This window comes from Chenopodium quinoa, unplaced genomic scaffold (genome assembly GCF_001683475.1).
Source record: "Chenopodium quinoa cultivar QQ74 unplaced genomic scaffold, ASM168347v1, whole genome shotgun sequence".
Lineage (NCBI taxonomy): Eukaryota > Viridiplantae > Streptophyta > Magnoliopsida > Caryophyllales > Amaranthaceae > Chenopodium > Chenopodium quinoa.
Genome location: NW_018743021.1, coordinates 1,558,505 through 1,619,594, shown reverse-complemented (window position 1 = coordinate 1,619,594; position 61,090 = coordinate 1,558,505). Strand labels below are relative to the sequence as shown.

At 35.5% G+C, this 61,090-nt stretch overlaps 7 protein-coding genes and 1 long non-coding RNA gene across 9 annotated transcripts in view; 4 read left to right on the top strand and 4 right to left on the bottom strand.

Moving 5' to 3' along the window:
- The first annotated feature begins 5,495 nt into the window (after nt 1-5,495).
- LOC110730217 (pentatricopeptide repeat-containing protein At5g46580, chloroplastic-like) lies at nt 5,496-8,030 on the top strand. The gene has a single exon (XM_021909999.1). The coding sequence runs from the start codon at nt 5,669-5,671 to the stop codon at nt 7,805-7,807; it is 2,139 nt and encodes a 712-aa protein (XP_021765691.1). The 5' UTR covers nt 5,496-5,668; the 3' UTR covers nt 7,808-8,030.
- A 632-nt stretch (nt 8,031-8,662) lies between these two features.
- On the bottom strand, nt 8,663-12,780 carry LOC110730216. The gene is made up of 2 exons (XM_021909998.1): nt 12,398-12,780; nt 8,663-12,176 (listed from the first exon to the last, which is right to left on the bottom strand). The coding sequence occupies exon 2, from the start codon at nt 12,117-12,119 to the stop codon at nt 8,919-8,921; it is 3,201 nt and encodes a 1,066-aa protein (XP_021765690.1). The 5' UTR covers nt 12,120-12,176; nt 12,398-12,780; the 3' UTR covers nt 8,663-8,918.
- A 2,426-nt stretch (nt 12,781-15,206) lies between these two features.
- LOC110730030 (FT-interacting protein 1-like) lies at nt 15,207-17,522 on the top strand. The gene has a single exon (XM_021909811.1). The coding sequence runs from the start codon at nt 15,207-15,209 to the stop codon at nt 17,520-17,522; it is 2,316 nt and encodes a 771-aa protein (XP_021765503.1).
- A 288-nt stretch (nt 17,523-17,810) lies between these two features.
- LOC110730215 (protein phosphatase 2C 29-like) lies at nt 17,811-26,096 on the bottom strand. The gene is given in 5 exon segments (XM_021909997.1): nt 17,811-18,557; nt 19,032-19,296; nt 20,232-20,345; nt 23,882-24,702; nt 24,705-26,096. Coding segments are annotated over 5 exon segments (2,307 nt in total). The 5' UTR covers nt 25,687-26,096; the 3' UTR covers nt 17,811-18,432.
- A 1,838-nt stretch (nt 26,097-27,934) lies between these two features.
- Nucleotides 27,935-29,914, top strand: LOC110730214. The gene is made up of 2 exons (XR_002513012.1): nt 27,935-28,032; nt 28,634-29,914. It is a non-coding gene; the product is annotated as an uncharacterized LOC110730214 (long non-coding RNA).
- Nucleotides 29,915-43,122: 13,208 nt separating this feature from the next.
- On the bottom strand, nt 43,123-48,396 carry LOC110730213. 2 transcript variants are annotated; one of them, XM_021909996.1, is made up of 7 exons: nt 47,943-48,396; nt 47,698-47,830; nt 45,817-45,890; nt 45,616-45,694; nt 45,415-45,524; nt 43,888-43,952; nt 43,123-43,472 (listed from the first exon to the last, which is right to left on the bottom strand). In XM_021909996.1, exons 1-7 carry the CDS (start codon nt 48,054-48,056, stop codon nt 43,379-43,381), a joined length of 669 nt encoding a protein of 222 aa, XP_021765688.1. In that variant the 5' UTR covers nt 48,057-48,396; the 3' UTR covers nt 43,123-43,378. The 2 variants fall into 2 exon arrangements, with proteins under 2 accessions (XP_021765688.1, XP_021765687.1); XM_021909995.1 differs by having other exon boundaries at nt 45,817-45,905; nt 47,943-48,394.
- Nucleotides 48,397-56,407: 8,011 nt separating this feature from the next.
- LOC110730212 (glycine cleavage system H protein, mitochondrial) lies at nt 56,408-57,961 on the top strand. Its single transcript, XM_021909993.1, has 4 exons — nt 56,408-56,647; nt 56,974-57,062; nt 57,231-57,401; nt 57,722-57,961. Exons 1-4 carry the CDS (start codon nt 56,539-56,541, stop codon nt 57,845-57,847), a joined length of 495 nt encoding a protein of 164 aa, XP_021765685.1. The 5' UTR covers nt 56,408-56,538; the 3' UTR covers nt 57,848-57,961.
- A 189-nt stretch (nt 57,962-58,150) lies between these two features.
- LOC110730210 (sister chromatid cohesion 1 protein 2-like) overlaps nt 58,151-61,090 on the bottom strand; it is a 3,234-nt gene continuing 294 nt past the window's right edge. Inside the window, exons 2-9 of the mRNA XM_021909990.1 lie at nt 60,877-61,090; nt 60,573-60,684; nt 60,194-60,330; nt 59,788-60,113; nt 58,982-59,027; nt 58,787-58,811; nt 58,571-58,700; nt 58,151-58,404 (exon numbers count right to left, since the gene is read on the bottom strand). The exon at nt 60,877-61,090 is cut by the window's right edge and continues 89 nt beyond it. Of these exons, the coding sequence (XP_021765682.1) occupies nt 58,300-58,404; nt 58,571-58,700; nt 58,787-58,811; nt 58,982-59,027; nt 59,788-60,113; nt 60,194-60,330; nt 60,573-60,684; nt 60,877-61,090 (1,095 nt within the window). The 3' untranslated portion in view covers nt 58,151-58,299. The remainder of the gene's footprint in view (nt 58,405-58,570; nt 58,701-58,786; nt 58,812-58,981; nt 59,028-59,787; nt 60,114-60,193; nt 60,331-60,572; nt 60,685-60,876) is intronic.

Genomic DNA, 61,090 nt, shown 5'->3' with positions numbered 1-61,090 from the left:
TGAACCAATTTTGTAAATTTCAAGGCGGTGTTGAAAACTCAAATGATGGTGAGGAATGCATAATTCTAGGATTATAATAGATTATTCACAACCATATACGTTCATTAAACAGATACATAAATGTTTGTGGTGACCTTAAGTCAACAACGAGACGTGTGCAATAATTGACTAAATTGACAATTAGGAAGGGGGGAATGGATGGTTTCAACCTTCCAACTCCCCGGAAACTATTCAGGATTTGTAGAAAACACCTTGACCTTTTTCATTTTAGGGTAAAAAAAATTAAGATATTCTCAAAAAATCAAGGGTATTATACATAAACTAGTTATTGACCCGTGCGATGCCCCGGATCATTATAAATTCAAAGGTTTGATCAAATTAATGTTGAACAATAACCTTTTTTTAAATGAAAATATAATAAGAGATATACATATAAGAGTTTTAAATTCAATAAAATTAAACACTACTCCGTATTATATAACATTAAAGTTAGGTCAATGAAAAGTTTTGGTTATAAAAACTAAACATCAATACAATTCAATATGGTGAGAGAAGAGGGGTGATACATAGGGTAACATGTAGGCATGTAGTGTACATGTGGCATATGGGTGACACATGTCATTAGCATGTTATCCCCATGAGTTTTAATAATATTATAGATTTAGATCATTTTTGCATATTTTAGGACCTAGTGTTAAAAACTAAATTGATGGCTAAGAATGCAACTCAAAGTTATAAAAGATTGTTTGGAACCATATACGCCTACTAACTTGAACACATAAAGGTTTTTAGTGGCAATGGGTTAATGATGGGAGACATGGTCATAATTAGTTAAATTTATAGTTTAGAGGAAAAATGGATTGTTCCAACCATTTAGGGAACCACCTCAAACCCTTTTCTTTTATATCTTTTATATTTTACCTTTACACTTACAACGTACGAGTACTATGTAAATTTCAATTATTAAACTCTCCCGTTGAAAAAAAATATAAAAATAAAATAAAATTGTTAAACTCTACTTGTGTATAAGTTTATAAAGTTGATTCTTCATATTTCACAACTATATATGGAGACAACTCTAATGACTTAGCTATAATCACTCATATGTAATTTGTGAATTAAGACTTGTTTAGTTCACCTTATTTTTGCTAATATGGTCTAATCAGATCTAATATGGTATGAATTAATTTGATGTGATCTGACTGTCTAATTTGACAAACTTTGACCTCTTATGTACAATAATCTATAAAGAAGAAATATGTCGAGTGAGGTCTAGTTACAATCGTAATAATGTGTATTTTATTATTATGTATTTTTTATAATTTTTTCATTACGTAATTAAAGATATTTAGGGATAAAAAACCGCAAATAAAACAATAAATTGATTATAACTATAAGAAATTTCGGCAGTTTTATTTTCGGACGAAAAAAAGTTAAAAAAAATTATAAAATTGAAGTTTAATATCCACGCTTTTTAAGAAATTTTAGAGGTTTCAGGGCTCGGTGTCTGAAACTTTTGAAATTTTAGGGGATACATTTTGGGTCATATAATTTTGTTTAGAACCATAAATGATCATTATTTGTTGTCATAAATGTTCATTGTAGGCTTGAATTAATAAAATCAGTGCAAGTTGTAAACCGGTAACTCGTCTGTTTAATGACAAATTGGATGGTTGCACTTAGCCAGGTGGACTCCCGAAAAGTATTAGGGACCATTGTAAACATTACGACAATTTTTATTATCGGGCGGAAAAAGTCAAAAAATTCCAAAATTGAAGTCTTTATATCCACGCATTTTACGAAATTTTGGAGGTTTAAAGGCCCGGTGTCGAAAAGTCTTGAAATTCTAGGGGATAAATTTCAGGGTCATATAATACCTTTGGAACCATATATGATCATTATATGTTGTCATAAATGTTCGTGGTAGGCTTAAGTTAATAAAATTAGTGCAAGTTGTAAATCGGTATATTGACCGTTTAAAGGCAAATTGGATGGTTCCACCCACCTAATTGGATTTCCGGGAAGTATTAGGGACCATGGTAAAAATTTCGGAAATTTTAATTTTCGGGTGAAAAAATGTCAAAAAATTCCAAAATTAAAGTCTAATATCCATGCTTTTTGAGAAATTTTAGAGGTTTCGAGAACCGGTGTTGAAAAGTCTTAAAATTCTAGGGGATACATCTCGCGGATATATAATGCCGTTTGGAACCATTTATAATCATTATATGTTGTCATATAAATGTTTGTGGTAGGCTTGAGTTAATGAAATCAGTGCAAGTTTTAAACTGGTTAATTGGCCGTTTAAAGGAAAATTGGATGGTTCCACCCATCCAATTGGACTCCCGGGGGGTATTAAGGACCATGGTAAACATTTCAACAATTTATATTTTCGAGCGAAAAAAATTCAAAAAATTCCAAAATTAAATCCACTCATTTTGCGAAATTTTGGAGGTTTCGGGACCCTGTGTCGAAAAGTCTTAAAATTCTAGGGGATACATCTCACGGTCATATAATGCCGTTTGGAACCATTTATAATCAGTATATGTTGTCATAAATGTTCATGGTAGACTTGAGTTAATGAAATCAGTGCAAGTTGTAAACCTGTAAATTGGCCGTTTAAAGGCAAATTGGATAGTTCAATCCACCCAATTGGACTACCAGAAGGTATATGGGACCATGGTAAATATTTCGCCAATTTTATTTCCATGCCAAAATAAGTCTACAAAATTCAAAATTGAAGGTTATTATCCACGTTTTTTGAGAAATTTTGCAGGTTTTAGGGCCCAGTGTCAAAAAGCCTTGAGTTTTTAGGAGACACAACTCGGGATCATATAATGTCATTTGGAACCATATATGATCATTATATGTTGTCATAAATGTTCCTGGCATGCTAGAGTTAATGAAATCGGTGCAAGTTGTAAACTGGTAAATTAACCGTTTAAAGACGAATTGGATGGTTCCACCCACCCAATTGAACTCCCGGAGGATATAAGGGACCATGGTAAATATTTAGAAATTTTTATTTTCGGGCTAAAAAAGTCAAAATTTTCCAAAACTAAAGGCTAATATCCACTTTTTTTAGACATTTTGAATGTTTCGAGGCCTGCTGTCGAAAAGCAATGAGATTTTATGGGATACATCTCGGGGTCATATAATGCCGTTTAGAAACATATATGATCATTATATGTTGTCATAAATGTTCGTGGTACGCTTGAATTAATAAAATCAGTGCAAGTTGTAAACTAGTAAATTGGCCTTTTAAAGACAAATTTGATGGTTCCACCCACCCAATTGGACTTCGGAGGGTATTAGAGACCATGGTAAACATTTCGGCAATTTTTATTTACGGGCGAAAAAAATTAAAAAAAATTCCAAAATTGAAGGCTAAGATCCATGCTTTTTGTGAAATTTTGGAGATTTCTAGGCCCGTTGTCGAAAAGACTTAAAAATTTAGGGATGCATCTTGGGGTCATATAATGCCGTTTGGAATCATATACTTTCTCCGTTTCTATTTAGTTGACGTGTTTGATTTAGGCACATATATTAAGGAGAGGAGAAAGAGTAAGAGAGAATGAAAAAGCAAGTGGGGTAGCTTGTAAATGCAAGATAAAAAATTTACCCCAAAAGGAAACGTGTCAACTAAAAAAAACTTTCTAAAAAGGAATACATGTCAACTAAAAAGAAATGGAGGTAGTATAATCATTATATGTTGTCATAAATGTTCGTGGTAGGCTTGAGTTAATGAAATCGATGCAAGTAGTAACCCGGTAAATTGACTATTTAAAGGCAAATTGGATGGTTCCAATCCACCCAATTGGACTCCCGGAGAGTATTAGTGACCATGATAAACATTTCGGCAAGTTTAACTTCCGGGCGAAAAAAAATCAAAAAATTCAAAAAATGAATACTAATATCCACCTTTTTGAGAAATTTTGGAGTCTTGTGATCATTATTTTTGACATAAATGATCGTGGTAGGCATGAGTTAATGAAATCGGTGCAAGTTGTAAACCGGTATTGGTCGTTTAAAGGAAATTGGATTGTTCCACCCACTCAATTGTACTCTCGGAGGGAAATACGGACCATGGCAAACATTTCGGCAATTTTTATTTCCGGACGAAAAAATTCAAAAAATTCCAAAATTGAAGGCTATATCCACGCTTTTTGAGAAATTTCGAAGGTTTCGGGTCCCGGTGACGAAAAGAAATGAGATTTTAGGGAATACATCTCGGGGTCATATAATGTCGTTTGAAACCATAAATGACCATTATATGTTGTGATAAATGGTCATGGTAGGCTTGAGTTAATGAAATCAGTGCAAGTTGTAAACCGATAAATTGGTCGTTTAAAGGCAAATTGGATGGTTCCACCCAACCAATTGGACTCCCAGAGGATATTAATGACTATGGTAAACATTTCGGCAATTTTTATTTCCGGGCGAAAAAAGTCAAAAAATTCCAAAATTAAAGGCTAATATTCACGTTTTTGAGAAATTTTGGAGGTTTCGGGACCCGGTGTCGAAAAGACATGAGATTTTAGGGAATACATCTTGAGGTCATATAATGTAGTTTGGAACCATATATGATGATTATTTTTTGTCATAAATATTCATTGTAGGCTTGAGTTAATAAAATCGGTGCAAGTTGTAAACCGGTAAATTGGTTGTTTAAAGGCAAATTGGATGGTTCCACCCACCCAATTAGGCTACCGGAGGGTATTACGGATCATGGTAAAAATTTCAGCAATTTTTATTTTCGGGCGAAAAAAGGCAAAATTTCCAAAATTGAAGCTTTGAGAAATTTTTGAGGTTTCAGGGTCCGGTGTCGAAAATCTTTGAGATTTTACGGGGTACATCTCAGAGTAATATAATACTGTTTTAAACCATAAATGATCATTATATGTTGCCATAAATGTTCATGGTAGGCTTGAGTTAATGAAATTGTTGCAAGTTGTAAACCGGTAAATTCGCCATTTAAAGGCAAATTAGATGATTCCACCCACCTAATTGTAATCCCGGAGGATATTAGGGACCATGGTAAACATTTCGGCAATTTTTATTTTCAGATGAAAAAAAGTTGAAAAAATTCTAAAATTAAAGACTAATGTCCACGCTTTTTGAGAAATTTCGGAGGTTTCGAAGCCCGATGTCGAAAAGCCTTTAAATTTTAGGGGATACATCTCGGGTTCATATAATGTTGTTTGGAACCATATATGATCATTATATGTTGTCATATATGTTTGTGGTAGGCTTTGAGTTAATGAAATCGGCGCAAGTTGTAAATCGGTAAATTGGTCGTTTTAAAGCAAATTGGATGGTTCCACCCAACCAATTAGACTCCCGGAGGGTATTAGAGACCATGGTAAATATTTCAGCAATTTTTAATTCCGGGTGAAAAAAAGTAAAAGAAATTCCAAAATTAAAGACTAATATTTACGTTTTTTGAGAAATTTTAAACGTTTCGGCTTTATTACAAAATTCAGCCTCTTTACAGTTATACAGCCGATAATACTGCTGTCTATCTCTTACATTCTCACTCCTTATCTGCACTCGGAATACAAAGAACAAAGGTTTAAGGCTCAAAAATGATGGGTTTATCAAGCTTCCTTCAATAGATAAGGTATTACATTTATACACCCTTTTTTCTCTCTTTTTCTCTTTGTTAATTTTAATGGCTGCTCCTCTCACCATGTCTATGGATCTTCATTATAATATGAACATTTCAAATATTTCTGAACCCAAACACCCCAATTTCTTCCCCAAAATTTCCAGATACCCAATTAGAAAATCCACCATTTTCTGCAATTCCTCTAAATCCCCTCCAAATTTGGAAGAACCCCAGAAAAATTCTTCACTTTCTGACCAACTTAAGCCTCTTTCTAAAACAATTTTATCAGAAAACGCTAAAGAACAAGCTCAACTTCTCATTAAACCGCCCAAATCTACTTGGGTCAATCCCACTAAACCTAAGCCTTCAGTTATTTCTCTGCAACGCCAAAAACGCTCTCCTTATTCATTTAATCCCCAAATTAGAGACCTTAAGCTTTTTGCAAAGAAGCTTAATGATTCTGATTATACTTCTGATGAAGCTTTCTTTTCAATTTTGGAAGAAATCCCACATCCAGTTACTAAAGAAAACGCTCTTTTGATGCTTAATTCTCTGAAACCATGGGAAAAAGCTTTGCTTTTCTTCAATTGGGTGAAAACCCAGAATTTGTTTCCTATGGAAACTATTTATTACAATGTTACTATGAAGTCTTTGAGGTTTGGTAGGCAGTTTGAGCTTATAGAAGGTCTTGCTAATGAGATGATTGATAATGGTATCGAGCTCGATAACATTACATATTCGACTATTATTACCTGTGCTAAGAGGTGTAATCTGTTTGATAAAGCTGTGGAGTGGTTTGAGAGGATGTATAAAACTGGTGTGATGCCTGATGAGGTTACTTATTCAGCTGTTCTTGATGTGTATGCCAAGATAGGGAAGGTTGAGGAGGTTATGAGTTTGTATGAAAGAGGGAGGGCGAGCGGGTGGAAGCCCGATCATATAGCTTTTTCTGTGCTTTGTAAGATGTTTGGTGAGGCAGGGGACTATGATGGTATCAGGTTTGTATTGCAAGAGATGAAGTCTCTAGAGGTACAGCCTAATTTGATAGTTTACAATACTTTGTTAGAGGCAATGGGTAAGGCTGGAAAGCCTGGCTTGGCTCGGAGTTTATTTGAGGAAATGGTTGAATCGGGGGTTACTCCGAATGAAAAAACCCTAACAGCACTTGTCAAAGTCTATGGTAAGGCAAGGTGGAGCAAGGATGCTTTGGAGTTGTGGGAGCGAATGAGGTCTAATGGATGGCCTATGGACTTCATTCTGTATAACACATTGCTGAGTATGTGTGCAGACCTTGGATTGGAAGAGGAGGCTGAGAGGCTCTTCGAAGATATGAAACAGTCCCAGCATTGTAGACCGGATAGCTTCAGCTACACAGCAATGCTTAATGTGTATGGTAGTGGTAGGAAGGTAGATAGGGCAATGGAGTTGTTTGAGGAAATGTCGAAAAGAGGAGTTGATCTTAATGTCATGGGATTGACTTGTCTGATTCAGTGCTTAGGAAAGAGTCAGAGAATTGATGACTTGGTTAGAGTGTTTGAGGTCTCAATTAAGAGAGGTATCAGGCCAGATGATAGACTCTGTGGTTGCCTACTTTCCGTTATGTCATTCTGTGACAACACTGAAGATGCTGACTTGGTTCTTGGTTGTTTGGGAAGAGCTAACCCGAAATTGGTTGCCTTCATCAGTTTGCTAACTGAAGAGGGAACTAAATTTGAGACGTTGAAGGAAGAGTTCAAGGCTATACTTACTGATGCACAACTTGAATCTAGAAGACCCTTCTGTAATTGCTTGATTGACATCTGCAGGAAAAGAAATTTGCAAGAGAGAGCTCATGAGCTTTTGTATCTAGGAACTATTTTTGGATTGTACCCAGGTTTACACAAGAAAACCGCAGGTGAGTGGAGTTTGAATGTGCGGTCACTATCTGTAGGTGCAGCTCACACTGCTCTAGAAGAGTGGATGACAAGTTTATCGAATATTGTAGAGCGTGAAGAGGCACTGCCAGAGTTATTTTCTGCCTATACTGGTGCAGGAACTCACAAATTTTCTCAAGGTCTAGCCAGCTCATTTGCTTCCCATATAGAAGAATTAGCCGCACCATTTAGGCTTAGTGATGATAGAGTGGGTTGTTTTGTTGCAACTCGAGATGATATAGTATCATGGGCACAATCTAGGGTCCCCTGTCCTGCTTTAACAGCCTAAATTAAGAGCTAGAAGCTGTTAATATTACCTTACGTTTTGTAATATACTGGCCCTTCTGTAGGCTGCCAGAATTTTTATTGTCTTTTAAAGCCTTAGGAAGAGCATTATGTATCTCACTTTTCATTGTTGTCAATCTCCAAAATACAATTCACACGTCACACAATGGACTTCATGATGTTTGACTGCCACTCTGCCAGGAATGTCATGAAGAGTTCCATTTTAAGGGCCGCCTTCTGTTTTGTCTTAGTAAAACTCCTTATCTCTATTGCTTCCATCATCATAAATGCATCTCAGATTATGCATAGTATAGCAAACCACAAGTGAATGACCGTTGGCATAGATAGACATTAATTCGAGGGGGGTAAAAAGAACCTTACTTCTTTTGTTCAACTGAAATTGGAAGAGTATGAGCAACTGACAATTAGTTGCTGGATTTTTCAATATGTGGGTCTCATACTCTCATCTCAGCTCATTAGTATGAAAATCTGATACTATTGTTTTAGAACCAGGGAATTATACCATCCAACTGTGATACAACAAAAAATTATGTAATTTGTAAAGTTCTGCAATTTCAACCTGCTACTCTGCTTGTAGATACATGACTGTTAGTCTGTACTATAAGCTTGCTACTGCTAACTATTGCCTTTTGTCAAGTAATTTTATTTTTGTGTACTAAAAAAAACACACACACACACACTTGACTGCAAATAATTACTGCAAATCAAAGATTGATGAGCAAGAGCTAGTCAGAAAGTTACCTATTACTGAATTAAAATTATACATCCCACAGCAGAAATATTCATGCTAATGAAATTAGCTGCTTAAAAAAAAGATGCACGAAAATTGAAAACCATATAAACGAAGCATGTGAAAATGAATAACCGGATAATAGAGGTAATTTCTCACATCTCAAATCCCGCAACATTGACAAGAACACCCATTTAGCCACAGCATTTGAGTGTGTTACTCCAAAAAAAAAAAAAGAAGAAAAAGGTCTACTATATGCAGAGAAGAAAGTAAACAGATAGCAATCTTTACAAACAGTCTAAAAGCTCTCTATATCATAAATATATCATAAAAGACTACTAAGTATTACTTGTACTGTATTAAACTAGGACGAAGTAGCAGTCATCTTCTTCACCTTCTTTAAAAGCTCCTTCACCTCATTTTCCAGATTAGATTTTATCTCATCTGACATCTTACCATCAGTCTGTCCCAACATTGATGTCATTGCCTCGAGCTTTTGCTTTATAAAGATAACCGCCAAAGGTTCACCTTCCGGTGTGGGTGAGTTCGGTGACACGGAAGGCTGTTTGTAAGGTGATTTGGCTACTGGTGACTCAGTAGATTTCATTTTCTTCTTGATCTGCACATTCACTTGCTTACCCTTAGAAGACACAGCTGCAAGATATTGAATTTTATAGCTCACTTCCGCAGTTCCAAAAGGAAGACTCTTCTGCATACTGTCCATAGCAGCTTCAGCATACGAACTCTGTACAAAAACTATCTTAGCTGTGGATAACTCCGAGATCACCTCAGTTTTTGACTCGTCCAAGTCACCAAACTTGCAGCACATTCCTATGATATCTTCCTTTGTTGGCAAGGAGAAATCTGCCGGAAATGTAATCACAAGGGTAGCTGCTGATGAAGAAGGCTCACACGATACTTCATGATCAGGCTTTGACTCCGAGTTATGCTCTTTATTTGTTGCACTCCGTTTAGAAGGTTTCCGCCTGGGGGTCTGCTGATCAACATCATTCAGAACCTTATGCTCTGAGTCTGACCCGTGCATGGTACCAGCCGAATTTCTCTTTCTCTTTCTCCGTTGATCATCAGCCAATCCTTTCTTATAGATTTTATAATTTGGTCCATTTCTATAATTTGAGCTCCTATATGAAGATACAAATCCCTTGATTGAATCAAAGTTTTGGTCCCTTCTTGTACACAGTGGATCAAGAGCAGCTGAGTGAATTTCACGAAGGACACAGTCCAAAGAATCAATACTTTTCTCAGGACCATTTTCCTCAGAACTCAGATCTGGCTTGCTTCTGTTCTGATCTGGATGATCAATTTTCTCTTGCTTGGAAGCCGATACCTTAGAAGGCTTCTGAAGTGTTTCAGCGCTGCATTTCACTAACGGAGTAGAGCCCACTAACTTGCCAGCTGTCTTGGCCATCCTTTCGCCCATATTAGCAACATCAGAGAGCTCAAGACCTCTTGCTTCTGAACTTGTTTGTGATAATGAACTTCTTTGCCTCTGCAGCAAATTTGTGTAGGGAGGAGACAAGTACTTGCTCAATTTCCTTTCTCTTGGAGAGATCCTCTCATAACCCTCCTCAGCCGTAGATCCACCATTAATGCTCACCTGAGGCACAATGTTCATTTTCTGCTTGTTTTTTACCTCACCACCACTATCACCAGAAGCTTTCTTCTCAGAGGTAGTTGATTTTACAGAGTCCTCTTTCGTTTTCCTTGAGCTTGATCGGGATTTTACAGAATCCCCTTTCGTTTTCCTTGAGCTTGATCGAGAAATTACAGAATCCTCTTTCGTTTTCTTTGAGCTTGAACGGGCATTTACAAAGTCCTCTTTCGTTTTCCTTGAGCTTGATCGGGATTTTACAGAGTCCTCTTTCACTTTCCTTGAGCTTGATCGGGATTTTACAGAATCCTCTTTCTTTTTCCTTGAGCTTGATCGAGTAATCATCGAATCATCTATCACATGATTTTGTGTTTCATCAACAGTCTTCCTTTTTTTCCTACTAGATATTGAAACCTGCTTTCCTAAATGCTCCTCATCTTTAGAAAAACCATCATCTCCATTTGCCACAGGCATAAATGGCTGATACTCATCAGCAACCTTCCTCTTCCTCTTCCCAGATTTCACTACCGACTTTTCTATCTGTGAATTTTCTTCTATTCCATCCATGTTACTCTCCAACTCATCTTTTGTGTCCATTCCCAACAGGTCAGCAATGCTCTTCGTCTTCCTTCTTCTATGTGGTGGCGTCTGCACGTCATTTTGTCCCAGCGTCTGATCTTCAGAGCCTATAAACCAGTCCCCGTCATCTGGACCTCGAAATGAAGTTTCCCTAGGTACACCCTGCTCATTCACAGGGTCTTCAATTCCCATGGGATCACAATATATCGGCAGCGAGTAGCCGAACTTAGCAAGATAATAAGCCGATAATCGACTCTTTAACACTGTTATCTCAAGTGCTTCTAGCAAATCAAATATGGCCATACGTCTGATATCAGCAAGCATTGCTGGCATATCAAGCTGAGCAACTGAAAACTTGGCAATTCCGTTCTCAGGAACATGAACCCCTTCTTTGACACCTGCATTCACTACAAACGGCAGAGAACTTTGGCTTTCTCTTGCACAGGAACAAGTCATCTGCAGCTTTACAAGTCTACCAAATTCATTCTGAGCTTCCTCCACAGCAGTAACAAAGGTCTTCAAGCTGCTTTGCTTTGACATCTCTTCAAAATTCTCCTCAAACGATTTCAACTGAGAAGGATCACACCAAGCAAAAGTCCTATCCCCAAAATACGCAACCAGAATCCGCCCCTCGTGCTTGTATTTCAACGCAAACTCAGATGCATTAGAAGGATCATAAATCCTCCCAGGCCACCAAGGATGACTCTTAACCTTTCCCCAAACAAAATCCCCCACACGAAAAACATTTTCTTCATCATCCTCATCACCAACCCCGCTCCCCTTTTGCCCATCATCCACAACACCAATGTCCTCCTTTTTACCAGTCACAGCCCTGTTCCTTGTCCTCTGCGCAATGCTACTCGATACATCACCTAAAGGTTTCCTCTCAGAACTGCTTCTCCCATACTGAAACTTCGCCCCAAAACCCTTCCCACACACTTCCTTCGAAACACCGGACGCAACATCCCGTATCACACTCCCATCCACCTTTTCATCAATTTTGCATTCTGTAATCCCCTTATCTATCACACAACCATCAGCACCATTCTCCCCATCCACAATCATCCCGACCCTAGAAACATCCGTCGTCAACGATTCATTGGCAACACTCACATCATCCCCAACACCGGCACCGGCACCGCCAACAGCGGCACCTCCATCAATCGAATTATTATCATGGACACTTTCTTCCCCAAAAACCCCAGAACCATTGGCTTGACTTTTTGTTACACGGGCACCCATTAAAGAAGAACTAGTCAAATCCAAACCACAAGATTCCTTTTCAACAACTGAGGAAGTGCTTATAATTGTTGTTGACTGATCAAACTGAACTAGGGTTTTACTTGTTTTTACCATCTTTCCATCACTTTCCATTTTAGGAAACTTTAAGCCTAAAATGTTACCCTCAACAAATCACAGCTGCATAGAAACCTACCATAATAATCATACAACAACAACAACAACAAAAAAAACCAATTCCCAAAATCATCAAAAATACCCAATAAATTAAAAAAGCAAGAAAACCCCATAATCATAAAATTAAGCCCAAAAACAAGAAATTAAAATATACAGACCAACAAACAAATAAAATATAATCTTGATTGATTTTTATATGCAAAAATAAAGGGGTGTTAAGAAGAAGAGTGGCGTACCTGTTGAAAGAGAGCAAAGACACAGAAAAAGGGGGATTTTTCTCTCTCTAAACTATCTATCTAACAATGGTTTTTTAGCGTTATTACAAAGCCCGATAAAAATTCAGTCTTTTGGTAAATTGCTCATCCAGAAAAATGGTCTACTATAAAATATAAACCCTTGTTTTTTCTTTCCTCCTCAAAAGAAGCAAGCATTTATTTGCGCATTTTCAAATTACCAATTTAGGTTTTGTCAATTGCTAAACTTGGTGGATATCAAGGGGTATTTGTAGAATTATCATTTTATCCTTTGGGGTACTTGATATACTTGGGAGTTAATTGTATGATTTGTTTTTTGGGTTTTATTTTGGCATATTCGATACGGAGTATTTGCATATCACACTTATACGGAGTAACTATGGAGTTTATTGTACTAAGAGCAAGTTTAGATCCAAGTCTTAAAACTTGGGGTGACATCATCAATTTGAATCTTAAGAAATGTGCTTAAAACTATTCCCATTTTTCTTCAAAAATCTCAAACAAGTCTCAAGTTGAGTCTTAAGTTGAGTCTTGAAATTCCAAGACTCAACTTAAGACTTGAGATTAAGACTCACTTTACCTACCTCACTTTTATTTTTTATTACCTTTTTTTTTAAACACTTTCTACATATAAATATGTCAAATATTTAATTCTTAGGGCTTTGTTGTTTCTCTCTATATAACTTTTCACCGTTCCCTCCAATATGAGTTTCTCTCTCTTCTCTATATAACTGTTTATATAGGTGAAAAGTGGGCCCCTATCACCGAAGATTCTAGCCGGAAATACTAATGTGGTAGTGCTACTCTAACTTTTAAATTTTTTGTGGTAGTTGTTTAAAAAAAAATTTTAAAAGGTAGTTGTTTTCAAAACAGAGGCTATAATTGGTAGTTGTTGACAAAATTTCCATAAAACTATAACCTATAGTAATACCTATTTAAAGAGGAAAATATTTTCATTTACACTATAATGGCACAAATTATCTTTAGTGACACTCATTTTCGGGACATCTTTATTTTTATACTCGTAATACATTTTGCATAATAGATGTTTTTCATTTAACAATTTTTCTTATATATAATTAATCACCTTTATTACGGAGTATTTTAGTGTGTGAAATTATTGAGAAAAACTCTCTTATGATTTTATTAAAATTTTGACTCAACCTAACAATCAATCAATAACTTCAATCATCAATAACTATATACTAAAAGACACACTAACAATGACACGTGTCATCTCCTAGTGTGTCTTTAGTTATTATTTTTTTAAAAAAAAATCTATTAATTAAGGAAACAAATTATTTACAAAATAATATTATCATATTCTATATTAATACATATTGATTATTATATTTAAAATAAAAAGATTTTACAAATCTTTCTAAAAAAAATTGGACTACTATAAACCAAAAATCATATTCGTAAAATAAATTGTGACATGTATTAGAACAAGAAAAAATATAGCTCAGATTTTTGCCTACTTTTGTTTTAATTGTGTATTAGAAGCTACAACTAAAAAATCACCATATCACATACTTTTATTATTACTCGTTTAATTTACGATTTTAATACTTATCAATTAATAATCTTTAACTATATATAATTGTAGATTACCGTGCATGGCACGGGATCTGACTTAGTACTTTGTATATATTTCATCTTATTTATATATACATTTCACATATGTTGCAAAAAAAAAAAAAAAAAAAAAAAAAAAAAAAAAAAAAAAAAGTCATACAATTCTAATAATATCACTATATCCATTTCCATACTCAGAATTCATATAGTCATAATGTCATATGTGTCCCTATTTCCTACTCCGTATTATTAACGTTAATTAGGAAATAATATGTGACTAATTCAGAAAATCACTTGAACATTACAACCTTCCTAATAAACCCTATTTACATTGAATTGATATTTCCAATTATAATATGTTTTTAATGTCGCAAGTGTTACATGCATATATTATGCATATTTCCTAATTTAAACATCGTTGGCCGTTGCAAAAAGCATCTTCTACTTCTTCCTCAATTATTTTCACTACCCTATCTTAGCACATTTGCATATTTCCATTAAAATTTAACAGGTTTGTCCTTCAAACTCTTCATCTGGGTTTTTTTATTCAATTATTAGTGTTCAATTTATTTGATTACATTGTCAAATTTTCTAGATGTTGCTGTTTAAATTCATGCATTTGTGTATATTGCAGTGTTTTGTAAATTAATTGTAATTAACATAGTTAAATTGACGATCATTTTTTTCTAATCAGGTTAAGTGGATTATTGATGATCAATTTATTATTAAAGGGTTTTTGAATTTTGATCAGGCTTTTTTTTCAATGATTAGAAGCTTAATACAATGATTAAGCCCTCTATTAACGATGATTAATTCTGGGTATATTTCATCATTGGGGTTCCCTTGTTTATTGTTTGATAATATTATATACTTATCCTGCACCAATGAATTTCCCATGTTGAATTGAGCATTCTTATTCAATCCGATGCATTAGGCATTCCCCTCGTGACTGTAGTGACCTAAGCTAATGTTTTCGTTACACAGGTAAAACATTAAAAGGTACTTGTAGTACGCGTGTTGATTAATTTGTTTGTGAAGGGCCTAAACTAATTTAGGATTTGATTAGAATCATGAAGTGATGAACTAATTGAGAAATTAGATGAGATCTTCGATTAATTTTCATGCATGAAATAAATTCTAGCTGCTAATTAGTTGATCATATGTTAGTAATGAATGAGTTTTATGAAATTGTCCTGCAGTTAAACTTATAACAATGAGCAATAAACACAATCAGCAAGTAAATCCACCTCCACCAATGGAGGAATTATCTCCAAAGAAGACTTCTCCCAACATACCGTCGACTAAGAAGTCTATGGCTAGTGCATTCAGCTTGGTCGAGCCAATGGAGTTCTTGTACATAAGAATAGTGAAAGGTAAGGACCCTTGTGAGCTTGAAAATGATACCGAAACTTATAAAACATATGTTGAAGTGAGAATAGGAAACTACAGGGCAATCACCAAAACTGTGGAAAAGACTGCTAACCCTGAGTGGAACCAGGTGTTTGCATTCTCTAAGGAACGAATTCATACCTTTTTCGTAGAAATTTTGATGAAGAAGAAAGATAAAGAGGGAGAAGGGGTGAAGGGTAGATTGATCTTTGATGTGAAAGAGGCCCCCCAGCGAGTGCCACCAGATAGCCCTTTAGCCCCTCAATGGTTTATATTGGAGGACTTGGGAGGGGTGTGTGTGAAGGAAGAGTTGATGGTGGCGGTTTGGATGGGGACTCAAGCTGATGAGGCATTTACTGAAGCATGGAATTTGAATGCTGCAGGGGTAAGTTATGAGGATGTTGTGAATACCAAGGCAAAGGTGTATATGTCTCCTAAACTTTGGTATCTTAGGGTGAATGTAATTCAAGCTCAGAACTTAGAGATCGCGAATAAGAATAAGAAGGCAGATGTTTTTGTTAAGGCTGTGTTTGGGGATGCAATGGCAAGGACAAAATTTTCTACCAGCAAGAATGTTTTGAATCCATTGTGGAACGAAGATTTGATGTTTGTTGCTGCTGAACCTTTTGAGCATCTATTAGTTTTGACAGTGGTGACCAAGGTTGAAAATAATGAGGAAGGTGTTGGGAAGTGTGTGATTCATTTAGGGAAGTTGGAGAGGAGGCTAGGTAGTAAACCAGTTGATGCAAGGTGGTATAGTCTTGATAGACCAGGCGAAAACTGCAAGATACAATTGAGGGCTTCTTTGGATGGTGGATATCATGTGCTTGATGAGACTGCTCGCCATAGTAGTGATACAAGGCCAACTGTGAGGCAGCTATGGAAACAGGAAATCGGGGTGTTGGAATTAGGAATTCTGAATGCAACTGGTTTGCCACAAATGAAGATGAAAAGTGGGCAGCAGGGAAGAACAGATGCTTATTGTGTGGCAAAATATGGGCAGAAATGGGTTCGGACAAGGACAATCATAAATAGCTCTTCGCCTCAGTGGAACGAGCAGTACACTTGGTTGGTTTATGATCCTTGTACTGTAATCACAATTGGAGTTTTTGATAACTGTCAGTTTCAAGGTCTTGATAATGCTAAAGGATCTCGGGACTCAAGAATTGGTAAGATTAGGATCCGATTATCTACTCTTGAAGTTGATAGGATCTATACTTACTCATATCCACTTTTGGTCTTGGAACCTCAAGGATTGAAGAAAATGGGGGAGCTTCAGTTAGCCATTAGGTTTAATTGCACATCTTACATAAACTTATTACAAGGTTATGCTCAGCCTTTCCTTCCCAAAATGCATTACACTCACCCTTTATCCTTATATCAGCAAGAATGTCTGAGACACCAAGCTACTAAGTTGGTTTCATTGAGGTTGGGCCGTTCAGAGCCACCATTAAGGAAAGAAATCGTCGAGGATATGCTTGATTATGATTCACGTAACTGGAGCCAGCGAAAAACAGCAGCTAACTGTCAAAGGATTAAAGCTGCACTTTTTAGTCTAGGATATGTATTCGAGTATGTGGAAAGTGTAAGCAGCTGGAAAAGACCTTTCCTATCAGTCTTGGTGCATTTGCTTTTAATCTTCCTGGTATTCTACCCACAACTTATATTTCCTGCCATATGCTTCAACTTTGGTGTGATTGGGATGATGAAGTATCAGTCCCGTCCTAGAAACCCTCCACACATGGATCCTCAATTGTCCAGTGTTCACAGACTTAGTAAAGAGGACTTGGACGAGGAATTTGATGGAATTCCAACGACTTGCAAGAACAATGATTCACTAAAGTATCGGTATAACAGACTAAGAATATTTGCAGGGCAATTGCAGGTACTACTTGGAGACATAGCAACTCAACTAGAGAGAGTACTATCTCTTTTCAGCTGGAGGGATCCTAGAGCTACTGCCTTGTTTGTGGGCTTCTGTATGATTTCTGGGATTGTTCTTATTTTCATTCCAGTGCGATTGTTATTTATCTTGTTTATAGTTTACGTTTTGAGGCCTTTGAAATTGAGGAGCAAGCAGCCATCAGTGCCTGTGAACTTCTTTCGCAGATTGCCTGCGAAAGCAGATTCACTACTTTGATGCAGCTGAAGGCAATGTTACTTGAGAACTGTCCACGATTGTGACGAGGTATAAACAGAATTATGTGTTTTGTTTCATTGGTACCCTATGCCACTATTATTTTGTACAGTAGATTTGAGTAGTATTTTCAATTTTCATGGTTAAAATTTTTTAGTATTCTCTATACTCACATAATAGAGCTAATATTTTTTGTTAAATTGTAGTCGCATCATTTGGAAGGATTTATTCTATGGCGCATCATCTTTAACCCGAAAATGGCTGGTCAAAAATGCATTAGGCAACTAAGCATGAACAAAAGTACGCCCTAAACCGAGATCCATGTATAAATTTCGGCTGTCAACTGCATTGATGGAAATTCCACCTGAAATTACAGATTCTGTAACCTTTTTACCCCCCACCAAATTTTGCTACTCCTTTTTCTTTTTTTTTTTAACCCTTATACCCCCTTTTTTCGGCTCTGAAAAAAAAAAAAAAAATAAATAAAAACAAAAACAAAGGAAAAAAAAAACAAACAAACAAAAAATGAATTGAGGAGCCACTACCTAATCTACCTACGCAAAATCCCCAATGGAGAAAAGAAGAATAGAAAGAGTAAAACACCCTTTCATCTAAAAAAATCCCAACCCATATGTTCCCAAGCTTTCTCCGTCCTCGACTATGGCAGCACCTTCTTAACTGGGGTACTTTTCTTACAGTCTCTTCAATTGTTTCCTCCCCTAACTAAGACAGTGTGCCTATCAACCTCTAGGACTAATTTTGAGACCCAGGAGAACTGGGTCTGTTACCATATCAAGACGACTGCCCAGCTGTTAAGATCAATGTCTATCCGGTGGTTCTGATTGAAACCATGTCAGCTTTGGCAATTCCAGATAGAGCCTTAATTTTTTTAGTTTTCATATGAACATGTTTTTTAGGGATATTTTCCTGAAGACTTCCAAATTCTCCCTTCAAGAGATACCACCATAACAGTGACATCATCATGGTACTTTCGGCGATCACCTTGGGGAATATCCAACAAGTCATGAAAATCCATACCTGTATGCATCAAATAAACAAATTAATCAAGCTCTGAATATTAAGATGCAAAAGTAACCACTAACTAGTAGGTGCAACATTTTATAAGCAAAAATGATCCATCGACTTAAAATTAGCTTTGCACAATTTATGCACCACTCGGACATTTAACAGAACAATCCCCATTCCGGTAGAAAAAAGTAAGCAAGAGCTTTATGTAGAGAAAAATAAAATCGTGGAGGTAATATTCAAGCACAAAGACAAAACATAGCAGCAAGATTGAAGAAATGTTGCTTTGGACAAAGTTCCAAAACAGAGCTAATTGCTCGCCTCTAGCCTACAAAATATATTTTCTTGTTCTTATGCAGTGACCAAAGAATCTAAGTCTGTGCTCCATAACGTATTTGAAGCTCCAGAATCAAGGCACTGGACTATTGCAAACGAAGTTTGCCTAGAGAAAAAAACTAGATGATGACAAAGATAGGTAGAAATTACCTGCTTTTTTAGCGGCTCGGTTTAGAAGCTCCTCTATTAGATGTTGTGCTGGATCTCCATCAGGAAATTTCTCCAAGAAATTCTCAACAAAAGAAACCACATCCTGATTGCTGAAATACTGGTATAGCCCATCAGATGAGAGCACCAAAAACTGGTCTCTTCGTCCAAGTTTGTGATGGCAAAGAGAAGGAATACATGATACATAAGGGGCACTACCAATGAACTCATTTCTGAACATCTCCAATAACGAGTCATTAAACTTGGCCTGCAACAGAAACACAGGTCAATCAGAATAAAATCCTCAATTATTTGCGAATTGCTGTATATGGTTCAATTTATATATTTTATTTCTCCTGTGTTTGGTATCCAGAAGGCATGTGAAGGCTTAAAAAATACTCTATATATTTCTGTCTCTGTAAAACTAGGGAAGGCATGTATACCCTGGAATTACGCTTCCAGAGGCATAGAAATATACTTACAGACACACTATAGTTGCTCAAAAGTCTTGCCACAAAGGTGAGAAGAAGGAGGTGAGAGAAAAATGAACACCTAATTATTTTTCCTGTACCATCAACCCCTTAACTAAGGATTTAAGACTGTGTAATCTCTCTCAGCCCACAAACCCCACCCCAAATAGCTAGAAATCATAATTTTCATAAAATTCATTTGTTATAGCATCTTCACTGCAGAATATTACTGCAGCACACTAAACAAGAGAGCAAAAAAAACATAAAACCACTCTTACCAGAATGATAAGATTGTTTAAATGTCTAATAGCATAAGACTATGCAACATGTACTTTATCATATAGAATCAAGCCCAAATGAAAAGCTTATCAAAAACGTGCAAGTATTTAAAGCTCAGTTGAGCTCATCATCTATTAAGAAACCAAAGAGGCTGACAAGTAAACCAGAATTCTTTCAAAAAGAACTGCACATGTGACTAGACCCTAAATTGATTACTAAAAAACACAGTTTGTAGATGCAAGTCAATGATTGCATGTTTCTTTACAAAAGCAATACCAGACACAAGGAAGTAGCATTCCACTGAAATGTCAGCGAGGATAAAGGCCTCCAACTCTCAACAGATTTTTTATAGGTAAGATTGTAAGAGACCTATTTTGCGCAATGAAGCTTATACATTGTTTCCATCTAGATTCCAAGGGTAAGAGTTGACTGTAATATAGTACAAGTGACAAACCTGTTTGAGGAATCCAGCTCCAAACGCTCGAGTAACCTTGAGACGGCCTTTTACTCTATCATTGACAATGCAGTGTTTATCATCTGGATGTTCCCACTTAATTCTTAGAACTTCCTGCAGAATTGACAAAACATAAGAAATTAGAAGCACTAAGCTGAAGGAAGCAGATATATCAAGCTCACAGACAGAAAATAAAGGACTGCATCCATCTTAATTTGCAGCATCACAGTGTTTCAGAATTTTTGTTCTTACACTTCTTAGGGCTATCACAAAAACCAAATTATTCAGCACATTTCTGTTAAGTCAAACATCAGAGCTTCGCCTTACTTTAGAAAGAAAATTATGGCAATAACATCACATATTTATAATCTCCACCTCTACAGCAAAACACATAATATCCAATCAATCATTCTATGGTCAATATCCTTGAAAAACTTATAAACCTTTTAAGGAATGGAATAGCACCAATACTAACATAGTAACACTATAAATCCCTACAGCTAAAACAAAAATGTGTGGTTGTTTCAGTTACTTTTACTATCAAGCAATAATGTTTATCACTCTATAGTTAATAGCATGTTCATAAGTAATGATAAATGAGTGACCCATGCTCCAAGAGAACCCACAAAGACAAAAATATTATTAACATATTAGAACTCCAAAAATCTCAAGTACTGGACTGTCTCAGAATATGGTTGACAAAAACAGAAACTGGAAAGAAGATATCAAGTGAATCACAATATTATACTTGTATAACAAACCATCCAATACCCATCTAATGTTCCTTTGGACAGGTTCACAACTAGTAAATCAAGTTATGTTGATCTCCAAAATAGACTGAAGACAGCTGATTTTGCCTCAATACTGTTGGAGCAGCATTATACACTAATCCCCGTGGGGCCCCCGCAACCTGTGACTGGGAAAAATCAAATAGGTATGTGCTAGAGGTACATTTTTGGGCTAATAATACAAAAGTAGATAGGAAATTCCTTTCCCATAACCTATCTCAAACAGCGAAGTGAATTGGAATGCCTATGCTCCCATAAACCAAGCAATATTTTTAAAAAAATGTTTCCAACTTAAGTGGGTTAGGTTCTCCCCCCTCTCCTCTCTCTTAAACCACAGTAATCAAGGCCCTCTCAAAAATGCTCACGAGACCCCCCCCCCTCCCCCTTTCTATAACCACAGTAATCAAGGCCCTTTCAAAAATGCTCAGACACAAGAGATATATACGCTACAGGAATGTTTTGTTGTAAATTGCAGCTTATATAATCCACTAAACATACCAGCAAGGCAGCAATCTCCAATTTCAACTTCAATGAATCAATGACATCATTGCTATCTTACTGCCATTAGGCATCACAGTCATCTATCTCTCTTTCTCCAATTTAAATTCTTCCTCTATCTATAGATAACGATTTTAATGATCTTGAGTCAGTCAATTTTCTCAACATTTATAATTCTTCTCCAGAAAACAGCAGCAAACGCAGATGACAGATATCGTGCTACAAAACTACTTTTTCCCTCTTCAATAACCGCAATTTTGCAAGAACATTTGTAACTGGAGGAAATATAAGAAGTAATGAAGACAATAGTGGTTGAGAGAAAATATGGACGTATTCTTGGCAGCTGGCAAGATCTCATATCAAAAGGGATGATTTAAAGTAAGAAAGAAATTTACTATACTTAGAGACTCTTGTTTTAATTCTGGGACCAAGGCTTGGCTTTTACTGATATAGGTACTTAATACTACAAGCAGGACCACAATAAGCCTCAGCACTAAGTCATTCCATAAAACCTGATTCCCAGAAAGCATTAAAATTTCTTCATAATTTTAAACAACACTCCAGCAAATATACTTCTACACAGGAAAAGTATATATTAGGATCCTAAAGAACTCACCTGGAACAAACAGTAATAGCTTCACCATTTGGCAATGCATTATCCAGGAAAAAGATAAATATAAATCTAGAAAAGTCCACACCTTTGTATCTCCTGTTCTTAATTTTGGTCCAATTTCTCTACAGAAAGCAATTTCATTGACCATTGAACATCTAGAGAAGCACAAAGCTCATAATATCCCCCCCCCCCGGAACAAGAAAGGATTGACACCACAAGCCTTCTTAAATCAAGTGAACCACTATAGAGCATATCGAAAACTGGTAGGAGCATATCTTCTATAAAGATCACAATTATGTGTTCACTAGCACATGAAGTCAAAGCACAGTGCAAAGGAGACTTTAGTTATCTAAATTTTCAATGGACAACAGCACAGCAGAGTACTTATCCCACTACAATATAGTCTGAGGTGGTCCATAGGCATGTACCTTCACCCTCAAATAGCTACACTGCTACAGATTATTAGAGGTTGTTACCAGAAGGCGTGCAAGGTATGAATATCTTAATATTTGTCAATGTAATGTTACCTAGATTATTCACTTTACCACAAGTATTATGACATATTCTTGACAAATTAATATGGGCATGGACAATGAAGACTTCATTTTTTTACCAAAACATAGAAACTTATAATAAAGGAGAAGCTAATTCTAAGTGCCATAGATAGAATACATGACACTGAACCCATATCAATAATATAGCCATAAGTAGAAATGAAATCTCCGTTTTCCTTTAGGCAAGAGAGTAGGAAAAAAAAAAGAAGAAGAAAAAGAAGACTTTAACTAATACTTTCATGCACTTACCTTCATTTATGTATAGTCTACCACTAAAATAAACAAGGGCAAAGAGAACTAGCAACTGCTGTTCAAGTAAATGAGATATATCACAGAAATCATATATAATCAGACATGCTTGAGAAATTAAGGAAAATATGAGAGTGGTGACAGATAAAACACTAGTTTGCAAACACTGCTTCCAAAACAAGGCAAATAAAGAATTTGTTTTATATATATTCCTATTTAATATACTCAAACACACTCAGGTACATACATGTGGCTTTCAAGGATTTAAGTTACACTAGAAAACAATTACAAGCAAGTAGCAAGTAGAGGTGGAGATACAGAAAGTATAGTTGGACCATAATTAATGCCATACAAATAAGTACCACAATCTATTGGGGAATAGTATTTTTAGCTCTTGAACGAAGAGCACCAGCATATGCATTCACCAATCTATGAGGAGAGGAGGATTGAGGTGGGGAGGCATGCAGAAAACTACGCCCAAATTACACAAGCATAGGTTGGACATATCTAGAGCTAAATCTACAACAAGGTGAAGCAGCAACAATTGGGCTTAGTACATTAATTTGCTAATTGGACACTTGGGTCCTATATAGCTGCCTCGAGAATTCCAGACAATTGTTAGACTTAGTTCACATAATCAGTCATAGTTTAACAATGTGCAAGGAAATTGCAGCTGCGGTGGAATCAATAGTATGGATAAAGGCACCAAAGAGGCAAAAAGACTAAATTCTATTGGGTAGAGCCACAATAATGCACTGCTATTTTAACAAACACTCAAGCACCGCCAATGTTGCCCTACCTTGCAATTCAGACTGGAAGCAGGAAAAGGGTGAGATAAGCAACATGATCATGAAAGACAACAGCATCAGCATGAAAGAAATCAAACAACAACCAGCATCTCAAAGAGGCATTTCAATTAGCTACTCAACAACAAGATTGGAGTCTTACTTCTTCAACACTGGTACTGTGGTCAATCGTAAGCTGCAATGCAGTCAGCTTCATGGCCTCCAAAGGAAACTCATCATCCACATTGCCCGACTTCTCACCACTAGCTGTGCATTCCTCAACAATTCCTTCTGTACTAGACCCACATTCTGCCTTCTCCTTCAATCCGGCATTAGAACAACTCTCTTGAGGTTCCAATTGTGCAACAATAGCACGGCTATCCCCCAAATTCATCACATACACATCCTCATCTCTCATCAAAACAACTAACAAACACGAACCCATTAACGCAAGCTCTGGATACCGATCAAGCACTTTATCTGTTAAATCTAAATAAGCTTGCTCCGTCTTTTCCAATGCCTGGGACAATGCCCTCAAAACCAAGTCATGATCCACAGGACCCGTCTTTCTCCTACGACCACTCCTACACGATCTCTCCTCAACTCTATTCTCAACATCATCTACTTTATCCTTCTCTTCTACCCCAAACCTCCATTGAAACAACCCTCTACTATGCCCTTCCTTACTCCTAGTTAACCCTTGCTTCAATTTCGATAACAGCAACGATCTCCTCCCCACGGCAGACCCTGCATTGCTAACACTAACCGCATCATCAACCGAAAATGCAAACCTATCAGACCCCGAAAGATCAAGCCCATCTTCAGCATCATCCTCCGCAAGAAACTCCCACAATTTCCTCCTAATTATCTCCTTCTTATCCAACCCCGCCTCGAACGTAACCCTCTTGACCGCCCCGCCACCACCATGCTCCTCCCCGACACGATTTTCCCCCTCCCCACTATCCACATTCACAATCTCCCCTCAATTTCGGAATGATTCTCCACTTTCTGCTCCAAAACAACACCATCATCATCTTCCTCACTATCCCAAAACAAGCCTTTAAGCTCACCAAACACGGCTCGATACAAATGACCCATTAGAAACTCCGGAGCATCCGGGCCGTTAAACCCATCATAAATCCCAACAAACAACCACCCATGTTCTTCCGATACAACCACATGTACCCGATCCTCCCCCGCCTTCCCCAACGCCCACTGTACATTTACATTACTACCCTCAACATCATCTTCAACCTCTTTCTCTCTCCTCCTCCCAACCTCCTCTTCGCTACTCTCCTTCCTCCCTACTACCGGCACAACCCATTGCCGCTTCTTCTCCGAGAAGCTTCTATACAACTTCTTCAAACTCTTCTTCCTCTTCTTCTTCTTGTAGGCCCCACCAAGAGGGGCCGAGAAGGGGACCCGCCCAGTATCCGGCCCGGAATCAAGCGGCCCAGATAACGCCCCACGCTCGATCGGACCGGAGAGGAAAAACCCGGAACTATCCCCTCTTGGAACCGGCTGCAACGGCAAAGCCGAAAACGACGACGTACAATCAAACCCGTTTACAATCGTACCGGACCCGTAAACCGCGGCGGTTTCAACCTCAACAGTCCTCGGAGTAGAAGTATTCGCAGAAACCGAAGCTCCGGAAATGGTGCGAAACCCGGTTTCCGGCCCACCAACTCTGGACGGTTGTCGGGTCGGGTCGGATCTATCGTCGAAACGAAGAGAATGAGAAGGAGAGAGAAAATGATCGGAAGAAGTAGGAGAGAGAAAACGAGCAGAAGAACGAACGTAACAGAAAGAGTGTCCTAGGGTTTCGTCAAGAGGTTGTTCCGCCGCAAAAACAACCGGGTCTTGGTGGTTATGGTTGTTGGAATCGAAGCTCTTGTTATGGTGGTGGTTGTTATGGTGGTTGTACTCAGGTTTGAGACATGGGATGAGGTGAGAGAACCCACTTCCCATCACATTTGACTCTCTGTATCTCTTTCTCTCTCCTCAATCTTTCTCTCTCTACAGATTTTCCGATGACTTTCTCTCTCCTCAGTAGCAGTAGTAGTAGTTTTTCTTCTGGGTTGTCTTCTTCTTCTTCTCTCTTCTGTAAGTAAGAAAGGAAGTCTAATTTTTTTTTTTTTAAATAAGAAAGGAAGTCTAAATTTCTGACTGTTTTTTTCTTTTTTTTTTTCTTCTATTACAGGAGAAATGAAAAAGAAATAATAAAAATGGGCTTTATTTATGTAAGCGGAAAACTAGTCAAACAGATTCAAAATTCACACAAAACATACACCCAGCAAAGAGGAGGAGAGAGAAAGAAGGAAGATGGAGGGAGATTTGCTTTTTTTTTTTTTTTTTGGGTTAGTTTTTTTTTTGGATTTTTTTCTCTCTCTTACCAATTGGGATTATGTTGGTTTGAAAATGAGGAAGAGGTTAAATTGAAATTTGGAACTTTATGGTAGAAAAAGAGGGTGGGAGGGGAAAATTTTTAAGAAATTGATAGGTCAATTCAAAAGTGCTACATTATTACTACTCCAAATTATGGAGAATCATTTTCAAAGGAATAGGATTTTATTTTTGTATATTTGCCAAATCGTTATTTCGCCTACTTTTTTCATTTTTGATTGTAAATTTAAGTTGAGAGTATTCAATTTACTATTTTCTCCGCCCCTGAAAGATCGACCCTTATAAGCAATTTACACGGTTATGTCAATTTGGTAGCAATATTGTATGAATTTTACAATTGAATTATTAGGGTCTTAAATTTATCTTTGTTTAGTAATTATAATTATTGAGGTATTAAATGTTTTAAGATTTTTTTTTAATAAATTTAATACGTGTCTCAATCGTAATTCATCTAAAGAAATTTCACTAATGCGGTAAAATCAATGAAATATTATGACCACTTATGACTATTCAATTACAAAAACATTTTCAAGTATGTAAGTTAAATAATAATGTAAGGGTTACATTCTTTTAAAGATGACTCAAAGCATGAAATTGCTGAACAGTGTTTTAAAATGTGAAGTTGTTAAATAGTGACTCAAAACGTGAAGTTATCAAACAGTGATTCAAAACGTGAAGTTAACAAACAATGACTGAAAAACGTGAAGTAGCAGAACATTGACTCAAAACGTGAAATTACAATAGCTCAAAATGTGAAACTGTGGGTATGCTGGTATTTGCTGGCTGAAAATCTTGAAACTGTTGATATATAGAAGAGTACTAGAATTGTAAACAAAAACTTTACTTTAATTTTTTTTTTAAAAAAATTTATTTATGAAAAAACATACTTTGTAGACGTGTGGTATTTTGTTAGATTCCTCTCTATTTGTATTTTTAAAATACCAATTTTTTCAATAATTTTTACTTATTTATAGTTAGATTTATTTACGATTGAATTTATGCATTTACAAACGTGATAAAATAACGTGTTAACTAATTTGAAGCATATCAATCAATTAATCAATAGCTATATACTAAAAGACACACCAGCAATGACACGTGTCAATTTCTGGTGTGTCCTTAGTATATTTTTTTTTAATGATTAATTATTAATTTTTAATTTAAGCAAGTTATTTTAAAAACAAATTGTGTAGTTGTCAACTATATAAATGAGCAATAATACTTACCATTTTTATGTTGATACATAATTAATTACAGAATAATTAGGAAACTTATAATCTTTTTCAAGAAGATATAATTTTAGTGAAATATTTTTTAAGAATATGATCTTGATCAAATATTCTATGTTACTTCAATGTTGTTCGATAATTAATAATTTTATATTTTATGCTATAAAAAATTAATTTATTAAAAGAAAATATAGGATAATTAAAATAACCGTGCATGACACGGGACCTAACCTAGTAAAGTATTAAAATTAAGTGATGAACTAATTGTCCATAACTAGTATGAAATAGGACAATATAATCACACACAATCAATTTGATGCATTTATAAAAAGGGAAACTATCATTGGTACACGTACTACACCCTAGGTTTGGAATTTTATAAATGATACACCAGCTCTAATTATAATTATCAGTGGCACACTTGTACTTTCAACTAGTTAACTATAGTAATCACTCTGTTAATTAAACGTTAATAATAGGTTGATGACAACAATTTTGACTTACAAAGGAATTGACTAAATTGCCCCCTCGTTAACTCTCCCTCGAAGGCTCCAACTGCCAAAATTAAAGACAGATTAACTTGATTGTCCATCTTCTTCATCCCTCTAACTCTCTCCACCAGTTCTTATGCCTCTAAGTAATCATTCCTTAAAATTCCACGCTGCCTTATTGACTGTAAAAGGTTAGTGCTACCTTGTGCTTTGAATTTTGTGTTTTTCGCTTTAAATTGTTAGTATTTTTGTTAATGGATGTAATTTCGTTTAAGTGGATACAATTGTTGGTAGATTTTCCCAATGAATTATGCACGATTTGTGTATGATTATGTTTGCTTGAATTGCTTGCTTAATGTTGTCTTTGTTTGATTTTCATATATAATTTGATGCGGGTGTTTTGAGTTTACATGGTTAAGTGTTAGTGATAATATATGTCTCGATGATATTTGTGTAGAGTCGGACCAGATACTCTCTTCAAGTCGATTCCGATTAAATTCTTAATTTCTTTATTTATTTGATTCACTTCATTGAATTTGAAGAAATTTCGGTTTGACCCCTCCCTCTAATTTTGTTGTTTTCGTTATTTGTTTTGTTTGTCTTTTGGGGAACTTTTTAATTTTTTTGTTATATTGATTCAATTTTACTGTGTCTCACAACCCGAAAGAATTCAAATTCGAGGGTGGGGTCAACCTAAGTTTAATCATGTATTGTTAAGTAATTGTGGTTCTTGATTGTGTGATTTTAATTTATTTTGGTGGGATTAAATTGAGATTTAACCTTAATTTGCAGAATGAGCTGAGTAACGATGTGGTATTGAGATTTTAATATTTGGTGCACAATGTTGATATTGAAGTGGACTCGGATACTTGCAACTTGATCGATTTGGCTATTAAATTTGAAGGTCGTATCCGTAGTTTGGATCCTCCGGTAGATATTTTGAACCCAACATTTCACTATGTTTATAACAGGAAACACTGGTCATTAGATGATGGTGGGCTAGTGACTTAGGCTATGTTCTCATTGATTGAACTCAGCTGAACTGAACTGAACTGAGCTGAACTGAACTGAATATTTTATAAGAGAAGGAAATTAGGAGCTGAACCGAACTGAATTTCAACGTAAGAGAACAAACCCTTAATAAGCTAAAGATGTTTAGAACATTCCCTAATGATGACGTGATATGCATTTTGGTTGGCACTACTAGGGATCCAACATGGTTGAATAATGATTTAGTGTTACGGGGTAGGATGTCTCACCCACAGCCGCCACCACTTGTAAATCATTGATAAAAATCTAAACCTAAGGTGTATCAATGATAAAATTTCCCTATAATAAATAGAGTTTCCCCCTGATTGATGGGCTGGTAGCGGATAATATTAAATAACATTTATCTGATTAATTATGACATTATTATTTCGTGTAGATGAAAATTATAATATATTAATCTTTTAAATTTAATCCCACCTCACCACCACTTAGATCTGAAACCTCATTGCACCACCACCAATACCTCACCCCTTATTGGTTAATAAGTTGAACCATACCAAATTTGCAAGGAGGCGGCGACTTTGAAAAAGGCTAAGTGGGCGTTGAAGAAGTGAAGCAGCGACTTTGAAAAGGAAAAAGTAGGTAGTGGTAAAGTGAGGCGGCGATTTTGAAAAGGGTGATCGAGGTGGAAGGGGCAGTGAGTTGATTTGAGTGGTGGTGGTGGTTTCGTGGTTGTGAGAGAAGAGTGAGATGAGGGAATAGTGCTGCTGCTGTTGGTGGTTGAGAAGGAGGAGAGAGAAAAATTGGTGATGTTGGTGGTGGATGTGGTTGTGAGGGATGAGAGGAAATGTGAGTTAGAGTTTTAATTATGGATAAATTAAAAATATAGTAAGGGTATAAATGTAAACTCAAACAAAAAAGTTTACTATATTGGGAAAGTTTTTTTTTAATTTGAATATAATGTGTAGCTTCTGTTTTGGGAAATTGTTGCAAACACCGTGAAACGGAATTAGTATTTTTTTTTTCCACTTTTGTAATCCGTAATTACATTGCATGGTTCATTGTCAACACCTTCATTTTTTATTATTGAAAAACCATTCTTCCTTCCTCCCTTTATTTATGTATTTATTTTATTTTTAATAAACACAACATTTCTCACTGCGCATTTGTCACACATGTTATTTCAATCATTAATGTCTTTTTTATTACAAGTGTGTAAATTATTAAAAAAAAAAAAATTTGATGCTAATAAAGTATAAATCGAGACAAATCTAACATATCTCACATATATAAGTACATTTGTCAATGAAATTTTAAGTTTTTCATTTAAGCATAACCCAAAATTCGACCCTACCCTGACCCGCTGACTCGAATTGCCACCCCTAATCAAGGATTTGTTCTCTTCAGCTTAATTTCAGTTATGTTCAGTTCAATCTCTAATTCCTTTCTCTCATGAACAATTCAATTTGATTAAGTTTAGTTTAGTAAATCAGAACATACCCTGAATCGATAATCTATATATATCTTAAACGGCTATTTCACCAAATGCCACTGAGCACTTTAAAAATTCACCAAATGCCATCGGACTTTTCAAAATTCACCAATTGCCATCGAGTTTTTAAAAATTCACCGAGTGCCATTAATGACTAACGGCAGTTTTAGTCATTAAGGCTAATTATGCCACGTGGTGGCTTATAATTGGTTGCTTATTAAATCAGTAAATTAATTACTTAATAAAAAAACTTTTTTTTTTTAAAAAAAAAAAAACCCATCCACCATGACCTAGCACGACCACCGTCTATCACTGCCACCACCATATCCCTGCCTCCAACCAGTCCCCACCGCGACGACGACCCAACCCTGAACAACCGAGTCGGTGACCTAGCCTTGAACAACAGTGTCGCCGGCAACCCAGCGTAGCCAGCCCGCGCCGACAACGCACCCAGCCGATTCTCAAACTCTCATTCTCCCTCGAAAATCCCTCCCCTCACCACCGCCGACGACCAAAGCCCCCCTCCCCACGCCGGAGATCCCAAATAAGTTCATCCCCTCCGAGCTCCACCCTTTCAACCACCACGCCGGAACCCTAAATTAAAATCCCCAAAAATCGAAATCAAGGGTTTCGACACCTTAAACCCCAATATCGATTTCCCTAAATTTGTAACCCCCTCCACTCCATCCCTCCCTGCTCCGACAAACCCAAACCACTCATTCCCCTCCCATCTCCACCCCCTAAACCACCTCGCTTAGAATCGAAAACCAAATTTTGGTTTTCGATTTTGGAGATTTCGTTTCTGGGGTTTTATTAGGGTGTCGAGGATGGTTGTTTAGGGGGGAGTGGATGTAGATAGAAAAGGGCATAGGGTCAGGGGGAAGGGTGGCCGCCGACGATGTTGGTCGCCGATGGGGGTGGAGGCAAGGGGTTGGGCTGGCGTAGGGGCGGTGGTGCGGTGGAAAGAGTGGCTGAGGTTCCTTTTTTTTATTATAATTTTTTTGATAAATAAAATAATAATAAAATGAACCAATCATAAGCCACCACGTGGCATAATTAGCCTTAATGACTAACGGAGTTAACCGTCGTTAGTCATTAATGGCACTCGGTGAATTTTGTAAAAACTCGGTGGCATTTAATGAATTCTGAAAAGTCCGATGACATTTGATGAATTTTTAAAGTACTCAATGACATTTGGTGAAATAGCCGTATATTAATAGTCATGGGAAGAGTTGTAATCATGCCACGTGTCATAGTTTTTGTCACCTGTCGTCATGACTTGATAAATGATGTAGAGTCATGTCATATTAAAACAGATATCAATGTTTCCTCACAAAAATTTAATATTCATAAGTTTTAAATTTTTAATTGAACTTATATATACACTTCAATATAATCTCATTCTTTCGTTTACTCATCCATAATTTATATAGGTTATATGTATTTAAAATATGTAACACAAAAATACATAGAACATGTGTTTACCTTGAATAAATTTTTAATGGTAGATAAAAACTCTTTTAACAAATAAAACAAACTAATATGAATTATAAAATTTAGATTATTGCAAATTTGCTAATGAATTTTAATAATGTTCAATAATATTTTAAAAAAATGATTTTAATTTTTTTTAATTATAAAACCACCAATAGATTTTACTTTAATTTATTATAATTTTTTATATACAAAAAATGACCGGGACATCGCCCGGGCCTAAAAACTAGTTTTGCATTTAAAAATGAATATAATAAACCATTAGAGTAAATGGGAAGGGTATTAATATTCAATTGATGCCAAAAACAGTGGGCCATGATGGTTGACCTAATAGGGCCCATAAGTAGAAATGAAAAACAATAACACTATACTTGTATTATAAATAGTAATAATAACTTAATATGATAAAGAATGAAAAATCCAAAAAAAGAAATTATCATCCCCTTAAACTTCAAAAAAATCCAAATCACAGAACTTTCACGGATCCAGGTCGGGTATCTTTCGGGCTTTTTTTTTAATTTTTATTTCTTTTACGTAGTAAAATACATGTGCCCTCATCAGTACGACAACTAACCCTAAGATCAAAGTCCATCAAGCCCATGTCCAATGGATGACCTTGATTTAATCTTTTTGGAAGAAAAAAAAAATTAATTATTCCATTTTTTAATTTTTTTTTTTGAAATAATTGCCAAAAAAAATACTTCGTACAACATTTAAATCAACTGAAAATTCGATTTTGTTTTGTTTAAAATTAACACACCTTAAAGATTATATACTTCTATTATTACGAAATAATCTAAAGTTTTGTTTTGTTTTTTTTTTTTTTTTTATAAATTTTTTTTTGCTTTTTTTTTTTTAATATATATATTTTATGTTACACGAGGCTACGAGAATTATTCAAGTCACAAATGGTGGGGGGTTTGAACCTTCAATCCATTCTATGGTACATAAAATCTTAATATTAATTTGATACAGAGTCTTAATTACTACGTTAGAACTTTTCATTGATCTTATTCATATTACTCCTTATTGTATTTTCTTAAGTGTATATATACTCCTAATAAACAACTAATTTATTATAAAATCTCTTTGTTTTTCACATCCATTTTAATAACCTTTGCCCATATTTTTTTTTTGTACCGGTAAAATACAAGCAAAATTGTGTAGTGCAATTTGACTTATACGAGTATTATACTCTGTAAGATATATGGTTGAGAAAGTAAGAATCAAGGTTAACCTAATGGTTGAAATTACTTTATTTAGATTACTTACCATTTCTAGTAGGGTATGATTTTCAATTAGTACTAGTTCACAAATAATTACAGTACAGTAAAACACACGAACTATACAAGTAGAATTAAGACTGTGAAAAAAAATACTGCACATATAAACTTTATCTTTATAGTTTGGTGGGGGTGGTTTATATAAGTTGGGTTGGGTAGTCGAAGTAGCTAATTTAAGGGAACCTTTTTCTCAACTGGTCAAAGATTTCCACTTTAATTATCAACTAAGGAAATTTGGGAATTGGGAATGTGTTTTCTTTATTTTCTTTTACCATCTTTTTTTCTTTTTCCTTTTATTGAGAATTTAGGAATCTGAAGGCTTCACTACCTAAGCCAAAGTGCCAAGTCAAGATGTTTGTTGCCTTTTTGGTTGGTTGCGCTAATTTTTGCTTGACTTTATTCTCTTCGGTTTAATTTCATTTTAGTTCATTTCAATTCAATTCATTTCAGTTTCTAATTTCATTATCCCATAAACAATTCAATTCAGTTCAGCTCCAATCACTTCAGTTCAATAAATCAAAACAGACCCGTAACGTAAATGTATATTACTCATGTCGTGCCAAACAGGTGAACCTAAAGATGGTGCTTGTATTATATTCAATGGGTCGGTCACTAGACTCAAAGTCTTCCGATGTCATTCTCCAAGGGCCTAACCTCCAAGGTAATACGGAGTAGGAATTAGGATAGTTGAATTGATAACAGGATTGCTTTCTTAGGGCATCCACAATAAGAGGTTTGTTATTGGGTTTGTGGGGACTTTTTTGAGATTTGTTGACAAACCTCTTATTGTGGATAAAGCAAAATAAGGAACAGGTTTGTATATACAAATCGGTTCATTTGCTCCAAATGGCCCACTTTTTCCTTTTTTTTTTAGAAAAATAAATAAACCTTGTTAGGGCTTATTTTATTGTAGATAAATTTAATGAGTTGTAAGTAGGTCCCATATACCTTTGAAAAGGTTTGTATGATGATGATGTGGCAAGTAAACAAACCTCTTAGATAAATTTAATGAGTTGTAAGTAGGTCCCATTTAATGAGTTGTTTGTTTGGCATAAAAAAACATGAGAAGTGAGACTTCTTAGGAATTGCAATTTTAGTGTGTTGTTTGGTTGACAATAATTTGGTGAAATGGGGGAAGTGGAACTTCCTAGGAATTTTGAGTTCCCACAAAATATAGGAACTTACTTACCTAACCCCCCTAGGTAAGTGGAAATTCCCATGGAAGTTACTTCCCTCATTGTTAACCAAACAATTTTATAAAATTCCCAAATTGGAATTTAATTTCCATAAATTTACAATTCATGGGAAGTTCTAATTCCCAAGTGAACTAAACAACACCTTATTGTTGATGAAAGCCTTGTCAAGTGTGGGATTTGTATGATGATGATGTGGCAAGTAAACAAACCTCGTAGAGGTTTGTGTTAGATTTCGGGAAAACTCCTTGGGTTGGAGTGTGTACCATTGAATAATATATATAGTGTTACAATACTACTCCTAAACTTGTTAGGAAACCTAGTAAAATAAGAATACAGACTATATCACAAATATATACAAATATATCCTACTTTGCGACAAATATTATAATAAACTTATAATATCTATCAGTTTGTTCTATTGCTCATGCCCTTAGGTGGATTCAGATTTTGTAGGAAGGGAGTGATAATAAAAGAGATAAATGTACATACAAAGTAATTGAGATAACATGATCCATTTTTTTATTATTATTATTATTATTATTATTATTATTATTATTATTATTTTTAATTCTTAGGATCCAATACACTTTGATGATTTATAATTTCTTTCTTTTACTCCGTATTTTTTTTTCCCATGTAGATAGAGTTATAAAGGACAATGATGTAAACGGGATTTAATCTTGGTTTTAAATACCACCCTAAGATTTTAACTAACAAATTAGTTGTCATCCATTTAAATTAGTTATTAATACTACGAGTACAAAAAACCCATAGGTAATTGAACAATTTAGAACAAAAATTCATCCAAAAATCTTGGGAGGCATCACAGTTTAGTCGATCGACTCCCAACACTGTAACGAACAAGTAACCAGAATTGTCATTAATCTACGATTTCTGGAAGTCTTGTACACAATGTACAAGAATTCTTCATGATTGATGCTAAATTTTAAAACCATAATCTTCAAATACTACAGGTATGAAAGTGAATTAGCCACTAATTAATATTCCCTTGAACCTTTTTTGTAAGAAACTCAGTAAGATATTTTGACGTAAAAGTAACAGGTTGTAATGTTGTACTTGGTATATATTATGAACTTATTATTAGAATGAGGATCTTTCTAACTACCGAACCGGTGACGTTAATAACTAATATATATATATATATATATATATATATATATATATATATATATATATATATATATATATATATATAATATTATGAACTTATTATTAGATTGAGTATTAACTTTAGAATGCATGTCAAAATTACGTGTCAATCGATATAATTAGGACATGTTCTCTTCAGCTTAATTTCAGTTCAGTTCAGTTCAACTCCAATCAGTTCAATTTAGTTCAGCTCCTAATTTCCTTATGTCATAAACAATTCATTTCATCTCTATTAAGTTCAGTTCAACTCCAATTATTTCAATTTAGTTTAGTCCACTTTAAGAAATTAGAATAGACCTTAACATTTATTCTACCTTAATATTTTCATTTTTTTTTCTTATCTAATGTTCAGGAGGGTTTGTTAGCTTTGGTCTTACAAAAATTATGAAATTATTAGTTGAACTATTGATACTTTTCAAATGAAATTAAAGTGAACGAAAGAGTTAATTAAGGTGGTTAAACACTTACAGAGTATGATGGAGGGAGTATCAAAGGGTTGACTTATGAACAAAATCCTCGTGTTAATCATTGTTGGACCAAGAATCTCGATAATATATTGTCCAATAATTTTTTTTTTCAATTTAAGTACACTATTTTTTTTTGGTTCCAAAGCTCTTATGATCTCGGTTGTTGATCCAATGTCTAATAATAATACTACTCGGTGTAATTAGTAGTGCTGACAATTGTTAAATTGTTTTGTAAAGATATGCTTAGTCCTTAATCATTCAACAAAGTCAACGTAAATACATATAATATACATAGCTTAGCGCCTCAGCTTAAAATGCTCGCTAGGAGTACCTTTTAGGTATTAAGTAGTGTGTAGCATCAGTTGCTACTTTAATTAAACCTTGTGATTATCAATTATGTACGTTTATGTTCATGTATTTTCATATTTATAACGTAGTTTATGATTGGCTTAGATGGTTAAGTAACTATCTTTCTTATAAAAAGTTGGGTGTTCGAATCCCCTTATCATCGTTTTTTTATATGAAGCAATATTTTCATATTCATGTATTTTTTGTTCGTTGTTATTTAAAATACGAGTATAAATTTATTAAAATTTTAATACGAATATAAAGCGACAGAGCTCACAGATAGTGTATGTAATATAAGCATTCCTACGGAAAACTTTATTGTATTATTCATTCAAGTATATGTAGAGAAGTTTATAGTTATTATATTTGAAATCAATGATGCATAAGTGCATAACCATTAAAATCAATGTATAAAATCTTATACCATGAGGAAAAGAAAAAGGTACCCTCTTAATATCATTGATTATTTGAGTGACATAACAACACACTACTTCAAGATACTTATCAATCAATTTTTAATTCCAAAATATTTAATACACGTTAAAATCACCTCCTAAAAAATTAATGCAATAATATATTCATGGAGAGTTAATACGTACTCTGTAGTACACTAGTACGTAGTATACCAATCGATACATAAATGCAAATACATACATGACATACCCTAGAATGTTCTTGGTGGTGGGTAGTTGGTAGCTTGATGTCGGATATGAGTAAATCCGATTTGTACTTGATTAAGTATGATGTTATATTGGAAGACCAACTTAGAGGAGGAGCTTTTATTGCTTGGACGAGGATACTACACTTGTATTCCCTTCACTAAACATCATAAAAACTACAAATATGGTCCCATTTTTATTGACCTTACCACAACCAATAAATTTCAACAAATTCATCCAAATCCCTTAAGAACAATTATCATAGATTGTGGGGTTAGTAAAAAAATAAAATAAAAATTGATTTAGTTTCTCCCATTCCACTTATCAATTAAATAATACACTTTATATTTCGTTGCACCAAACTCACAACAACAACAAAAAAAAAAAAAAAAAAAAAAAAAAAAAAAAAAAAAAAAAAAAAAAAAGAGGTGGTAGTATATGTTTGAATAAAATAAAATCAAGAAAGGAATGATAAGTATAATTAATTGATGATGTATGCATGGGGCCAAAATAAAAGGGAAATGTTTTAGATATAGTAATAAATCATGAAAAATAGTACGTGTAATCTAGACGCCTACAACCGTTGACTTGCAAATGTTGTAATATTCCAACATTATTACTCTAGTGTGTGACTTTAAAACACACCTTAGCTTAAAAAGTGACAAGTTATTATGCAATATGCATGTTAAAGATCAGATATTCCATGCTATACCATTACCAACTCCATGCTAACCATTTACAACTTGAGATTTGTTCACTATGCAACGGGAATAGCATGGAATATCGTAACATTCGTAAGCATAATTGCATAATCTATCCCCCAAACCCCTATTATCGCTTACATTAAAAAAAATAATTATAAATTAGTGTAATACACCTGATAGATTTTAATTTTAATATTTTAATTTAAACTTTTTAACACGCAACTTTAAGGATGCATACATCGTTTTTGTTTGTTTATTCACATATATAGTAAAAAATTGTTTTTAGATACTCTGACCCTTACTAAGCTAGACTCATTGAATATCATCATGTGATTGTGTTGACATTTTTAAAAGCACACAATTTTAAACATACAACCTTAAGGATGCATACATCGTTTATTCACATACATAGTAAAAAATTGTTTTAAAATAGTCCGACCCTTACTAGACTCATTGAAGATCATCATGTGACTATGTTGACATTTTTTAAAAGCACAAAATTTTATACGTGATTAATCACACCGTGTGAGTTGTGACCGAGGTTACTTATTCATAATTTACTTATAACCTCCATAAGTAACCTCTGATCGACTAAAGACCTGTTCTCATACGTTTATCAGTTTAGTTTAGTTTAGTTCAGCTCAGCTCCTAATTTCCTTTTTCTTATAAAATATTCATTTCAATTTAGTTCAGTTGAGCTGATTTCAGTTTATTAGAACAGGACATAAGTAATTCCTGATTAACTGAGTAACCCTTGAATAAGTAACTATTATAAGTTTATAACTAGAATATTGTAGTCTTTCCTTTTCAAAAATAGAATATTGATAAATTGAATTAACTATAATCATTGAGTAGCAATTTTGTCAATACAAATTACAAATTAAATAGGCGTGGAGATAGAATTCGAACCTGTAACCTATCGTACACATACACTCATTCTTAACCACTAGGTTAAAACCTTATTAGTTTGTTATTAGTACGGAGTTATAGAATTGTTTATGGTATTTAGGGAATGTTGTACGAGTATATGTAATAATTACTACCAATTGTGTATACTACGTAGAATATGAAAGGCATAGGTATCAAGCATTAAATATAATAATATTGTTTGTTGTATGATTTTGTCATGAATTTTTAATTTAATAAAAAGTGCCATTATATTATAGGAATTCATGCATATTAACATTAATAATTAGCCCTTAAGGCTACATGTACAATAATTCATAGCGGATGATATAATATGAAAATGATAAAAAAAAAAAGCTAGTGAGATAGTCATAATGTCAACCACTCATAGTGGTGCAAAGTGCAATTAACCTCTGGAGTAAATTTACTTTCTTTCATAATAGTTCACCTTGAGACTAGACTTGAAACTAAAACACGACATTATCGGTCATTATCATCATAATTTGAGATTAGACACAAAACAGTATGCATGATTAATTGTAATTAGCAAAACATAACTAGTCAACCCAAACTGAAACCAAAGTAAGAAACCAACAAAAAGATTTAAAATTCAACACGTTATTGTCATTATTATCCTAATCACTTGGATATCAAGAAATAATTAAGCTAAGTAAAGAGTAATAGAAGTCAAAATCTTAGTCTTATCTTAGAGTTGGATGCCATTAATTCCCGCCTACAAATTCAAAACATACTTATACTAGTAGTATGTAGTGAGTATTATATAAATTATATTATATGGTCTTATACAAGTACACTTAATAATTTGTTATATGAATGGTCCAAAGTCCTTTAGGCAATCACTATCCTAAATTAATTAAAAGTGGTAGATTTTTAAAATGTGGACATAAAAAGAGAATGGGGAGTGGACACGCCGTTGAAGAGAATGAAAAACCAAAGATAGTTTTTTCAAACTTGGGCATTAAATTTTCTTCACTTGGTGTCTGAGTAGGTGAGCTAGTTCTCATTCTTTGAAATTGCCACATTATGTTTATGCTTATGTCCTTGGCGGAACTTGATGTAATCTGATTTAAGTTTATGTTTATGTTGCTTATAAATTACTCCCTCCGTATTTTAGATGCTGTCTCATTTTTATATGCTTAAAATTTTCAATAGATTCAAAATAAAAAGACACAACCTTTAAAGTAAGGGGAATGAAGCTATGAACCTTTCCCGGGTCAATATACTCTACTTTTGCAAGTCTATTTTTGTGGGAGTGAAGGGGAAGCACAAGAAAATCGATCTCAACCCCTAAAAAAAGAACCATTTGTAGTATTTGATCCCAGGCCATGACTTTTAATTTAGTCCTGATCAAGGACAAAGCTTTGCCACTACTAGTCCAAATAATTTATTATCGTAGCATAAACCATATAAGATAATACCAAATATCTTAACAGTATTACTTACCAAGTCAATTCTAATATTGATATGAATATTATGTCATAAATTATATACCAGAGAAATTTTCTAACACCTAATGCTTCGTTTCTTATATTTCTAACATAACAAATTTTTATATGTAGCTAGACATACGGTATGGTCGGAGTTACTCAATCGGACACAAATTACTCAACCAGGGATTACATATTCAATCGGCCAAAAGTTATCTGGTCAATGCTTTTATGTATCTAGCTAATCTCACGGTGTGGCTGGCCAGTGTGACCACTCTAAAAAAAGCGTTGTTTTAACAATAGTACTAGTAGTATTGTTGTACTAATAAATATCAATAATTCTTAAAAAAGGATACAGTATTAAATGTCATAAATAAAACCAACAAAGCTTAAGGATATTTGTTGTTGTTGTTGAGAGGGGGTTGACAGTTGACTGACCAAAGCTAATTGCAGCGTGCCGTAGGGAATGGGTTGTTTAAGTCCAACCACCATGTTCCATTTTCTTCTCCTGCCTTTTTAAAAATTATTTTTGATTCAAATATTTAATTATTTTATGTTATTATTTGTATTTAAATATATATATACAAGACAATTTCGTGTTGAAATTGGCGCAGGAATAATTTTCATTTTATCATTCTATCTAGTATAGAAAGCTACTCCCATTACCAATCTCAATAACGGAGTTCTTTGAAGTTTAAATATTATTACTTATTTTGTGATAATAATAATAATAAAAAATCACCTAAAAATTGAGTTATACAATTATATACTATACTAGTATAAGAAAATAAAAAAGGCACCTAGGTGAACGTAAGAACTTGTATTTTATAATTTATGCTATAGTCAGACTAACGCTAAATGAAGCTCTTGCAGCTGAATACAAACATTAAAAATATTTTGTGAAATACTCCGTTTAACAGATTTGAGAATTATAACAAAAATCCATGTCAAGTAATGTTTTTTATTTTTTTATTATTTTTTTTTTGAAAAAACCATTAGCCAAGCAATATTATGTGTAATTAATACTAGGTTATTCTTAAATATTTTTTTAGCTTCTTATATGTAATTAAGGGATGTATATAACATTTATTATTTTTAACAAAGTACGTGTTTTTTTAGGTGGGTAAAAATGCAATTCATATGACAATTAGACAAATTTCAAATACTCCGTACTCCTTTATATGTTTGTCAACTCGTATGAACTATTATAATTTAGGAAAATGCTACATATAAGCATTAAAAACACTTTTGAAAATTGTTTAAATTTAGAATATCACGACAAAAACACACTAAATTATACTAATCTACGCGTGTTTTTGTCATGAATTCCTAATTTTAAACATCAAAATTTTGTCTTAACTTTTATACACTTTAAGCTTAATTTCTGAAAATAAAGTGAATAAAATTAGGCTTAAATCATTTTACTACGTATATAATTCTCATTCAATTGTGTTTGTTGGAGGGGTGTTCAAAAATTGGCCCAAACTAAAAAAATAGACCGATAAAATAAATTAGACCAATTTTTTTGTTTAAAATTATGAATAAAATTGAAAACTCTATAGTGCTATATTTCAAATTCAACATGCTAAAATATTTTTAATATTATGAGGTATTTAATGCTGGACAATCAAAATGTGTCACCTCCCTTCTTTTTTCTCTCTTCTCCGTGTCTTTTTCAAAACCCTCAAATTTTTTTTTAAAAATTGTTCTAGAGGCTATTCCCCAACATTTGGTTGATGGTGAAGTCCTTAATTTCTTGTTTTTCTACTAATCTTTTTATTTTATGCTCATAATAATTCTTCATTCTCGTATTAGGGATTTAAGAATTTCAACCTATCTACTTGTATATCGAGTTTTATTTGTCTCACTATGAGAGTTTAGGGGTACTTTTTAAAAATTTTGTGGGGAAATTGATTTTTTGATGAGCATTTGAGCAATGTAGCGACTTAGGTCAATTCTATACTTGCAAACAACTGAATCAAATTTTGTTAAATTTCAAAACTAAAATAGATTGAAATACACTCTATTGCAAGGCTGTATCAAACAGTGATGTGAAAAGGTATCAATGTCAATTTTATCCACTATGATCATGATTTGACCTAAGAAGACATTATTTGATCTTATTAAGCTAGAACAATTTCTTTACCTCTAAGGCTCTAACTCGCTAAGGCCCTCTACCCCTCGTTGGTACGAGTAGCTTTTAAGGTTTAGTACAAGAAATTTTTAACTTTATAAAATAACTATTACCTCCGTTATATATTATTTGCAACGATTTGGCAGTAGAGAGGAAAAATGTCTAATCGTTGATAATAATATATAACGGAGGTAGTAAAAGAAAAGGAATCTGATTAATAACAGTATACTGCTATAATTTGATACGTCCTTCCAAATAAAAATGAAAATGTAGTAATAATGTCGAATCTGAATAGCAGAGTAATATAAATTGTTTTTTCATTACAGGAATAGTTGACTGTTCTCTGCACGTGTCGAATGACTTGTATCATTATATTTGGACCTATCTTAATTTTTTTTGGGTGTAATGATCCTATCTTAAGAAAATTCATTATTATGTCTATATTTACAATTTTGGGTCAACTACTATAGTACTACTGAATTCTGACGGTTTGTGTTTTTAATGTAAATCTCTATCTTACAGTATATTCCAACATAAATTTCCTCACGAGTCATGGCCTTTTTTTTTTTTTTAATTTTATTTAAATTGATTTAGGACTGCACTTTGACTATTCTAAGTTACAGTTACTTCCTTAAATTCCTTAAACCAAATACTCCCTTTGTCCCTAAATAATACGGGATATTCCGTATGTATGACATGCTAATTTCTATATCAAGTAAACCAAACGTTAACACTTTCCTGTATTATTTGATAATGATATTGTTTTGCTAACAATTTCACACAATATACTGTTGGTATGGTTAAATACTTAAATAGTAGATAATTAAATAATCAAGGGTAAATGTATTTTTTTCTTAAACTTACAAGTGACCCCTAATTCCTGATTTGCCAGCTTGAATACACATGTAATACTCAGAAAATTCTAGGCGCATTATTATTATAACCATATAACAATAGTAATAGTGACAATTAAGAAAACTAGAACAACTGTAGTGAGAAAATTTACAGTAGCTTTTATATCATCAAAACTGTATGAACAACATTGAACACACATGGGATCATAGTTTCAGCATTTACATGAAATGTCTTCAAGCATTCAGTTGCCGCTGCGGTTTGTTTTGGAGGGGACTCTGGGAAATTAGTGCTTACAGATGAGAAGAACCTATTCTATGAAAAAATTGTACTTGCATAGTTCCTTAAGGTATCTGGCAGAATCATACACAAGAGCGCATTTGTACCATCACTTTTATAGCTGACCTGTTCGTAGGTCTCTGTCCAAGCGGTCAGCATTAAGAGTTCCCGGAAGTTCCCTAAAGTCCTCGTTGAAGATTGAATATGCACTGTATGTAAGCATAGAGAGACATTAGGATGCCAATAAAGTACAAAAACAACCAATTAGCAAAGTATATTGCCCTACCAAAGGAGGGAGAGATTCTACAAGCCTGAAAGAACACCACTGCCTATGAATTCCCACAAATTAGAGCTACGAAGGGTTCAAGTTCATTTATGGACAGAGGCGGCGAAAATATAGAAGGGCACATCCGACGACGGACTCACAAACAGACATATGATGTATGGGATACAATCTAAATCATTCTTTTATACACCAATCCTTAACAAATCAACTAAATTAAGGTGCATACTGTATCATGGAAAAAAAAAAAAAAAAAAAGAGCATGGCTTGAATTTGGTAAGACTAGTAATATTGGCAGACAACTTAAGAAATATGACAGCAATGCCTCAGTCAGTTCCTACCTGAGTTCACCTGACTGACGATGTCCAAGATTCCAAAAGATTATAAAAAATCCTGTTCCGAGTATCTGGACAAATGAAAAATTTTATTTGTTAGAGTCAGTAACACGCATTGAGATGTATAAAAAAGGGATTCAAATTGGTTCAATATCAACTGTAGACAAGATTTTCTTGCACAGATAGCAAAAGGTAAAAAGAAAAAGGAAAGAAAAAAAAGTAACAATGAACACATGTAGCAACAACAATTCTCAACAATATTTACAAATGTTACATCTCATCCTAACAATAACCACACATAGTAGCAGCACTTTAGAACCCTTTTACTATCTCCCTTGATGGCTAATAGGTCAATCAAATTCTAAACCAACACGTCAACTGAACCATATAGCTGTGCATGAATCTCATATATGAATAACCTTCCCAACCTTAATAGCCCAAGTCTTCCCTCAATGTAAAGATTCTAAACTACTCTTGTTCACTGTCATATTATTGTTCATTTTATTCTTGATTCTCTTTAAAACTCCCTTAATTTTTCTTGAATGCTTTCGTTTGCTCACTTTACTCGTCATTTTCAAATGATTAATTTGTTATGCCCTTTTCTTTATACCGTACGATTTCTTATGATGATTCATGTTAGCCAACCCTAAATTATTTTGGGACTAAGGCTTTGTTGTTGTTAGTCTCAGATTCACCTGCAGGATCAGGCCAATCTGAGTAAGTAAATTAAATTTCTGCACGAAATAAAAGATCCCCCCCCCCCCCCCCCGCGGCCCAATAAAATAAAATAATAATAATAATAAAAGTAAAATTCCTAGGAGTTCTATTACTTAGATCTTGCAATCATAATTCAAGCGGCTTATCTGGGACTCTGTTTTCACCATCTAAATCAGAATCTAATTGATCTATGTATTTTCTTTGCAATAGTGTTATATGCTTCAGGCTCTAAAATATCTTTCACATTAAACATGATAGACTAATAAATAAAACCTTGGAACCTCAATTAGATGCATCCAAGTAATGGCTGGCATGAGCCAAAATCAGTTGTATAATATCTGAAAAGTTACAAAGGTAAAGAAATATTCCTACAAAGGTAAAGAAATATTCCTTCTGTTGCATGCCTCCAAACATGTGAACATTAAGAAAATGGAAACCCCATCAGTCAATAGATGAATTTATCCTTTTGCTAACCAAGGCATATTGTCCTTATATTATCCATAATCTAAATAGTAGCAAACATTAGTGAGGTTGGAAACAACAGAAGACATTCCTTGATCTCAATCTAGCAGATAGTGAAAGCCTAACGAAAGTGACAACAGGATAGATTCTGTTGAAACTAAACAGTTAAAAGAAAAGTATACTAACTGAACTCATTCTGACTGCACCCCTGACCGATTGCAACCAAGCAACAGGAAAACTGCGACCAATGTCACATTGCACATGCACCCCATGGAATGCGACAATATATACAAGATTACACAAACATCAGGGGGGTTTATATACAATCATATAATGGTGATATAATTAACTTACATATAAAGGTCCCAGATCCCATCGGTGTGCAACTGGAGCCATGATAAACCATAGGATGATTAAGGCCCAAGCCTTTATGCTGAGAGAGAAAATTGCAATCAAGATGATATCTACAGAAAAAAAAAAAAAAAAAAAATAGAGGTAAGAATTAGCACAAATTTAAGGTATAATACAGAAACAACTTAGATAATAGATACTCACCAGGAAGCTTCAACTTATCATGTAAAATACGAAAGAGCCTCCGTTTCCATCGACTTGTTGACTCTGGGAGCTGGAACTTCTACATTCCATTAAGGAAAAAGAAACGAAGGCAGGGGATGAAAGTGAGAAGCCATCTTACAAAAACCGAAGGAGTAAAGTTAAAAAATAATTTTTTTAAAAAAAAAAACAAAAAATTCCAACCAGATCTTCTTCATCCTCATCATCATCGTCATATCCAGCTCTAATATGCTTTGGTGGTGCCTTCGGTCTGACGGCTACAATCAAGCAATCTGAAACATAATGCACAACACTTAAGATTGATATTTAAAGTACATAAACCGTCAAAAGACAAGGAGACAACAAAGTCTTTGCCCACACCTTAAAGACAAAAATGCTAGAATCATTATCCTGTATAGCCACACAGTCACAATACTCACAAGCAGCACCTTCTAGAATGTCAAAAGTAACAAATCTTGACAATTGTTAGCATAAGATAGATATCTTGGTAATTTAATAGTATATGTGGGAAGGGTAAAGGGTGGAGAACAGGAGAAGTATACAGTGGTGTGGGCTAGAGGGTGGTAAAGTATACAGTGGTGCGTGGGCACTATATTCATCTTTATCTGGTTACTGTGTAGAATCTAGATAACAATAATCAATTTGGTACTGATCAACTTCCATTAATCAAATGAGTAAATATAAGGATCTCTTTTGCAAATCATACAGTATGGACTTAGGAGATATGCATTAGGTAAAAAAAAAAAAACCATAAAAGATGGAAGGTACATAATCCACAACCCATATAAAACAGATCATCTGACAGCTTCAGCTAAAAGCTGGGTCTATATACTGTCTCCAACTTGATTTTGAGGGAAAGCAAGCTCATATAAATCAATTGAGCTTCATAAGCTTAGCAGTAATGCGACATGTATACCAAAGCTATTGCCTTTGGTGCAATCTGAAAAAGAGGTGAAAAAGAATACACAGAGCCAGCTTCCAAGTAAAAGAAAAACAAAATCAACGAAGTATAAATCTTCCAAGTAAATGTTTTACTCATTTTATTCATCCACTAGGAGGGGAAAAAAGTCAATGAATAAGAATTGAAAAAAAGACTACGCACACTAAGACTAATCACATGAATCACATCTCATAGAAAGCCTCGTACTTCCAAAAGAAAATATCAAACTCAATACCAAGTTTTCAGTTTTTCTAATGAATCTTACTATGTCATAACATATTACGGTATTACCCACAACAGCTGCAAATCTCATCTTCACTATGAGAACAATTCAGAAAATCCACTGTAGAACCACTCATGTTATGCAAAACTCCCATTACATCCAATCTAGACAATTTATTGAAAACCTTAAGCCGTCAAACATGACTATTCCTAGAGCTCCTTGACAAGAAAGCTGAAAAATTGTAAGTAAGAAAATCATTGCCTCAATTTCCCTTCTGACTTCTGAGGTTTTTGAAAATTTAAGTGTTCATAACAAGCACTTTTTTTCCCCCAAGTTGCTTCTAAATTAAGATTCAATAAGAGGTATAACCTAAAGTGACAGCTCCACGACATGAAAACAATTAATTTTGGCAACTAAAGTCCAGGGCATCAAGTATCTTTCTATCATTCTTCCTTCCTCGAGAAAGTGTACTTGTTCTGCTTGGCCAATCCCATATAGCTCTAGGTTCATTCAGGAATCATAAATTTACTCTCTAGGTTCATTCAGGAATTATAAATTTACTCATCATATATGTACTTCATTAGCCCCAAATCCCAATTAGCAATCCCAATAAGCTAAGGCAACACTACAAATGCCGTCTAAACTTCCATTACATATGCAACACACATTAGATTTTAAATTAACCAGTTCTATATGCAAATGCCAATTCACCATACTCCATTGTATCATCACCAAAACGTGTATATACAACCGGCCTCGTTGAGAAGTTTTAAGTGGATTTAATGCCTCTTTCCTTAAATTTCATCAAATTAGGACAATAACAGTTAATTTTACCTACAGATACAGTGCCAATTGAACTAGTTTTCAAAGAAAACCTAAAATGCGCAGAATAAGATCATACCACCATCAGCAAGCCGAATAAAAACATCATCTCCATCATCGGAATCATGCAATGCATTCCCTCGAAAAATTAGCTTCAAACTTTCAATTTGCAAATTCTTATTTTCAGCAACTAGTTTCCTCAAATCACGAGCCTAGGGTTTATGATCAATTACATAAAAATTCAAAAGAAAATGCACAAATCATCTACAAAATTCACGCAAATAAAAAATCATACCGAAAAATTACAAGAATAATCAAGATTACCTTAATATGAGGAGGAAGTTTAAGGCGAGAAGGGCGAGTAGGACCGATTGTTTTGAGAAGGATTTCAACAAGAGTAGGATCACTGCTACTTTCATTCATTTTAATTTCACTCATGTTCTTGATTTCTGGTTGATTTTAGGGTTTTAAGTTGATTGAAGTTTGTAAGAAATTATTTGCTCAAACTCAATCAAATTAAAACTCAAACTTAAGTACCCAGAAAAAGAAAATTGTGCCTGCATTTGATGAAGATTTACCTTAGGAAAACTTTTTTTTTTTTTTTTGGAGAATAAAATTGACAGCGTATATACTTCTTGTATTCGACTTTTTGGGCTATTGGGTTTGGGCCTATTGGACTCGAGTGCCTCACGGTCCAAAGGTATTAATGGTTGTCCTAATTGATTTATATCTATTCTACAACTAAAGATTTAGTACAGTATTCTGTAGTCTGTAGTTCTGTATAACTTTATCAACAGGTTTATATTATGTTCACTTTATTTTCACTAATATTTTTTAATAAAAAAATAAAAGAAAAATTAAACTGATAAAATTTGATAAAAAAATAGCAGTCACCTAACTTCAATTTATTAGACTACAAAAGTTCTAATGAATTCATATTTGATAAATCAAAGCACAATTTTTTTTTTAATTAAAGCACATTATATAACCTAATAATAAGGTCATACGAGTTGTTAAGGGTTACCACATTTATTTTCAACTAACAATAATGAATACAAAAATAATCTTTGTCATATATCTCAATAGATGAAGCCCGTGCGATGCACGGATCGATCTATTTTTTTTTTTTTAAAAATTATTCATATTTATATGTAATTACATTTGTTATTTTATTAATTGTATGTAATATATCATTTTCTCTGTATTTGTTTTAATGTATTATATAAAATTTCTAATCTCAAAAGATAATATTTCGTATTTAATTAATATAACCATTAAAATCTCATTGGTCATTTATTCTTATGTGGCACTTGAATTATTTATTGGATATAACTATAATTTATAATCTTACGTGGCATAATCCAATTGTAGCGTTTAAAAAATATTAATCCTGTGTGGCGCTCTAATAATTTTTTAAAAATAAAAATCCTACGTGGCGCTCTAAAATCTCGGGAAAAACTCCCCTTTATATATATATATATTAGATTTATAAAAACGAAGTATTAAAGTTATACCATTGTACAAGTATAATGTTGTCATCATGTTATATATAATACACTAAAAGGATTTTTTACGAAAGTAAGCCTTATTAGTAAACTATTTACCAATCTAGACGCGTGGCCAAACTATTTACGAAACTGAGCTTCTGACATAAAACGTTGTCTCGGTCAGCGTTTTACCTTTGGTTATTATTTTTTTTTATAAAATTTCGTATTATGTGAAATACAAATTTAAAAAAAAAATTGGAAATACAGTAAAACGCTGACTCAATCAGCGTTTTACTTGTATACATAACAGAGAAAAACGCTGACTGAGTCAGCGTTTTACACCTAAGCATAAAACGCTGCCTCAGTCAGCGTTTTATCTGCTGGCTGAAGGCAGCAACAGCAGGCCCCCAACAGCAGCCAGTGCAGCCCCCTTCCACATCCACCAACACCACCACCACCCTCCTCCTCCACATCCACCACCACCATCACCCTCCTCCTCCACATCCACCACCACCACCACCACCCTCCTCCTCCACATCCACCACCACCATCACCCTCCTCCACATCCACCACCCTCCTCCTCCACATCCACCACCACCACCACCCTCCTCCTCCACATCCACCACCACCACCACCCTCCTCCTCCACATCCACCACCACCATCACCCTCCTCCTCCACATCCTCCAACACCTCCACCACCCTCCTCCTCCACATCCATCACCTCCACCACCCATCCTCCTCCACATCCACCACCTCCACATCCACAATTTATTTTGAACGAAATGAGTCAAACGTGGACAAATAAGGAATTTGAAATTCAAACAAGACATAAATTCATTCAAATAATTATTAAAATAATAATGTAATGTAAGTGTTATGTACAACAAACTAGAGAAGGTCATTACAACAAATAAATCAGATAATTCTATCCTATTCTGACTCATCAATTTGGTGTAACGGCTCTCTATCCTGTATGTCCACTCTCGGCCTTTGACGACGGCTGTAGTGACGGACCGTGGTAAATGGGTTCGGGCATACTGGCGGAGTCAGCTGGCTAGAAGATGGGTCATCAGGATGACGTAGGGGCACGGAACTGCGAATGTCGTACTCCTCTGCGCCCGTGAATGACGAAGGATCACCCCCACAGCTACTCTGGCCAGCCTCGAACTGTGAGTGACTAGAGTGGCCGCCATGATCGTCCCGGGGGTGGACGAGATAGGCGTGACCATATCTCTGCAAGGTAGCCATGCCCATATCTCGCACCTGCTCGACCTGTGCTCTGGGCGGCTCAGGTATGCCTGGAAGGACGTCCGACAGTGCGTCAACCATCGCCGTCATATCCAACGCCTGCAGTAATTAAGGATGAGTTAGTTTAATGATATAAAAATTTAAAATTGATAAAGATAAGTTAATCAAATACACATACATATCCCCTGATCACGTCAAAGGATGGATGATAATGTGCGGATGGCGGTGTGTAGCTGGGGTTGATGAAACGCCGTGTAATCCGCATGTACCACTCCATGTATGGATCGTATGGATCCATAACGCCGTGGATGGGGTCACCAGTGACGACGAACTCCAACCGTCGATGCCACAAGTCAATGTACTGGGCATGCTCCGTCCGCCAGTTCCTGTCGCTCTTTCCCCGACGGTCAATGCGGTGCAGCCGGGCACTAGTGTCACACTGCTGGGGGACAGTCTGTCGTAGTCCAAACTGTCGCATGACTCGATCTGGTAGGTGACCCTCGACGACCTCAAAACAGATCAGGGGGACCCTAGAAAGCCACTGCGCCTGATGATCTAGCAGATGTGGAGGCATGGCAGCAACTAAATTAGCTTCATACGGGTCCAATGTCATCTGCGATAACACATAAAAAGTAACATAATAAACAGGTTAGTGCATATTAAATATGTTAAGAGTATACATAATAAATAACAATTTCATAAACAAATTAAAGATTTCACCTGATCCTCGGTCAGTCGATCAAGGGTGTCTCGGTAGTACGGCAGGCCCCTCGCCGCATGCGCATATGTCAGATTGGGGACCGCCCATCTGCAAGCGTACGCCTCGTCAGCAGAAGGCCGTGGTGGAGGAATGTACCGCTCATACTGCTGGTCCTGATCCTACTGCCCCTGACGATGTATAGCAGGCCTACCTGGCCTGCCTACATGGATGTGCTCCCAAGACCAATACTGGACATCAAACACACAAAACTAGGTTAATTGTAAACTAAGTAAGAACTTTCCGAATTAAATTTTTAACAGATAGGTAGGTTACCTGAAGCAAAAATAACGGTCTGCTGATCTCACGAGAACCCCAGCAGGATGCTCTACACAGATGGCGATACAACATCGCCAGACAAGCACTGCCCCAGCTGTAGCCACGAATATGCTCCCAGTCGTGGTCTACCAGCTGCAGGTAAATGATCTGTAAATGGCTGCCACTCTTGCCACCGAACAACACACCCGAGATGAGCAGAAAAAGGTACGCTCGAGCATGTCTCGCAATAGTGGCCTCATCAGCACCATCAGGCAACGCACGAAAACTGTCGCGTATCCAGCCGGTCCTCAATCCGCCGCCCCTGATATCGTCCGGTCCTGGCTGAACCCCGAGAACCTGAGCTACATAACCGGGGGGATCGGCCAACGCAGATCCAGACACCGGACTCCCATGAATGGGAAGCCGTGTGAGTATCGCCACGTCTCGCAACGTCACGGTCGCCTCCCCAACAGGTAGATGGAAGGAGTGCGTCTCCTGCCTCCATCTCTCCACAAGCGCAGTAACAAGCGCTGTGTCGACCTCTCTGAACGCCATCCGATGTATACCCATGAAGCCAGCGTACTCCACGAAAGGCAGAATACGGGGATCGATAACCCAATCGCCAAGGAACGCAACAGTGTAGTGCCTGCATGTCAGTATGCCCGCCGGATCAACCGACTGACTCCAAATGTCAACGCTACGATGTGTGTCATGTAGTGTAAGGACAGAAGGGTCGGTGGGTCCGGGTGTCCTTTCTCGGGTGTCCATGGTATCTGTTCATAAACAGTTATAATCCAACAATTATAAAGTAAAAATTACATATAAGCGATAACAAAATACAGAATTTCAAATCTCATACTTCAATCTAAAAATCCAACTGTTACAATCATTTGAAATGTAGAAATACAATCACCGTACTATTCTACTACATCACTCTAGATAACAGAAAAAATAAAAAATTAGTGCCCGGTCGATCTAGAGGGACACGATCTCTTGTTGTGACCCTGCTGGTGACAGAGGCTGCATTTGCTCGCGGGACGGTTGGTCTCATCCATTTCATTGCGTATGCATCTTGACTTAGGGCGACCTTGTCCTCGTACCATGCTGTTGTCGGGAATGAGTTTAGGCCCTCCATTCTCTCTCCATGTCGTCTCATAAGGGATAGGCCAGAATTGGGGAGCGTATGTGTTTACGTAGGCCTCTGATTGCAGTACCCGGTCCACCCATGGCCGCTCTGATATCGAATACTTCACACAAACTGCTAGAACATGAGAACATGGGAGGTGGAAGATCCGTGGTTTATTGCATGTGCACGTTCTTTACTGAAAGTTAACAGTATGTCTATGGCCTCCTTTTCTACCAATTCTATCTCCCCTCTTTGTTTCAACTTGATATATATGCAGTCGACGGTTATACGCTTCCACTTTGTGATATCTAGCCTTTGCAATGTTTTTCTCCATAATGGATGTGACTTTGGGGGAGTATGCAAGTCCCTGTTCAGATCTAGTCTTAGATAATTCCCTTCTATCAGTGAAATGCTTATTGACTCTGTGGAATGTTAATTCCACAAGGGACATGATAGGTAGAAATCGAGCACCCTTCAACACATTGTTAAATGTTTCTGAGAAGTTCGTAGTACATATCCCATATCTGCGACCAGCATCGTGAAACAAAGACCACATAGGCAAGGGCACTTGGACAATATACTGTATGGCCTTGGTACACGCCTGACCGATCAAACTCATATCAGCTACCAGTTTTCTTTCCTGCCTTTGGTACGCAGCAGCCTTGAACATATCTCTCATGTCATTTCTTCGCACGTGAGTCTTCAAGTTAGAAGCCAAGTGCCGAACACAAAACCTGTGATAGGCTCGCGGCTCGGTGAATCCAACGTTAGGGTCATTCATTGCTGCAATGATCCCAGCATGTCGATCAGATATAACACAGAGGCCATCCCGTTGAGTGACATGAACCCGAATGCAGCCCAGAAACTAAGACCAGCTGGAAATGTTTTCCCCTTCAACTAACGCAAATGCAAGCGGAAATACTTGGAAGTTTGCATCCACACCTGTAGCAACCAACAATGTTCCTTTAAATTTCCCGTACAAATGCGTCCCATCGATACAGATGACAGACATACAATGTTTAAAACCTTCAACACAAGGGCCGAAGGCCCAAAATACTCGTTCAAACACTTCCATGTTGCTGTAATAAACATCGTCTACCAGAGCTTTGTGTTTCCATACAACAACGGTTCCCGGGTTTGACTGTTTGAGTGCTTCCATGAAGTGCGGAAGTCGGCCATAAGAACTCTCCCAATCTCCAAATACTTCAGCTATGGCTTTCTCCCTAGCATACCATGCTCTTCGATAAGTAACGTCGAACTGAAAATGCTTGGATATGAGTTCCTGTATAAATTCAACTTTCAAGCATGGATCTTTCTGCACAAAAGACTTCACAAAATCGGAAATTAAGGATGAATCCAAGTGTGCATGATCTGTAGATAACACTTCAGTGACACAGGTGTCCCGGTGCGGGCCTTTGTATGTGACTATGGTAAAGGTATCTGAGTGCTCACTTTTTTTGGTGCCTCGTAGCGACCAACCACAATTCTTCTTGCACCGCATATGAAGGACCTTCTCATTCGAGGTCACTGTGGTGTAGAATTGGTTCCTTTGTATAGAATACTTCTTCACCATTTCCTGAAGCAGTTTCTTAGATTCAAAGAACATACCCTTCTCAAACTCCCCCCCCGATCACAAATGTTGTATGACTACCTGATTCGGCCCAATATTGATCAACCTCATAATTCTCATTTACTTGACTTAACCAAGGAATAGGAGTTCTAACCATGGCCTCCCCACCTTCCATGTCTGTAGAATCAACATCCATGTTATCCAGAATTGGTTCCTCCTCTTCGCTCTTAGCCTCATCATTTGTTTCCCGGAGCGCATCATACAGAGACAACTCGTTATTCACCATATGTTGTAGATTTTCAAGATGATTCACCAATGGTTGAGACGGTGATGTATGATCATCATGCTGCGTAGGTGAATAACTTTGGAGTTGCATGGGAGAAGATATAACTGTGTTCGATGTCGAAGGCCCAGATTGGCCAAACATTGTCGTAGATGTTCCACCATATACAGGTGAAGCTATATGTGAACTCAACGGCATCTGGAACCGATCGTCATGAAGCAGTCTGCTGACGGACCCCATCCCATATTCAGTTGATGGAATGTCTTGTGAGGGCATTCGGAAGGACTCTGTGTAACCGGAAAAATAGGTAGCTTGTTGATCTGGTCGAGTACTTTGTTGCGTACACGTAGACACTATTTCTACATATATCTCATGTGGATAACCCCTCATTAAAACAGCGCTCCTCAAAGCTTTCAAATGTCTATCGTTAGAACAAGGTAACACTTGAACCGCATTATTAGTCTCAAACCTCATTTGAATGTTAAGTTGTACATTCATTCGGTTTAAGCCAATAATGCTATGAACCTCGTTCATCAGATCGTTGAAAGTCATGTCTGGTCCAAGTGGTAATGGTTCCATATTTTCACCACTATACTGGACATTCGGTCCATCAGACACAAATTCACCCCCCCCCATCGGCATAACAAAGCTGCGTTTTGTGCAGCCATATTCTATACAACAACCAAAAACACATCTTAATTGCATGCAATCTCCACCAATTCGCACAATAACAACCAAGAAATTCACACTACAAACATAATTAACCATCATTGTTCCAATTCACATAACAACCAAAACAAAGTACACAACGAACATATTCACACTAACAACCAACGTATTCTGCATAACATAATTTTCGTAATTAAACGACAATGTAGGCTATTTTATCAAATTAAAACAACAATTTCATCAACAATATCAACAATTTCATCAACATTTTCAACATTTTACCAAACATTTCCACAATTTCATCATAAACTTTCTTACTAAACTAACATCAATTTAGGGCTTTTATACTAAACTATTATCAAATTACAACAAACTAACTTAGAATTATCAACATAATTATCAATTTACATCAAACTAACTTAGAATAATCAACAACATTATCAAATTAAAACAATGTACTATATAATTATCAAACTAACCTAGGTTTTAAAATTTTAAAAACAAATAAGTGAGAAGTACCAAAAATGTGATTATAAAGAAGAGGAGAGGCGCGGCGGCAGCAAGCAGTAGGCGGCGGCGACGGTGGCAGGCAGCAGGCGGCGGCGGAAGCGGCAGCGACGGCGACGGCAGAGCTTTGAGGAAGAGTGAGCTTGAGTTTTTAGTTTTGAGGAAGAGTGAATGCGTTGCGTCTGCCTGGAAGAATATACCAGGCAAAACTGCTGACTGAGGCAGCGTGTTTCTAGTATTAATGAAACGCTGCCTCAGTCAGCGTTTTAAGGCCTGTTACAGCCTAACACAAAAGCGTTTTTGTGTATTTCAGTTTTTTTATTTTTTATTTTGTATTTCACAAAATACATAATTCAAAACAAATTAAATAAATAAAAATGAGGAAAAACGCTGATCGAGGCAACGTTTTACCTCAGAAGCTCAGTTTCGTAAATAGTTTGGCCACGCGTCTATAGTCGTAAATAGTTTACTAATAAGGCTTAGTTTCGTAAAAAATCCACACTAAAAAAAGCATATCCGGCCAAGTAATGAAAATTTCGTTCACTAGCAGCCCTCCATCTACTCCTAATTATCTGAAATGTAAATATTGAACTAAATAACCGTGAGGATAGAGCTATGATCAAACTCTTTCTTTTCATAAGTTAATAATAATAATAATAATTATAATAATAATAAAAAGTAAAGAAGATTTCGGTGAAGAAAACAAAGTTTTGCCGTTGTATATTCAGTGGTAATGTGGTACTTGATATCCTTTCTGACTTTTGAATAGTGGGAAAAAAAGCACAAATATAAACTGACATTGAAAAAGATCTTTATAATTTTTGAAAATAGAAAAAAAAGGAGGGACAAAGAACGAGTGAGTGAGGATGAGGCATTCCTCCTTTCATTATCCACCATTCAAAAATGATAAAAGACGGTGAAATAGAGCCTTAGCTTTTCCACCACCTTTTTTTCTTCTCAAAAACATAACACCCAAAAACAAAAACAGAGAATTAGCCCTGTTACTAATCAAAAATGGCGTTGAGAATGTGGGCTTCTTCTACTGCTAACACCCTTGGTCTCTCTTGTGCTTCTAAAGCTCTTCCTTTTCCTGCATTTTCTCTTTCTAGATGCTTTTCCACTGGTATTACATTTTAATTGTTGTCATTCTTTTCTTACTCTTGATTTATGTTTGTACAAACTCGCCGAGGTTGTCGTTATTGTTATTGTTATTATAAATCATTGGTGATAGAGTATAAAACATATTCCCGGGCCTCAACTATCATCTTAAGCTTTTGGTTGAGTTGGTCCACTAACAATCGGCATAAGAGAAATGTTAAAGGAGTATCTCAACTAAAAGCTTAAGCTAATGGTTGAGGTTCAGGATTATGTTTTATACTCTATCAACAACTAAAATGTTTAATGTGGAATATTAGTCGGTAATTATTGTACTGTAAAATGGTTTTGCAGTTTTGGATGGATTGAAGTATGCATCATCACATGAATGGGTGAAACATGAAGGTTCAGTGGCCACCATTGGCGTTACTGATCATGCTCAGGTTCATTATTTTAATTTTTATAGATAGATAGATTACTTGCTAAAAATTAGCAAAGAAAACAAATGTATGTATATATGTAATGCATGATTAGTATTACCAACTCTGGGTTTATATAAGAATTAAAAATTTTGTGGTGGGGGTGTCCATATATACTATATATATGGTCAGCACCATCTTGGGGATGTGGTGTTTGCAGAGCTACCAGAAGGAGGAGCTGATGTAACTGCCGGAAAGGCGTTTGCATCGGTGGAGAGTGTGAAAGCAACCAGTGATGTTAATTCTCCCATTTCTGGTGAAATTGTTGAAGTTAACTCCAAGGTTTTAGAGACTCCTGGTCTGGTAAGTCTTTCCCTTCATGTTGTGTAACATGTTTATATTACTCAACTTGAAGTTGAAATGGCAGAGGAATTGTTTGTTCCGATTTGTGTTGTTTTTATGTTAGTTCGTGTATGGTCATATTAGGGTACATTAATAGTTTAGAATGTTGTAAAGTTCAATCAATTATAAGGAAAAAAACTGAGTTATAAAGTTTAGGACAACTCGAATCTGGTTCAAGTAATCAGATATCAGATCAGCTGCAGACCTATTATTTACCACATGCAGTTATCATGAATGTTGCTCCATTGTGTAGTTATTTATAAGATGGTTTGATGTTGCAGATTAACTCGAGTCCATATGAGGATGGATGGATGATCAAAGTGAAGCCAAGTAACCCAGCAGAGTTGGAAAGCCTGATGGATTCTAAGGAGTACACAAAATTCTGCGAGGAAGAAGACGCTCATTAACACTTCACACTGAACAATAAATTAAAATCATGTTTCACGTTTGTTTGAGCTGTGTTTGATGTTAAATTTGCAAATCTTTATGTATAATTAGAGTGCTAATTTTGCTCTCCGTGATTTCACAGATTACTTAACATAAGCTTTTCAAAGCAATATACCAGAACAAACTGGTAGTAGAAAACCAGTAGATCAGAACACTTTTCGTTTCAGAATAAATCAATTCTGCATATGCATGATCAGTAAATAAAAATAAGGCTAATTTAAATTTCTAAATATTTACATAACCTAATAAAACCTAATAATTAATTTTTTTTTTTTTTAAAAGGAAAAGTATACTCTAAATGGGTGAGTTTGTTGCAGGCAGCAACAAAGAAACTAGTTCACTAATCTACTGTAGTTCCTGCAAAACTGGCATATTTACCACTTCTATAGTTCTATTAGGCACACTATTGTCATTAGCACTTCTTCAGAGCTTCTTCAAGTTTAGGAGTTTCCTGCAAAAGCACATCTCCGAAAGCTCTCTCTTGCACTACATTTAAGAGTCCACCAGTTTTCAACGCCTGAAATATCAAAAATCACCATACAAGGTCATGAAATTAGCAAATCTTAATACATAGTAATATATACACAGAGGAATAAAATTGCACAGAAGCTGAATTGTGTAACAAATTTTACATGGGCTCTCATCAATTTTTTCCCCAAAACTACTGCCTTTTTAGTACTCACCAGTATTTCGAAAAAAAGCAATGCATTTTCCCTCTTGGTTTTATGTTTAACAATGGGTAGCAGTGTAATGCCTTGTACACCTTCCTGCTTCTTTCTTTGGATTACTCGACGCAGGTATCTCGCCACAGTTCTGAAATAAATTTAAAACAAAAAACGTTAAGAAATTTTCATAAAAATAAGGAATTGATACAAATATTAATCTCCATTTGTTATTACCTGGTTCTAGCAGACAATTCTCCATCTGCAAGCACAAAACAAAAGCTTTAGTTATTGTAAACAGAAACTAAGACATGAAAAAGAAGATTAAATATTTAACTTTTGGGACTACAACATTGTTATCGCTGTTGCTGTGAAAATTAAATTATACGTAATATAACCAATACTAGCATGTAAAGTAGGAAATGAGCTTACTCTTGTTCCTATGGAGTTCTTGACTATCTCCTTCATTTTCATTCATCTACATACATAATTCACAAAAGAAGAGTCAGCAGCAAATCGCCATTAGTACAGAGCAGCAGAGATAATGAGAACATATCAAATCAAAGAAATAACAGCCATAATGAGATAAGCCAGGTTCACGCGTTCCATGATTGATGTACTTACGGACAAACCACGACCTTAGAGGCAGCCCAGGAATGAATCAAGATAAAAAAATAAATACATGAAACAATGAATATACTAGAAGTCATCTTAGCTTCTTGTGAAATCAAAATTCCTCTGCCAACTAAGGTTCATTTGCCTCTTCTCCAGACATACCTAGATGTCTTATACAACATACTTCAATTCCTAGCACTATTCCTGTTTATTTGACAGTTTGACTCCTAAATCGTTTAACAAGTTTCCGACTTTCAGTTACCCAGGGTTAAAGGTTAGATGTTATGGAACAGCACAAATGGCCAATGTAATTAGCATCAAGGAGTAGGCTTAGAAATTAGCTTCAAAATGTTTACATGAACATTCACCCCTTTTGAGCAAACTAAGACACTTTGCAATCCTCAATCTTCATACCAGGTTTTCAATTAATATATTTTTTTTAGAAAACTACTTGTCCAATGACATCTTACTCATTAGCAATTCCTTGAAGAAATGACACATCCAATGAATAAATTAGCCTTTTAGATTTGTAAACTACTCTGCCCCACTCAGTTTATCAATAAACCATCTTGCTAGTCCAATAAAGTCAACAAAATTAACATAAATTGTGGTAAGAGGTCTACCTCAGCCACCAGACTAGGACCACAACTGTCTTCCGCTGCATCGTACACAGACATTTCCAACCTTCTATTCTCATACGAATGAGCACCTTCCCCATCTGAATCTGCACCCCTGAAGCTTCCAAATACCCTGGCAGAATTTGGACACTGAATTGGAGTTCCTGGAGCGATTGTTGATCGACTGTCAGTGGGGGCACTTGAAGTTGCAGCATCCTGCTGCTTTACTGGAGGTTGGGTAATTTCAATGGGTTCGACTGCATGACTTGTAGATGGTTCAGTTCTTGCTTTTGTTACTTCACGGCAGATGACTTCCAGCTCTAAAGCATCCCCTGTGAGTTATGGATTACTACTCTATCACAACACAAATGATAATTATAATACAAATGTGAGCATATTAAAATATACTTACAGGGTATCAAAGGCTCCAAAAAACTGTTTGGAAGGGCTGAAATATGATGAAGCCTCCACAAATCGATGACTGTATGAGGAGCTTTCCTTTTCTTACATACCAAGCCACTTGCGCCCTTAATGACCCGCTTCATTATCCTGCCAATTATCAGATCATTGCCAAATGTCTGAGTACATGAAAATTTCAAACTCTAGATGTCTTAATGTTTGCATATATCTTTAGTTGCCCATCATCAGTATAAGCCTTTAAAGAACAATGTTCCATAATCGAATAATCAAGACAGGAATTAATACATCAGGTTAAAGTCCCAGCCAAATCCCAAGCAATACCCAAAATTTATATTGTTTCCATAAAAATTATGTGGAAGCTGTTAACTTACTCATTATCCAACATTGTAATTTCATCATACACGCATTTTCTTTTGCAAGGTCGTTCAATCTTCTCCTTCTTAGCAGGAGTGGGCACGACCATAAACTCAGGAGTAGCAGTAACTGCATCAACCAAACACCTTAGTGATCTTAAATAAGTCAAACCCCCCACCCCCACCCCCTCCCCCCCCCCCCCCCAAAAAAAAAAAAAAAAAAAAAAAAAAAAAAAAAAACTGATAACAGAAGCTTCAAGCATAAGAAAATGAATGCAGTTCATAGGTAATGATCAAATAGATATTGTGATATTAAATGCACCTCCAGCATATGCAACTTCTGAATCACGGGTCTTCTCTGTGGAAGACGGCACTTCCTTCTCTTTTAATATAACGTGATCTTGATTCTCTATTAGATCTTTCTTTAGGGCATCCACATCCATATTATCAGTAGTTTGTGCTTGATATTCATTTATCATATTGAGAAGTTCAACATCCAATTCAAAGTCCACGCCCTCTTCTTCAGTAAATCTTAA

Coding starts and splice junctions, on each gene's coding strand:
- LOC110730212 (XM_021909993.1), top strand. CDS start 56,539: ATGGCGTTGAGAATGTGGGCTTCTTCTACTGCTAACACCCTTGGTCTC. Junction 56,648..56,973: donor TTCTAGATGCTTTTCCACTG/GTATTACATTTT, acceptor ATGGTTTTGCAG/TTTTGGATGGATTGAAGTAT. Junction 57,402..57,721: donor TTTTAGAGACTCCTGGTCTG/GTAAGTCTTTCC, acceptor TTGATGTTGCAG/ATTAACTCGAGTCCATATGA.
- LOC110730217 (XM_021909999.1), top strand. CDS start 5,669: ATGGCTGCTCCTCTCACCATGTCTATGGATCTTCATTATAATATGAAC.
- LOC110730213 (XM_021909995.1), bottom strand. CDS start 48,056: ATGAGTGAAATTAAAATGAATGAAAGTAGCAGTGATCCTACTCTTGTT. Junction 47,831..47,942: donor AACTTCCTCCTCATATTAAG/GTAATCTTGATT, acceptor CATAAACCCTAG/GCTCGTGATTTGAGGAAACT. Junction 45,525..45,615: donor TGATAAGTTGAAGCTTCCTG/GTGAGTATCTAT, acceptor TTTTTTCTGTAG/ATATCATCTTGATTGCAATT.
- LOC110730030 (XM_021909811.1), top strand. CDS start 15,207: ATGAGCAATAAACACAATCAGCAAGTAAATCCACCTCCACCAATGGAG.
- LOC110730216 (XM_021909998.1), bottom strand. CDS start 12,119: ATGGAAAGTGATGGAAAGATGGTAAAAACAAGTAAAACCCTAGTTCAG.